Here is a 72,089-nt window from a genome sequence, read left to right on the forward strand (position 1 = left end):
CAGTATTATAGTAGTTATATTCTTGTACATAGGAGGCAGTATTATAGTAGTTATATTCTTGTACATAGGAGGCAGTATTATAGTAGTTATATTCCTGTACATAGGAAGCAGTATTATAGTAGTTATGTTCTTGTACATAGGAGCAGTATTATAGTAGTTATATTTTTGTACATAGGAGCAGTATTATAGTAGTTATATTCTTGTACATAGGGGGCAGTATTATAGTAGTTATATTCTTGTACATAGGAGCAGTATTATAGTAGTTATATTATTGTACATAGGATCAGTATTATAGTAGTTATATTCTTGAACATAGGAGCAGTATTATAGTAGTTATATTCTTGTACATAGGAGCAGTATTATAGTAGTTATATTCTTGTACATAGGAGCAGTATTATAGTAGTTATATTCTTGAACATAGGAGCAGTATTATAGTAGTTATATTCTTGTACATAGGAGCAGTATTATAGTAGTTATATTCTTGTAGATAGGAGGCAGTATTATAGTAGTTATATTCTTGTAGATAGGAGCAGTATTATAGTAGTTATATTCTTGTACATAGGAGGCAGTATTATAATAGTTATATTCTTGTACATAGGAACAGTATTATAGTAGTTATATTCTTGTACATAGGAGCAGTATTATAGTAGTTATATTCTTGTACATAGGAGGCAGTATTATAGTAGTTATATTCCTGTACATAGGAGGCAGTATTATAGTAGTTATATTCTTGTACATAGGAGCAGTATTATAGTAGTTATATTCTTGTACATAGGAGCAGTATTATAGTAGTTATATTCTTGAACATAGGAGCAGTATTATAGTAGTTATATTCTTGTACATAGGAGCAGTATTATAGTAGTTATATTCTTGTAGATAGGAGGCAGTATTATAGTAGTTATATTCTTGTAGATAGGAGCAGTATTATAGTAGTTATATTCTTGTACATAGGAGGCAGTATTATAATAGTTATATTCTTGTACATAGGAACAGTATTATAGTAGTTATATTCTTGTACATAGGAGCAGTATTATAGTAGTTATATTCTTGTACATAGGAGGCAGTATTATAGTAGTTATATTCCTGTACATAGGAGGCAGTATTATAGTAGTTATATTCTTGTACATAGGAGCAGTATTATAGTAGTTATATTCTTGTACATAGGAGGCAGTATTATAGTAGTTATATTCTTGTACATAGGGGGCAGTATTATAGTAGTTATATTCTTGTACATAGGAGCAGTATTATAGTAGTTATATTCTTGTACATAGGAGGCAGTATTATAGTAGTTATATTCTTGTACATAGGAGGCAGTATTATAGTAGTTATATTCTTGTACATAGGAGGCAGTATTATAGTAGTTATATTCTTGTACATAGGAGGCAGTATTATAGTAGTTATATTCTTGTACATAGGAGCAGTATTATAGTAGATATATTCTTGTACATAGGAGCAGTATTATAGTAGTTATATTCTTGTACATAGGAGGCAGTATTATAGTAGTTATATTCCTGTACATAGGAGCAGTATTATAGTAGTTATATTCTTGTAAATAGGAGGCAGTATTATAGTAGTTAAATTCTTGTACATAGGAGCAGTATTATAGTAGTTATATTCTTGTACATAGGAAGCAGTATTATAGTAGTTATATTCTTGTACATAGGAGCAGTATTATAGTAGTAATATTCTTGTACATAGGAGGCAGTATTATAGTAGTTATATTCTTGTACATAGGAGCAGTATTATAGTAGTTATATTCCTGTACATAGGAGGCAGTATTATAGTAGTTATATTCTTGTACATAGGAGGCAGTATTATAGTAGTTATATTCTTGTACATAGGAGGCAGTATTATAGTAGTTATATTCTTGTACATAGGAGGCAGTATTATAGTAGTTATATTCTTGTACATAGGAGCAGTATTATAGTAGATATATTCTTGTACATAGGAGCAGTATTATAGTAGTTATATTCTTGTACATAGGAGGCAGTATTATAGTAGTTATATTCCTGTACATAGGAGCAGTATTATAGTAGTTATATTCTTGTAAATAGGAGGCAGTATTATAGTAGTTAAATTCTTGTACATAGGAGCAGTTTTATAGTAGTTATATTCTTGTACATAGGAGGCAGTATTATAGTAGTTATATTCTTGTACATAGGAAGCAGTATTATAGTAGTTATATTCTTGTACATAGGAGCAGTATTATAGTAGTAATATTCTTGTACATAGGAGGCAGTATTATAGTAGTTATATTCTTGTACATAGGAGCAGTATTATAGTAGTTATATGCTTGTACATAGGAGCAGTATTATAGTAGTTATATTCTTGTACATAGGAGCAGTATTATAGTAGTTATATTCTTGTACATAGGATCAGTATTATAGTAGTTATATCCTTGTACATAGGAGGCAGTATTATAGTAGTTATATTCCTGTACATAGGAGGCAGTATTATAGTAGTTATATTCTTGTACATAGGAGGCAGTATTATAGTAGTTATATTCTTGTACATAGGAGCAGTATTATAGTAGTTATATGCTTGTACATAGAAGCAGTATTATAGTAGTTATATTCTTGTACATAGGAGCAGTATTATAGTAGTTATATTCCTGTACATAGGAGCAGTATTATAGTAGATATATCCTTGTACATAGGAGGCAGTATTATAGTAGTTATATTCCTGTACATAGGAGGCAGTATTATAGTAGTTATATTCTTGTACATAGGAGGCAGTATTATAGTAGTTATATTCTTGTACATAGGAGCAGTATTATAGTAGTAATATTCTTGTACATAGGAGGCAGTATTATAGTAGTTCTATTCTTGTACATAGGAGCAGTATTATAGTAGTTATATTCTTGTACATAGGAGGCAGTATTATAGTAGTTATATTCTTGTACATAGGAGGCAGTATTATAGTAGTTATATTCTTGTACATAGGAGGCAGTATTATAGTAGTTATATTCTTGTACATAGGAGCAGTATTATAGTAGTTATATTCTTGTACATAGGAGCAGTATTATAGTAGTTATATTCTTGTACATAGGAGGCAGTATTATAGTAGTTATATTCGTGTACATAGGAGGCAGTATTATAGTAGTTATATTCTTGTACATAGGAGCAGTATTATAGTAGTTATATTGTTGTACACAGGAGCAGTATTATAGTAGTTATATTCTTTTACATAGGAGCAGTATTATAGTAGTTACAGTATATTCTTTTACATAGGAGGCAGTATTATAGTAGTTATATTCCTGTACATAGGAGCAGTATTATAGTAGTTATATTCTTGTACATAGGGGCAGTATTATAGTAGTTATATTCTTGTACATAGGAGCAGTATTATAGTAGTTATATTCTTGTACATAGGAGCAGTATTATAGTAGTTATATTCTTGCACTTAGGAGGCAGTATTATAGTAGTTATATTCTTGTACATAGGAGCAGTATTATAGTAGTTATATTCTTGCACTTAGGAGGCAGTATTATAGTAGTTATATTCTTGCACTTAGGAGGCAGTATTATAGTAGTTATATATTCTTGTATTATTCCCATTGAACTCTGCAGTCATCCTGAAATACCTGATAGCAGACAGCAATAGATTGTATTTGGTTGGACATCAATTTATTTGTTCCCATTCCATTTTGCTCATCCGTTCCTCTTGTCTTCCTGGGGTTATATCACCTTTTGCATCGCCTACGTTGCTGACAACAAATAGCGCTGCCTTTACAATGATCCTACGCGTTGTCAGAATTGTTCGCAGCGAGACTGGATTTATTAGACATGAGATTCTATATTCATGAATCAGGAGGACCAGGATGAACAGAGCTGGGTTGACAGTGCATTGAGGTTGTGGAGGAGATTTTTTTGCTGAATTTTGCCTATGTCACTTCATAACGTTATATTCAGTGATTTGCCTGCGGGCTTCCCAAATTTGAAAGCGTCATCCCCCTGTCTATGCCGAGTACAAATTCATTTGAAATGTACCCAGTGACCTGACATGTTGGAGCTGCCAAACGCAAAGGGCACGTTAATGCCAGAGCGCTGAACTGTCTGTGCCATCTGAAGGAAAAAGTGTATATGGAAAATAATGTAAATGCAGGTCTGCCACCTAGTGGTCACACTGCAGACTGCACTGCATAATGAGGCCAGGTAGATATTCTGGATCATAGAAACGGGTGGGCTCTGTATTTATTTAGGGGGTCTGGTCTGGGGTCTGTATTACCTAAAGGGGGGCCTGTATGTACTGAGTGGGTTGGTTCTGCATCTGAATTAGTTTGGGGGGGGGGGGGGGGTCTGTATTAATTTAGGGGGTCTTGTCTGGGGTCTGTATTACCTAAAGGGGGGGGCTGTATGTACTGAGTGGGTTGGTTCTGCATCTGAATTAGTTTGGGGGTCTGGGGTCTGAATTAGTTTAAGGGGGCCTGTATGTACTGAGTGGGCTGATCCTGGGTCTGGATTAGTTTAGGGGGTCTGGTCTGGGGTCTGTATTTCATGTAGGGGTTTGTATTAGTTTAGGGGGTCCTGTATGTACTAAGTGGGTTGGTCCTAGGTCTGGATTAGTTTGGGGGGGTCTGTATGTACTAAGTGGGTTGGTCCTGGGTCTGGATTAGTTTAGGTACTCTGAATTTCTTTAGGGGGTCTTGTCTGGGGTCTGGATTACCTGGACGGGTTTAGATTAGTTTAGGTGTCCTGTATGTACTGAATGGGTGGTCCGGTCTGTAATTCTTTGGGGGTCTCGTTCTGAGTCTGCATAGTTTAAGGGCCCTGATGTAAAGGGTCTGGTTGAGTGTTTGTATTTATGTAGGGGGCATACACTGGGTTTTTGTCAGTTTTAGGGGTCTGGTTCGGAGACTGCATGAGTTTATGGGGTCTGGTCTGGGTTTGCATTATATTAGTGGTTAGAGGGGTCTGTTTTAGTTTCAGGAGTCTGGATTACTTTAGTGGGTCTGGGTGCGCAGTTTTTATAGGGGACACGTCCGGGATCTGTGTTAGTTTAAAGGGTCTGTTTTGGAGTCTGCATTAGGTTATGGGGTCCGGTCTGGGGTCTGGATTACTTTTGGGGGTCTGGTGTGGGGGCCTGTGTTAGTTTTAGGACTCTGTAATATGTTAGGATCTGGGTCTGTACTGGTTTAGGGGTCTGTTTTGGTTTTGGAGAACTGTTCTGGGGTCTTCATTACTTTAGGGGGTCTGATTTAGGGTGCCATAATTCTCTTCTTCAGGGTTCTGTATTATATCAGGGGGCCTGGTCTAGGGTCTATTTTACTTTAGGTAGTCTTTGGGGGTCTGTCTTAGTTTTAGGAGTTTGCAGTTATTCAGGGGTCTGTATTACCTTCAGTGGTGTGTATTACAATGGGGGTCTGGTTTGGGGGTCTGTATTACCTTTAGGGGTCTGTATTATTTTAGAGGGTCTGGTTTGAGGGGCTGTATTACCTTTAGGGGTCTGTATAACATTGGGAGGTCTGGTTTGGAGGCCTTTATTACCTTCAGGGGTCTGTATTATTTTAGAGGGTCTGGTTTGGGGGGCTGTATTACCTTTAGGGGTCTGTATAACATTGGGAGGTCTGGTTTGGAGGCCTTTATTAGCTTGGAGGGTTTGAATTCACTTTGGGGTGTGATGAAGGAGGCCACGTGGCCACTTGTTAATTCCAATGCCTTAGGTTGGGGCTGTGTCTTAAATACCTGGGTGGGGTGGCAATTAATAAAATGGATGTGCGGCCCCGATTTTCAGAATCTCCCAGAGTATTAGCAGGGCCCCACCTGCCATGTGCCTTTTACAATACTGGTGTTTTCATGTGCGGTGGAGAGACCTTTGGGCCCTTAGACACCAGGGCCCGGGTGTAACCACTACTTCTACATCCCTAGGGTTACACCCTTGCCATACTTTATATACATGACATACAGACTGCCCGCTCAACCAATCATTAGCCGCTTTGGTGACCCTCTTCTGCCTTTGTGATTGGCCGAACGGCAGCACAAGCCATTTCCTGTGTGGAGAGCAGCAGCGGTAATGATTACGGCTTTCACAGCGCCACCTGCTGGTCAGTATCAGAAGTAACTGGCACCACTAGTTCTTCCTCTTATGGCTCAATATGACGATGGCGTGTGGTGCCTTGGTGTGTGCGAGAGAAGCTCCACCGCCAAACACATGCAGGCGGGCCTATGCTTTACCTTGAGGCTATGTGCCAGCCTATTGGATGCCGTGCCGGAGATAGATAGATAAAATATGTACTATGTAGTTGCTACAAATTCTTCCTTTTAGTCAGACGTTAAACATAGAAAATCAGTGAGAGAACGACAAAATTGTCCAGGAGGAGGGTAGCACATAAATAAAAGACTCAACCTCATTAGTTAAAGGACTTTAGGATTTAACTGAACCCCATGTGTGATACATCAGCAGCCATTTTGAGTTTAAATAGCACTTGTCATCAGAATCAACCCTAAGACCATCTTATAGGGTTGTTCCTGCTGGTTACAATGATACCTTTCTTGTGAAAATCGGTTGTGGCGTTTCAGAGCAAAATACTTTTTCTTCCATCATCAACTCAGGGCTGCAGTGCCCCGAGGGGTGTGGCCAGCACTGGAAAGCTGAGGGTCTAGGCCCGCCCCCTGTGCACTGAAGCCCTGAGTTGCATGAAGTATAAAATTATTTTTTTCTCGGGAACGCCACAACCGATTCTCACAAGACAGGTATCTTTTTAGTCAGCAGGATTAACCCTACCAGACGTAAGTCTGGCTTAATAAGGGTGATCCTGCTGACAGATGCTCTTTAAGGGAATTTTGCACCTCCAATTTTGTTATCTGGCACCATACGAGTGCACATGAGTACATTGAAGCGTTGTTCTCCTAGTTCATTAAGGATTGAAGCCCTTCATCGTGACGATAGGATTAAAAAACAAGGGAGGTCCACACTACGAGCCTGAAAGAAATGTGTAAGAAAACCATATTAGTAAACTAGAAACAATTAGTGTCAACTTAAAGGGTCTGTCCATGGCCATCCTATTTAATAAAGCACACCCTGGAGCACTGAGATGATCCACTGCTTCCTGGTGCATGCATAGAATACCAAAGCTGCAGTGAAGACTGACATTTGCACAGTCAAGCCAGTTAAAGGGTAGCACAAAACAATGCACATATATAAGCTTTCCAGCGTATGTACTGAACACCCTAACCTGCTCAGTAATAATGACCAGTGGTGATCAAACAGCGTCTGATACTTCTCTTCATCTTATCCACATTAACGCAGTACACTTGGGAGGCGTGGGGTATCTGAGATGTAAATGATGGTGTTTGTTTTACATTTTTACCTTAAGGGCACGGTGGAAGGTTTTTGCACTCTGTTTTCTCCACCACTTTGAAACGTTCTTTGTTGATGGGAGAACATTTGGGTCTTGGAGTTCCAGAGAAAAAGACTTCTACACTCCTAGTGGCTCCTGGGACAATATCTCTGAAACATCAAGAAAAATCCATTAAATATTAGTAACAGAAAGAATATAGATATCAGACATCAACAATCTATTGATTGAATTTCTTTGAAAATGTTTACTGCGACATAGAACAAAATACCTACTATAATACTGCTCCTATGTACAAGAATATAACTACTATAATACTGCCTCCTATGTACAAAAATATAACTACTATAATACTGCTCCTATGTACAAGAATATAACTACTATAATACTGCTCCTATGTACAAGAATATAACTACTATAATACTGCTCCTATGTACAAGAATATAACTACTATAATACTGCCTCCTATGTACAAAAATATAACTACTATAATACTGCTCCTATGTACAAGAATATAACTACTATAATACTGCTCCTATGTACAAGAATATAACTACTATAATACTGCTCCTATGTACAAGAATATAACTACTATAATACTGCCTCCTATGTACAAGAATATAACTACTATAATACTGCCTCCTATGTACAAGAATATAACTACTATAATACTGCTCCTATGTGCAAGAATATAACTACTATAATACTGCTCCTATGTACAAGAATATAACTACTATAATACTGCTCCTATGTACAAGAATATAACTACTATAATACTGCCTCCTATGTACAGAAATATAACTACTATAATACTGCTCCTGTGTACAAGAATATAACTACTATAATACTGCTCCTATGTACAAGAATATAACTACTATAATACTGCTCCTATGTACAAGAATATAACTACTATAATACTGCCTCCTATGTACAAGAATATAACTACTATAATACTGCCTCCTATGTACAAAAATATAACTACTATAATACTGCCTCCTATGTACAATAATATAACTACTATAATACTGCCTCCTATGTACAATAATATAACTACTATAATACTGCCTCCTATGTACAGGAATATAACTACTATAATACTGCTCCTATGTACAAGAATATAACTACTATAATACTGCCTCCTATGTACAAGAATATAACTACTATAATACTGCTCCTATGTACAAGAATATAACTACTATAATACTGCCTCCTATGTACAATAATATAACTACTATAATACTGCCTCCTATGTACAATAATATAACTACTGTAATACTGCCTCCTATGTACAAGAATATAACTACTATAATACTGCCCCTATGAACAAGAATATAACTACTATAATACTGCTCCTATGTACAAGAATATAACTACTATAATACTGCTCCTATGTACAAGAATATAACTACTATAATACTGCTCCTATGTACAAAATATAACTGCTATAATACTGCTCCTATGTACAAGAATATAACTACTATAATACTGCCTCCTATGTACAAGAATATAACTACTATAATACTGCCTCCTATGTACAAGAATATAACTACTATAATACTGCCTCCTATGTACAAGAATATAACTACTATAATACTGCCCCTATGTACAAGAATATAACTACTATAATACTGCCTCCTATGTACAAGAATATAACTACTATAATACTGCTCCTATGTACAAGAATATAACTACTATAATACTGCTCCTATGCACAAGAATATAACTACTATAATACTGCCTCCTATGCACAAGAATATAACTACTATAATACTGCCTCCTATGTACAAGAATATAACTACTATAATACTGCCTCCTATGTACAAGAATATAACTACTATAATACTGCTCCTATGTACAAGAATATAACTACTATAATACTGCCCCTATGTACAAGAATATAACTACTATAATACTGCCCTCTATGTACAAGAATATAACCACTATAATACTGCTCCTATGTACAAGAATATAACTACTATAATACTGCTCCTATGTACAAGAATATAAACTACTATAATACTGCCTCCTATGTACAAGAATATAACTACTATAATACTGCCTCCTATGTACATGAATATAACTACTATAATTCTGCTCCTATGTACAAGAATATAACTACTATAATACTGCTCCTATGTACAGGAATATAACTACTATAATACTGCCTCCTATGTACAAGAATATAACTACTATAATACTGCTCCTATGTACAAGAATATAACTACTATAATACTGCTCCTATGTACAAGAATATAACTACTATAATACTGCCTCCTATGTACAAGAATATAACTACTATAATACTGCTCCTATATACAAGAATATAACTACTATAATACTGCCTCCTATGTACAAGAATAAAACTACTATAATACTGCCTCCTATGTACAAGAATATAACTACTATAATACTGCTCCTATGTACAAGAATATAACTACTATAATACTGCTCCTATGTACAAGAATATAACTACTATAATACTGCCTCCTATGTACAGGAATATAACTACTATAATACTGCCTCCTATGTACAGGAATATAACTACTATAATACTGCCTCCTATGTACAAGAATATAACTACTATAATACTGCCTCCTATGTACAAGAATATAACTACTATAATACTGCTCCTATGTACAAGAATATAACTACTATAATACTGCCCCCTATGTATAAGAATATAACTACTATAATACTGCCTCCTATGTACAAGAATATAACTACTATAATACTGCCTCCTATGTACAAGAATATAACTACTATAATACTGCTCCTATGTACAAGAATATAACTACTATAATACTGCTCCTATGTACAAGAATATAACTACTATAATACTGCTCCTATGTACAAGAATATAACTACTATAATACTGCTCCTATGTACAGAATATAAGTACTATAATACTGCCTCCTATGTACAAGAATATAACTACTATAATACTGCCTCCTATGTACAGGAAAATAACTACTATAATACTGCTCCTATGTACAGGAATATAACTACTATAATACTGCTCCTATGTACAAGAATATAACTACTATAATACTGCTCTTATGTACAGGAATATAACTACTATAATACTGCCTCCTATGTACAAGAATATAACTACTATAATACTGCTTCTATGTACAAGAATATAACTACAATAATACTGCTCCTATGTACAAGACTATAACTACTATAATACTGCTCCTATGTACAAGAATATAACTACTATAATACTGCTCCTATGTACAAGAATATAACTACTATAATACTGCTCCTATGTACAAGAATATAACTACTATAATACTGCTCCTATGTACAAGAATATAACTACTATAATACTGCCTCCTATGTACAAGAATATAACTACTATAATACTACCTCCTATGTACAAGAATATAACTACTATAATACTGCTCCTATGTACAAGAATATAACTACTATAATACTGCTCCTATGTACAAGAATATAACTACTATAATACTGCTCCTATGTACAAGACTATAACTACTATAATACTGCTCCTATGTACAAGAATATAACTACTATAATACTGCTCCTATGTACAAGAATATAACTACTATAATACTGCTCCTATGTACAAGAATATAACTACTATAATACTGCTCCTATGTACAAGAATATAACTACTATAATACTGCCTCCTATGTACAAGAATATAACTACTATAATACTACCTCCTATGTACAAGAATATAACTACTATAATACTGCTCCTATGTACAAGAATATAACTACTATAATACTGCCTCCTATGTACAAGAATATAACTACTATAATACTACCTCCTATGTACAAGAATATAACTACTATAATACTGCTCCTATGTACAAGAATATAACTACTATAATACTGCTCCTATGTACAAGAATATAACTACTATAATACTGCTCCTATGTACAAGACTATAACTACTATAATACTGCTCCTATGTACAAGAATATAACTACTATAATACTGCTTCTATGTACAAGAATATAACTACAATAATACTGCTCCTATGTACAAGACTATAACTACTATAATACTGCTCCTATGTACAAGAATATAACTACTATAATACTGCTCCTATGTACAAGAATATAACTACTATAATACTGCTCCTATGTACAAGAATATAACTACTATAATACTGCTCCTATGTACAAGAATATAACTACTATAATACTGCCTCCTATGTACAAGAATATAACTACTATAATACTACCTCCTATGTACAAGAATATAACTACTATAATACTGCTCCTATGTACAAGAATATAACTACTATAATACTGCTCCTATGTACAAGAATATAACTACTATAATACTGCTCCTATGTACAAGAATATAACTACTATAATACTGCTCCTATGTACAAGACTATAACTACTATAATACTGCTCCTATGTACAAGAATATAACTACTATAATACTGCTCCTATGTACAAGAATATAACTACTATAATACTGCTCCTATGTACAAGAATATAACTACTATAATACTGCTCCTATGTACAAGAATATAACTACTATAATACTGCCTCCTATGTACAAGAATATAACTACTATAATACTACCTCCTATGTACAAGAATATAACTACTATAATACTGCTCCTATGTACAAGAATATAACTACTATAATACTGCCTCCTATGTACAAGAATATAACTACTATAATACTACCTCCTATGTACAAGAATATAACTACTATAATACTGCTCCTATGTACAAGAATATAACTACTATAATACTGCTCCTATGTACAAGAATATAACTACTATAATACTGCTCCTATGTACAAGAATATAACTACTATAATACTGCTCCTATGTACAAGAATATAACTACTATAATACTGCTTCTATGTACAAGAATATAACTACAATAATACTGCTCCTATGTACAAGACTATAACTACTATAATACTGCTCCTATGTACAAGAATATAACTACTATAATACTGCTCCTATGTACAAGAATATAACTACTATAATACTGCTCCTATGTACAAGAATATAACTACTATAATACTGCTCCTATGTACAAGAATATAACTACTATAATACTGCCTCCTATGTACAAGAATATAACTACTATAATACTACCTCCTATGTACAAGAATATAACTACTATAATACTGCTCCTATGTACAAGAATATAACTACTATAATACTGCTCCTATGTACAAGAATATAACTACTATAATACTGCTCCTATGTACAAGACTATAACTACTATAATACTGCTCCTATGTACAAGAATATAACTACTATAATACTGCTCCTATGTACAAGAATATAACTACTATAATACTGCTCCTATGTACAAGAATATAACTACTATAATACTGCTCCTATGTACAAGAATATAACTACTATAATACTGCCTCCTATGTACAAGAATATAACTACTATAATACTACCTCCTATGTACAAGAATATAACTACTATAATACTGCTCCTATGTACAAGAATATAACTACTATAATACTGCCTCCTATGTACAAGAATATAACTACTATAATACTACCTCCTATGTACAAGAATATAACTACTATAATACTGCTCCTATGTACAAGAATATAACTACTATAATACTGCCTCCTATGTACAAGAATATAACTACTATAATACTGCTCCTATGTACAAGACTATAACTACTATATTACTGCTCCTATGTACAGGAATATAACTACTATAATACTGCTCCTATGTACAAGAATATAACTACTATAATACTGCTCCTATATACAAGAATATAACTACTATAATACTGCTCCTATGTACAAGAATATAACTGCTATAATACTGCCTCCTATGTACAAGAATATAACTACTATAATACTGCTCCTATGTACAGAATATAACTGCTATAGGGGCCTGACCTAGGAGTTGAATGGCTGCTTGTTCCTGAGCTCCTCTCCCTGGCAGCTATTATAACCCCTTTTACTGGCTACTTACATTGTGCAAATGGGGAAACTAGGTAAAGATCGTCACCCTGAGACTCCAGAGCCGACAGGGGCTCGCTCCAGACAGCCTGAGATGGATAAATATCTCAAGAAACAATCCAGGACCCCCGCTGCTGAAGTGTCCAAGATGGCGCGGCAGCTCTCTGATGCAGAAGAAGGTTCAGAGGCAGGAAGTGCCTCCGATGTATCAGTTTGCAGACCTTGGAGAAAAAGCTCCTCACTCTCCAAAGCAGTCCTCAGGGATATCCTGGAGTCGGCACTTGCACCTCTGAAGAAGGATTTGGAGGAAATAAAAGGAGACCTGCGACACATTGGTAACCGAATGGAGTCCCTGGAGCTCGCACAGGAAGCCATCCTGGTGCATGAGGGTAAGACGAGCGCGGCCCTGCAAACACACAGAGACTTGCTAAATGATGCACTATTGAGCATTGAAGATCAAGAAAATCGGAGCCGGCGGCGAAATATTCGCATCCGCGGTCTACCCGAAAATATCGCGATTGATGCGCTTAATTCAGCAGCATGTGAAATTTTCTCCTCCTTGCTAGGTGCTGAAAGAGCAGCTCCGATTGTGATTGAGCGCATCCACAGGGCTTTGAGGCCCAAGCCTAAACCCGGTGAACCGCCGCGAGATGTAGTATGTGGCATCCTCAGCTACGTGGATACTGCGGCACTGCTTAGGGCGGGAAGAGAGGCTGATCGCATCATGTACGGTGAGACCCCCATCCTATTCTTTCATGACCTGGCCCCCTCCACCTTGGCCAAGAGGCGCATCATAAAGCCACTCCTGGAGGCCCTTAAAGCCACAGCCACGCCATTCCGGTGGCTCTACCCCTTCGGCTTGGCCATCTTGAAAAATGGAAGGCAGTACACGGTGCGGACCCCGGGAGACCTTAAAGCTATATGGGGCCCTCTTGGGATTGCACCCATCGCAGTTCCCTCTTGGATGCCGGCTGATCAAGGGGACCCCCTGCCTCTCCCCCCGGGTGTGGATTCGTGGCAGCAAGTCTCGCCATTCAGACCAGAGAAGAAAGGGAAAGGCCGTTCTCCAGTTACTGTCACGTGACTCTGCTGTGTGAGAAGCTGAAGTCTCTTATGTCTGTTCACTATTGAGTCCATTGTCCTGGGACATTTCTGAGTTTCAGGCTGAAGGATCTTTGTTTGCTCTGTCCGAGCTGTTTATTGCCTGTTTGTTACCTATTTGTGGCCTTGATCAGGGTCTTAGCCCACTGCCCCGTTTCCATCGGCTTTGGGATTTGCCCTTTTTATCGCTACCTTTCCTGCACAAGATACAGGTTGTGATTTGATGCAATGTTAGCCCTGATAACTTTGCTGGGGTTATAGGTTTGCCTTTATGTCGGTAATGTTACTGATTAATTCCTCTACCCCACACCCCTCCTTAAACCCCCTAGTGGCCCCACAGGAGCCCCCCTCTGATAGATCCCGGCTGTCCGCCGCTATGAAAAAGGATCTCCATCATGTCAGATGCTGGGTGGGACCACGAGCTCCCTGTCCATGGGGAGACATGCCTTGTTACATGTATAGTGTCTATGTCTTATCTGTTATGCCTTTTATTTTTCCTTTGACTTTCCCTTTAATCTCCTTCCCCTCCTCCTTACTCCGTCCGTTGCTTTCCAGACTAGGTGTCCTTCTGCTCTGGGCCGACTGGCCTCCTCTGTCTTTACTATGGCCTCTATTGTAGTTGCCTCATTGAATGCCAAGGGTCTGAACGAGCCATGTAAGCGGTCTCAGGTGCTCTCATTGTTACAGAAAGATGACGTTTCGATTGCATTTCGTCAAGAAACTCATTTTAAGACGGGAAAACTCCTGAAACTGTCCCCAAAAGTATTCTCACAATGGTTTCACAGCTCATATGCCTCAGCTTGCAGGGGTGTCAGCGTGGCCATCCACAAGCGTCTGCCCTTTAAACACTCCGCTGTACATGCAGATACAGACGGTCGCTTCTTGTTCGTGAAAGGGCACATCGCTGACACACCTGTCACCCTGGCTAACATATATGCCCCTATTAGGGGTCAGATCCCCTGGCTCGTTCGGACTCTTGCTCAATTATCAGCTTTTAGTGAGGGTATGCTTATACTAGGAGGTGACTTTAATGTGACCCTGGAGCCTGACCTTGACTCGTCCTCCCAGAGATCTGAGTTATCCCACAAACTTCTACGCCGTCTGAAGACTGCGCTGAAGAAACTGCGGGTTATAGATGTTTGGCGCACTATGCATCCCTCTAGTCGGGATTACACGTTCTATTCCAATGCAAAAAAGTCCTTCCATAGGCTGGATTATATATTTCTATCCTCCCCCCATATTCCTCATGTAGTAGACGCGAGGATTGGTAACATCACGCTGTCTGACCACGCTCCGGGTGTCTATGACCGCTCTTCCTAAAAGGGAAAGAATATGGCGTCTTAATGACACCTTAATCTCTGACCCTGCTAATGCAACTAAAATCTCCCAGATTATGTCTGAATTCTTCTCTCTTAATACGGCGGGCGACCTCCCTCCCTCTCCCTCCATTCTGTGGGAAACCCATAAAGCAGTAGTTAGAGGAGAACTAATAGCCCTGGGCTCGCATGTTAAAAGACTGCGCTCCAAGGCTGTGTACGACCTGTTGTCCCGCATAGCAAGTCTAGAATTGACTCATAAGCAAACCCAGGCTCAGGCTGTGGCTGCTGAATTGGTGGAGGCCAGGACGGAACTGAAAAACCTGTTTAATGCTAAATCTGCGAAACTTATATTCCGCTCCAAGTTTAAAGCTTATGCCCATGGGAACAAGGGGAATAAACTGATGTCTGCCATGGCTAAGCAACGCCACGCGGATTCATTTATCCCCGCAATTCTGGACGCAAAAGGCAATAAGCATAAATCGACCCATGACATAGCAAAAGCTTTTAGCGCATTTTATGCTGATCTTTACAACCTTCCCACCCCAGACCGTCCTGGTTCCACTTCGGTTGAGCAGGCCACAGATGAGTTCCTATCAACTCTACAGCTCCCCTCCATTAGCCCCCTCCAGGCCTCTCAGCTAGACGCCCCTGTGTCAAGAGAAGAGATTGACAAGGTCCTATCCTCCATACCATCAGGTAAGAGTCCAGGTCCAGATGGACTTCCCATATCGTATTATAGGACCTTCAGGGACATTTTGACCCCTCATTTTCAGACACTCTGTAATTTTCTCCTGTCTGGAGGCTCTCTGCCCCCCCAAACATTAGAAGCTCACATAACTATAATCCACAAAGAAAACAAAGACCCCCTCCAATGTGGCAGCTACCGCCCTATCTCACTGCTAAATGCGGATGTCAAGTGGTGGGACAAAATATTAGCACAACGTATTCAGCTGATCCTGCCGGATCTTATTGATAGCGAGCAAGTGGGATTTGTGCGGGGCAGACAGGGCTGTGAGAACACGATACGCCTGCTCCATCTTATGGACTGGGCTAGAAGCTCATCCACACCTTTGGCCTTGTTGAGCACGGACGCAGAGAAGTCCTTCGACAGGGTCGGTTGGCATTATATGTCGCGGGCCCTGTCGAGGTTTGGTTTTCCAGACTCGTTCATATCCGCGATCTTCACTTTGTACTCAGCCCCGTCTACCAAACTCAAAGTAAACGGTACGCTTTCTCCCTCCTTTTCCATCTTTAACGGGACGAGGCAGGGTTGCCCCCTCTCTCCATCTTTATTTGTCTTAGTTATGGAGACTTTGCTCTGTAAGATCCTGCAGGACCCGGCTGTTAGGGGCCTTACCATCAATTCTCAGACCCACTTGACAGCCGCATTTGCTGATGACCTATTAATAATGACGTCTAATCCCGAAACTTCTTTCCCTAGGCTCTTGTTCCTTTTTGAGGAATTTGGTTTTGTTTCAAACTTCAAAATCAACTATAGTAAGTCCATGGCCCTCAATGTCACCTGCCCTGACTCGGTGAAAGAGGCCCTTCAGAAAATTACCCCCTTTCAATGGGCTACAAAAGATATAGTATTTTTAGGAGTACATGTCCCGGCTGAAGCAAAGGATTTGTTTGCTCTTAATTATGCCCCCTTACTCTCATCGGTTAGGAAACACTTACAATCTATCAAACTCCCGTTTATTTCCTGGTGTGGAAGGAGGAGCTACCTCAAGACATTTATAGCCCCTAAATTTTTGTACCTACTACAAGTTTTGCCTATTTGGCTGCCGCACTCATTTTTTGTCGACACTCGGCGAGTTTTCTCACTCTTTTTGTGGGGCAACAAACCTGCCAAAATTGCTTATTCTGTGCTGACCAGAGAGAAAAGGTTTGGAGGCTTTGGTCTGCCTGACATGCGCTCCTACTATGCGGCTTATCAACTATTCCGAGGTCTGTCTCTTCTTAATAATTCCTATGATGCGCCATATGTGAGTCTAGAGCGCTCTCTGCTTACCACTAAAATGAGACGGATACTCTGGGGTCTATCCCCTTGTTCACCTGGTAGCTCCTCCTTCTTGCCTCTATGGAAGAGCCTATTGGTAGAATGGGCCAGGCAATACAAAGCCAAAGTGCTTACATTTCCTATCCCAGGCACACCACTCTCCTCCTTACAGTTCCACGTTCACCCGGAAGCTAAGACGCCTTCAGGCATCTGGTCTCTCCTGGCTGAGACTCCCATTAGTGAGATCCAGACTCCAGATGGGAACCTAGATTGGACTCCAGTCTTGAATGACCTCAAAATTAAAAATGCCCACTTTCTTCAGGTGTTCGCCCTGCAGAAAGATATTCAATTAATTAAACTTCCACCTTCAACTACCCTAGCTCTCCTTCTTGGTTAGAAAAACGGATTTCAGACACATGTAAGATTCCTATAACCGCTGTCTACCATATATAAAGAATTGCTCTCATCCTCCCCTCCTGAGCTACACTTCCTCAATTCTTGGGAAAGGGAGCTCTCTATTCGGCTCTCAGATCCGGAAAGGGCTTTTATCCTCTCACACTCCCATGGCTTTAGTCGCTGTATTACAATACAAGAGAATTCATATAAGCTACTTACCAGATGGTACAAATCCCCGGAATTTCTACACAAGCTCAACGCAGACATCTCAAGTGAGTGTTGGAGGTGTGGGAAGGATATAGGTTCCCTATCACACATTTGGTGGTATTGTGAGAGGATCAAAGCGTTCTGGTTAAGCATAGAAGCATTGATCAATGAGGTTTGTGCTACGCAGGTCAAACTAGATCCCAAACTGATCTTACTTTGGTGCCCCAATGACTCGCTGTCCCCCTGTAGATCTGATCTTCCCACTATGCTCATCACGGCGGCGAGATTGCTGATACCGCTGCTTTGGAAGAATGCTGAACCTCCTACTGTAATGATGTGGAGAGACAAGGTGGTTCAGATTTATAGATTTGAAGAGCTGGCCCATTGGGAATCCTCCACCCGCCTTCGATTTCTTAAAATCTGGTCACCATGGAAAAACTTTAGAAAGTTTACTTGACGGAGTTAGATATCTCTTGATTCCCCCCCAACCCCCCCCCCCCCCCTTACCATTCCTTTCCTTTCCTGTTGTCCCCTACTGTTATTATTTGCCATTAATGGTTTTATTTTAGACACCATGTACAGCTTTGATTTGCATTATTTGTCACTTCACTTCCATGATGTTATGACCGGCGTCACGCACAGGGAGTAAAAAGGGAAAGCCCTGCCTAAGGGAGAGGGAAAGGTGGTGACCCCTAACTCACCTTGCGGCTGGCACCTGACTGCCCTGACGTCCCTAGACGGGTTCCTCACCCGTGCGGCGATCACGTGCCTAAACCCTGGCTTTCCCTAAAATGAGCCCTAGATAGTGAACGGGCCGGTGGGATCGCTAGTCCGCACCACTGTCACTAAGAGGGAAACACCAGGGAGAGGACAGACAAAACAGACAAACACATACACCCAGGTGGGCGACCACAATAGACCACAAAGGTCCAACAGGGATCCGGAGGGTAGCGTTCTGGACCAACTACCAGAGAACGCAGCAACACAGCTCCAGAGGGTCAGAATAGATGTCCAGCTCTATATCTGGCAACCAGAGAAGTGCGAGAGGGGAATATAAGGAGGTTTGGGAGTGCTGGACAAGGAACAGCTGAGGAGAAGGAGCTACAGATCCCTGAGTGAGCCAAAAGGGTTTGCAAAGCAAACCCAGAAAGCTACCATAAGGAAACAGCCCTATCTTACATAGAGCGTGCAGCCAACCGCTGCGACTTCCTGACCCCGGGTATAACGGAGTCAGGCGTGGCTCTTGACACCCTCGTGACAGTACCCCCTCTCTACGAGGGGCCTCCGGACACTCAGGACCAGGTCTCTCAGGATGAGAGGCATGAAAAACCCGAACTAGCCTGTCTGCGTTTACCTCAGACGCAGGAACCCACATTCTTTCCTCGGGACCGTAACCTCTCCAATGCACCAGATATTGAAGAGAGCGGCGGACCCGACGAGAATTAACAATTTTGGATATCTGAAATTCTAGATTACCATCCACGACAACAGGAGGGGGTGGCATCGGTGACGGTTCTAGAGGTGGAACATATTTTTTGAGTAACGACATATGAAAAACATTATGGATTTTAAAAGTCTGAGGTAACTCCAGGCGAAAAGCCACGGGGTTGATGATGGCTACAATTTTGTAAGGGCCAATAAACCTAGGACCCAGTTTCCAAGAGGGAACCTTCAATTTAATATTCCTAGTAGACAACCACACATAGTCATTCACTCCTAGGTCCGGACCTGGCGACCGTCTCTTATCAGCCATGCATTTGTATTTACCTCCCATATTTTTCAAGTTAACTTGCACCTTCTGCCATACCGATGAAAGAGATGACGAAAACCGTTCCTCTTCGGGAACCCCAGAAGACCCCCCCTCTTTGAAAGTACAGAATTGGGGATGAAAACCATATGCACCAAGAAATGGTGACTTGCCAGTGGATTCCTGATGACGATTATTTATGGCAAACTCGGCTAACGGTAAATATGATGACCACAACTCTTGGTTTTCAGACACAAAACATCTTAGATATGTCTCCAGGTTTTGGTTGGTACGCTCAGTCTGTCCATTCGACTGAGGATGGAAAGCTGAGGAAAAGGACAAGTGTACCCCCAAACGGGAACAAAAAGCTTTCCAAAATTTAGAAATAAACTGGGTACCCCGATCCGAAACAACATCGGACGGGACCCCGTGAAGCTTCACGATTTCACTGACGAATACCTGAGCAAGAGTCTTAGCATTAGGTAGTGCGGGTAACGCAATGAAGTGTACCATTTTGCTAAACCTGTCCACTACTACCAAAATAACTGTTTTACCCGCAGACAAAGGTAAGTCAGTGATAAAATCCATTGACAGATGTGTCCACGGTCTATTGGGAATGACGAGTGGTAATAGAGACCCTGCAGGACGTGTATGTGAAACTTTTGCGCGCGCACAGGTAGAACAAGAAGACACAAAATCCAATACATCCTGACGCAACCTTGGCCACCAAAAACGACGAGACAATAGCTCCAAGGTTGCTTTACTGCCCGGGTGCCCAGCAAGTGCCGAATTATGATGTTCCTTTAATAATTCGAAACGTAGGTTCAACGGTACAAACAATTTCTCTGAGGGGCAAGAGACCGGGGCGTCCCCCTGGGCCTCTAACACCTTCCCCTCCAGAACAGAGTGTACCGCAGAGACAACTACTCCTCTAATGTTATGACCGGCGTCACGCACAGGGAGGAAAAAGGGAAAGCCCTGCCTAAGGGAGAGGGAAAAGTGGTGACCCCTAACTCACCTTGCGGCTGGCATCTGACTGCCCTGACGTCCCTAGACGGGTTCCTCACCCGTGCGGCGATCACGTGCCTAAACCCTGGCTTTCCCTAAAATGAGCCCTAGATAGTGAACGGGCCGGTGGGATCGCTAGTCCGCACCACTGTTACTAAGAGGGAAACACCAGGGAGAAGACAGACAAAACAGACAAACACATACACTCAGGTGGGCGACCACAATAGACCACAAAGGTCCAACAGGGATCCGGAGGGTAGCGTTCTGGACCAACTACCAGAGAACGCAGCAACACAGCTCCAGAGGGTCATAATAGATGTCCAGGCAGGAAGCTCTATATCTGGCAACCAGAGAAGTGCGAGAGGGGAATATAAGGAGGTTTGGGAGTGCTGGACAAGGAACAGCTGAGGAGAAGGAGCTACGGACCCCTGAGTGAGCCAAAAGGGTTTGCAAAGCAAACCCAGAAAGCTACCATAAGGAAACAGCCCTATCTTACATAGAGCGTGCAGCCAACCGCTGTGACTTCCTGACCCCCGGGTATAACAGAGTCAGGCGTGGCTCTTGACACCCTCGTGACACATGAAATGCTTGTCATACTGCCTTTCATCAAAGTATGATGGTATGTGATTGTATGGTGTACTTTATTCTTTTAATAAAAAGAAATTTGGTTAAGAATATAACTACTATAATACTGCTCCTATGTACAAGAATATAACTACTATAATACTGCTGCTATGTACAAGAATATAACTACTATAATACTGCCTCCTATGTACAAGAATATATCTACTATAATACTGCTCCTATGTACAAGAATATAACTACTATAATCCTGCCTCCTATGTACAAGAATATAACTACTATAATACTGCCTCCTATGTACAAGGATATAACTACTATAATACTGCCTCCTATGTACAAGGATATAACTACTATAATACTGCCTCCTATGTACAAGAATATAACTACTATAATACTGCTCCTATGTACAAGAATATAACTACTATAATACTGCTCCTATGTACAAGAATATAACTACTATAATACTGCCTCCTATGTACAAGAATATAACTACTATAATACCGCTCCTATGTACAAGAATATAACTACTATAATACTGCTCCAATGTACAATAATATAACTACTATAATACTGCCTCCTATGCACAAGAATATAACTACTATAATACTGCTCCTATGTACAGAATATCACTACTATAATACTGCCTCCTATGTACAAGAATATAACTACTATAATACTGCTTCTATATACAAGAATATAACTACTATAATACTGCCTCCTATGTACAAGAATATAACTACTATAATACTGCTCCTATGTACAAGAATATAACTACTATAATACTGCCTCCTATGTACAAGAATATAACTACTATAATACTGCTCCTATGTACTAGAATATAACTACTATAATACTGCCTCCTATGCACAAGAATATAACTGCTATAATACTGCTTCTATGTACAAGAATATAACTACTATAATACTGCCTCGTATGTACAAGAATATAACTACTATAATACTGCTCCTATGTACAGGAATATAACTACTATAATACTGCTCCTATGTACAAGAATATAACTACTATAATACTGCCTCCTATGCACAAGAATATAACTGCTATAATACTGCTCCTATGTACAAGAATATAACTACTATAATACTGCCTCCTATGTACAAGAATATAACTACTATAATACTGCCTCCTATGTACAAGAATATAACTACTATAATACTGCTCCTATGTACAAGAATATAACTACTATAATACTGCCTCCTATGCACAAGAATATAACTGCTATAATACTACCTCCTATGTACAAGAATATAACTACTATAATACTGCCTCCTATGTACAAGAATATAACTACTATAATACTGCTCCTATGTACAAGAATATAACTACCATAATACTGCCTCCTATGTACAAGAATATAACTACTATAATACTGCCTCCTATGTACAAGAATATAACTACTATAATACTGCTCCTATGTACAGGAATATAACTACTAAAATACTACCTCCTATGTACAAGAATATAACTACTATAATACTGCCCCCTATGTACAGAATATAACTACTATAATACTGCTCCTATGTACACAAATATAACTACTATAATACTGCTCCTATGTACAGAATATAACTACTATAATACTGCTCCTATGTATAAGAATATAACTACTATAATACTGCTCCTATGTACAAGAATATAACTACTATAATACTGCTCCTATGTACAAGAATATAACTACTATAATACTGCCTCCTATGTACAGGTATATAACTACTATAATACTGCTACTATGTACAAGAATATAACTACTATAATACTGCTCCTATGTACAGGAATATAACTACTATAATACTGCTCCAATGTACAATAATATAACTACTATAATACTGCCTCCTATGTACAAGAATATAACTACTATAATACTGCTCCAATGTACAAGAATATAACTACTATAATACTGCTCCTATGTACAAGAATATAACTACTATAATACTGCCTCCTATGTACAAGAATATAACTACTATAATACTGCTCTTATGTACAAGAATAGAACTACTATAATACTGCTCCTATGTACAAGAATATAACTACTATAATACTGCCTCCTATGTACAAGTATATAACTACTATAATACTGCTCCTATGTACAAGAATATAACTACTATAATACTGCTCCTATGTACAAGAATATAACTACTATAGGGGGGCGGAGCCGAGCCACGCTGCTGAATGGCCGCACGAGCTTGAGCTCCTCCAGCATTCCGGCTCATTTGCCCTATAAAAGCTCATAATTTGCCTGATTATGGGGAAACCTGGCAGAGAAAAGAACAGAGGAAGCTCAGAGTCCACCCCACTGCGCTCCAAACAGCCAGAGATGGAGAAGTTTCTCCGGAAAACGTCGAGGTTCACGGCGCAGAAAGGCCCCAATATGGCGACGTCTGCTGCACAAGACTCTGACGCAGGGGAATTATCAGATGCAGGCAGCGGCTCCGATGTCTCGGACAAGAGACCCAGAGACCCACCTCTCTCAGAGCGAACCCTGCGCCGGGTCCTTGAATCTGCCCTCTCGCCCCTGAAACAAGACCTGTCTGATATCAAGGACGACATGAAGCATCTGGGGCAGAGAGTGGTGGCGTTAGAAGCCACTCAGGAGGCCATCATGACCTACGAAAGTAAAGCGTCGGAGGTGCTGGCGTCTCACAAGGCCTTGCTAAACGATGCCTTCCTGAAATTGGAAGACCAAGAAAACCGCAGCCGCCGGCGCAATATCCGCATCCGCGGCCTACCTGAGGCGTTTGCAGCGGAGGCCTTACCGACTGTAGCACGTGAATTGTTCTCTAAGCTGCTGGACCCTGACAGAGCGGCGGGAATCGTGGTGGAGCGCATACACAGGGCGCTGCGCCCTAGGCCCAAACCGCAAGAACCGCCACGTGACGTAATCTGCGGCTTATTGAGCTACGTTGATACCGCAGCCATCCTTAAAAGCCAAAGAGAAATGGAGGTACTGGAATACGAAAATACCCCGATTCAGATGTTCCAGGACATCGCGCCATCCACCCTGGCCAAGCGGCGCCTTCTCAGGCCTCTCCTGGACATCCTGAGAAAAACCTCGACCCCCATTCCGCTGGTTATACCCCTTTGGGTTGGCGATTTCCAGGAATGGTAAGCTACTCACCGTACGCTCTCCTGCTGACCTGGATTCTGTCTGGCGGTCCCTGGATGTCCCTCCGATGGAGATCCCCTCATGGTTACCGGCTGACCAAGATGGCGCCCTTCCCGCACCACCTCGTGTGACCGCATGGCAGACGGCGTCCGCAGGCAAACCGGATCGTTCGGGACGCGGCAGGATGGACAGAGATCCCACCTGATTAGAGTTGCTTGTAAGCATACCTTGCTGATATTTTACCTCCCCAGAATAGGAGATGACTGTTACTCACCTCTGTTACACAGGTTACTAAAGACTTGGCCTCTCTACACTTTAAAGGTTTTCTGCATTTTTATTTTTATGGCCTATCTCTTAGTTGGGCTTAATGTTATGTTTTAACGGTTCTGTACCGTATTATTGCTGCCGCGGGACGCTACCTCTAGGATAACGCATCCTGCTCCTCATTGCAGGGCGATGTCCGGACGGATTAAGATGCTGGACACATTTTTTGTTTTGGTCTCTTTTGTTCAGACCACAGGTGCTTTACTTGCCCCCTCGCCAGTCCAACCCTGTCTTGGCTGGTGATAGGTAGAGTACCAACCTTCTTCAGACGGGTGTCATGTCTGAATTACTCACTGGTCAACTTGACATGTTTAATGTTCCCTTGTTCATTTTTTGTTCTTTTGTGCTTTCCTTACCTTCCTTCCCTTCTCCTGCTCATATCATATGCGTGCTCTTCCATACTTCCATGGGTGTATTATGCATTTATTCACCTAAATGTATTCAGAAATGTCTTCTATAGTGGTCGCCTCACTAAACGCGCACGGGCTGAACGAGCCATGTAAAAGGTCTCAAACTCTATCTCTCCTTCTGAAAGATAAGGTCTCTGTGGCCTTTTTGCAAGAGACCCATTTCAGAACGGGCAAGATTCCTAAGCTTCCCCCTAAGAAATTTGTCCAGTGGTTTCACAGTACTCATGATTCCACCAGTAGAGGGGTTAGTATAGCTGTGCATAAATGCCTCCCCTTTAAACACTCGGCTATCTCAGCGGATCCTGAGGGCAGGTACATCTTTGTAAAGGGTTTACTGGGTGAATCTCCAGTGACCTTTGCCAACGTGTATGCTCCCAATAAAGGCCAAGTACCATGGCTCGTTCAGACCCTTGCTGCGTTATCCTCCTTCTCAGAGGGCTTATTAGTACTGGGGGGCGACTTCAATGTGGCTCTGGAGCCAGCGGTGGACACCTCGGCGGGCAGACCTTCTGTATCTTATAGGCTTTTGAAAAGATTAAAAATTTCCCTGAAAAAACTTAAAGTATTAGATGTCTGGCGGGCCCTAAACCCCAATGGCCGAGATTATACTTTTTACTCACATGCCAAACTATCTTTTCACAGATTGGATTACATTTTCCTGTCTAGTTCGTATGTACGTAATGTCTCTGGAGCCCGGATAGGTAATATAACATTGTCCGACCATGCCCCTGTCATTGTTAATTTTTCCCTGTCTGGCCCGCAGAGAAAGGAGAGATTGTGGCGTCTTAATGATACCCTGATTCTAGACCCTAGACACGCAGACAAACTTAAGGCCTCAATATCTGAATTTTTCACACTTAATGACACCCCAGATTCACCTCCTTCTCCTTCTATACTATGGGAATCCCATAAGGTGGTCCTAAGGGGGGGAACTCATAGCTTTGGGAGCCTTTGTGAAAAAACAAAGAACACTAGCCCTGGACGCCTTATTGGCGACCATATCCCGTCTAGAATCTTCCCACAAGGAATCTCAGGCTATAAGCACCCTAGCAGAACTAACTGAAGCCAGAACAAAACTAAAAAATTTATTGAATGTCACCTCAGCAAAGTTGGTCCTCCGTTCCCGATTTAAGGCCTATGCTCATGGGGATAGAGGAAACAGACTGATGTCGGCGATTGCCAAGAAGCAGTTTTCTGACTCCTTTGTTTCCTCTATTAAAGACTCCAAGGGCAAAATACATAAGTCCACCCCAGATGTCGCTAAGGCGTTTTGTGCCTTCTATGAGGCCTTATATAATTTGCCACCCCCTAATGGAACTACACCAGGAGATTTATCCGAGGCTACTGATAAATTCTCGCAGTCTCTAGATCTTCCCTCTGTATCCCCATCAAAAACTTCCCTCCTGACTAAACCTATTTCCGATTCAGAGGTTCGCAAGGTCCTTATGTCGATCCCATCGGGTAAAAGCCCCGGCCCTGATGGATTTTCCATTGCATACTATAAATCCTTTCAAGATGTGTTGATCCCACGTTTTAGGAACTTGTGCAACTACCTTCTGACAGGGGGGTCTCTCGCTCCTCATTCCTTATTGGCGCACATTACTGTCCTCCATAAGGAAAACAAGGATCCAACATGCTGCAGTAACTATAGGCCAATATCTTTACTTAATAATGATGTGAAGTGGTGGGCGAAAATTCTGGCTACCAGGCTTCAGGATGTTCTCCCTGATATTGTACATGAAGAACAAGTAGGTTTTGTCCATGGCAGACAGGGGTCGGAAAACACGGTGCGGCTTTTACACCTAGTGAATTGGGCCAAGAGATCCTCTAAGCCTTTAGTCCTAGTGAGCACAGATGCGGAAAAAGCCTTCGACAGGGTCAGCTGGCTCTTTATGTCGCGGACCCTGTCGAAGTTTGGCCTCCCGGACCAGTTTATCAGTGCTGTCAACACCCTTTATTCGGCCCCCTCTGCCATGGTCAAAGTCAATGGAGCATTATCCCCACCATTTCGCATCACCAACGGGACAAGACAGGGGTGCCCCCTCTCCCCGGCACTGTTTGTACTGGTCATGGAGACCCTTCTGTGTAAAATTAGATCAGACCCTGTTATTAGAGGCCTTCAGATTGGCCCACAAACTCATGTTACTGCAGCATTCGCGGATGACCTCTTAGTCATGACCTCCAACCCTGCGGAAGCCTTGCCCAAGTTGCTGAATACTTTTGAGGACTTCGGATTTGTATCCAACTTCAAAATAAATTACGGGAAATCCATGGCACTTAATATTTCTTGCCCTCAATCTGTAGTCAACAGTCTAAAACGCTCCACTCCATTTACCTGGGCCTCCAGAGACATTACGTTTTTAGGAACACATGTTTCGGCCAATACTCTAGACCTAGCCTCCCTTAACTATGCTCCACTCCTACAAGAGGTTCGCACCCACTTACAAAATTTGAAACTCCCTTTTGTTTCATGGATAGGGAGGAAAAACTATCTGAAAACTTTCATTCTCCCCAAATTTCTTTATTTGCTACAAGCCATCCCTATATGGTTGCCAAACTCATACTTTTCAGAGGTCCGCCGGGTGTTCACACGCTTCCTCTGGAATGGTAAGTCTCCACGCATTGCCTACTCTGTCCTTACAAGAGATAAGAAGTTTGGAGGCTTTGGGATGCCTGATGTAAAGTCATATTACACTGCTGTTCAGTTATGTAGATGTATATCTACCCTAACATGTAAATCTAACTCCCTTTGCTCACGGCTCGAATCTGTACTACTCACCAACCAAGATCAGCTCACTCTATGGGGTGTTAGGCCCTTTTCAGCTAACCATTACGCCTCATCCCCGGTTTGGAAGGGAATGCTAGTAGAATGGTCTAAAATGGTCAAATCCCAGCAGTTTAGCTTCCCTAACCCCTGTATGCCTCTTAAACTGTTACAGAGCTATATTCATCCTTCTGTGTCAAACCCCTCTGGGATTTGGTCTAGGCTCGCTGGCTTGTCCCTGCGGGATATCCTTCTCCCAGATGGTAGTTTGCAGTGGGATTTAATATTGGATCGCCCCGAAATCAAGTCAGCTCCCTTTTTCCACTTAGCAGATTTTAAGAGAGATACCAAATTATGCGTTGGAACCTTTGCTAGTAATAGCTCCCCTTCCTGGCTTGAGAAGAAAGTCCTGGCTCCTAGGCCTCCTCTTAGGCCATTATCCCAGATGTATAAAGAAATGCTTTCCTTCTTACCACCAGAACTTGGGTATTTGACTTCATGGGAGCGAGAGCTTTCTATGACCCTAACAGAACCAGAGAGAGCCTTTGTTTTAGCTCATTCTCATGGCTTCAGTCGCTGTGTAAGAATTCAGGAGAATTCTTTTAAGCTACTAAGTAGATGGTACAAAACTCCTGAATTCTTGCACAAACTTAATCCTGAGGTACCCGAGGTGTGCTGGAGGTGCGGCATAGAAACCGGTTCATTATCACACATCTGGTGGTTCTGCCATAAGATTCAACCGTTTTGGAAATTGGTAGAATCAATGATTAATAGTGTTTGCAAAACCAAAGTCGTATTAGATGCTAAACTTATCTTACTGTGGTGCCCTAATAGCACGATAACCCCGGCCAAAAATAATCTCCCTACAATGCTGATCACAGCTGCGAGATTACTAGTTCCCTTTTTGTGGAAAACCGATTCCCCTCCAAATCTAGATATGTGGACGGACAAGGTAGATCAAATCTACCGCTTTGAGGAACTGGCGCATTGGGAAACGAACTCTCGCCATTGTTTCCTAAAGCTATGGTCCCCGTGGAAATCACACAGGAATTTTACATGATAGAGCAGGATCCCCTCACTTCTCTGATCCCTTTTTCCTTCCTTCTTTTCGTTTCCTCTGATGTATGTTTTTGATGAAGATGATAATAGCTGGTATTGCTTACACATGACTTGTATGCTGGATAACTATTGTGACTCTTAATGTTATGATACTGATGTCTTGTGTAGGCTTGTGGCCTTGTTTTCTTACCGCAATAAAAAGAAATATGGTTAAGAATATAACTACTATAATACTGCCTCCTATGTACACGAATATAACTATTATAATACTGCTCCTATGTACAAGAATATAACTACTATAATACTGCTCCTATGTACAAGAATATAACTACTATAATACTGCTCCTATGTACAAGAATATAACTACTATAATACTGCTCCTATGTACAAGAATATAACTACTATAATACTGCTTCTATGTACAAGAATATAACTACTATAATACTGCCCCTATGTACAAGAATATAACTACTATAATACTGCTCCTATGTACAAGAATATAACTACTATAATACTGCCTCCTATGTACAATAATATAACTACTATAATACTGCTCCTATGTACAAGAAAATAACTACTATAATACTGCCTCCTATGTACAAGAATATAACTGCTATAATACTGCCTCCTATGTACAAGAATATAACTACTATAATACTGCTCCTATGTACAAGAATATAACTACTATAATACTGCTCCTATGTACAAGAATATAACTACTATAATACTGCTCCTATGTACAAGAATATAACTACTATAATACTGCCTCCTATGTACAAGAATATAACTACTATAATACTGCCTCCTATGTACAAGAATATAACTACTATAATACTGCCTCCTATGTACAAGAGTATAACTACTATAATACTGCCTCCTATGTACAAGAATATAACTACTATAATACTGCCTCTTATGTACAAGAATATAACTACTATAATACTGCTCCTATGTACAGGAATATAACTACTATAATACTGCCTCCTATGTACAAGAATATAACTGCTATAATACTGCTCCTATGTACAAGAATATAACTACTATAATACTGATCCTATACACAAGAATATAACTACTATAATACTGCTTCATATGTACATGAATATAACTACTATAATACTGCTCCTATGTACAAGAATATGACTACTATAATACTGCCTCCTATGTACAAGAATATAACTACTATAATACTGCCTCCTATGTACAAGAATATAACTACTATAATACTGCCTCCTATGTACAAGAATATAACTACTATAATACTGCTCCTATGTACAAGAATATAACTACTATAATACTGCTCCTATATACAAGAATATAACTACTATAATACTGCTCCTATATACAAGAATATAACTACTATAATACTACCCCCTATCGATATGAATGGTCTTGTGGTGCAGTACTTACGGATAGTCGGGGTATTGCGGTTCACACACTTTGCTCCTCTCTTTTTCCGCCGCCCCACATGCAGCTGAGCACAGCCCCCATGGACTCCATTCTGACCAGGAACCGTCATCTGCATAAAAAAAAATACAAAATGTGATAGAAATTAGAAGTGGTGTCATGTCATGTAGTAGAAGCCTAGAAGAGGTCCTCTTCATGGACTGTGCTGCTGGGAGGTTTGGGCAGGACCTCGGGCACGGCACTCACAGTTGCACCCCTCTGTGTTGTAGCAGGCCCGGCTCTCCCGGTACGGCCCGTCACACCACCGCCCTCCATGACTTTGGGCTTGACATTCGCGAAGTCTTTCCTGATTCCCAACTTTTTTCTTGCACTTAATATCATCCTGCTGCAATCGGGCACATTCGATCCACTCTCCCCACGCCGACCATGTCCCATCGACTGCAGGAGACAAAAAGATCGTAGAGTTGTTGTTTTTTTTAGATTTTGTGGCTCTGCTGGCTGTCAGTGAATGGAAACCTGGCACTTACTGGGACATGGCTTCTTTGTATTGCAGAAAGATTGTTTGACTGGAGGCCCCGCACAATCTCTTCCTCCATGTTTGGGGGCAGGGTTATTGCAGAACCTCTTCTGTCTTATCCGCCCAACCCCGCAGGTAACAGAACATTCGGAGTCGTCCTGCCATGCCCCCCACACTCCATTCACTGCAGGGAAAGGACATAAATCAACACAGATCCTGCATTTGTCACCCTTTAAGGTGAATGATGACTATATAGTCATCATTATTATTCTTTTTTTAAGCTGTTTTGACATGGAAATAGTCAACAAGCAGGGAGATCAGTACTTTTTTTTCTTCTTTCCCCTCCTATTGCTCGCTGTGCTGCTTTTCTCACATGCTGGGACGTCATCCCTCCAGGTTATATGGCCCCACCTGATGATTTTGGTCGGTCTGGAGCATCCTTTCCCACTAGCTGCTTTTTTGTCACATTCAGTATTTAGTTCAACTCTGCTACATCATCAACTATTCTGATACAACTCTGCGAGGTCACTCTGCTATACTAACCTCCAGGGGGCTGTCACAACTTTGCTACAGTGATCTTCAGTATGTTGCTACAATCTTGCTATATGACTCTGCAATATCGGTCTTCTACAACTCTGCTACATCACTCTGCTATACCAGTCTCTAGGACTCTGCTATATCACTTTGCTTTACCAGTCTCTAGTGTGCTACTAAAGCTCTGCTACGTGACTCTGCTATACTAGTCTCTAGTACTCTGCTACTACCCCGCTACATGACTCTGCTATACTGGTCTCCAATATGTTACTATAACTCTGCTACATCACCCTGCTGTACTGGTTTCCGATATACTGCTACAACTCTGCTACATCATGCTGCTATATTTGTCTCCAGTGCAGTACTACAACTCTGCTACCCTGGTCTCCCATTAACTCTGCTACACCAATCACTAAGATAACTATACTACATTGGTCTTTAAGATAACTCTGCTTTGGTGGGTTTCAGTGGACTTTGCTTCATCATCTCTGCTACATCAGGTGAGAACATGATTAACATGAATGTGCCTATAACTTCAGACCCAGGGCCTATATCTAGTGGGCACTTTTAAGCCCTCAAAGATTGTTAGATCCATCAACAGCAGCTTGCTGACAGTTTCCAGGAGCTTACCTTCACAGAAGGGCAGGTCTCGGCAGTCTCTGGTGTCTTGGTTACTCCCCTCACATGGTCTGCCGGGTGGGATCGTAGAGGGTGCAGGGTTATCACAATCTCGATAACGAGACTGAATTGGGAAATTTTGAGAACCTTCTACTGTGCAGCTGGCGGAACATTGCCTCCAGGGGCCCCAGTTACTCCAGGAGCCGTGAGCTGGGAACAGGGGAAGCCACAATTAAATCTCTGGGGGCCTTAAAGGGGTTCTCCTGTTTCGTGTCCCTGAGTGTCCTCCTCGATCAGGGCATCAGTAGGTTCCCAGCACCTAGAACCCCACGAGATACTAAGGCCGGAGAACCCCTTTAATTCATTGTCTCCTATGACATAACATTAGTGTGACAACTGTCGCTTCTCTTACTCGGACAGACTTGTTGGGTGTCACAGACTACTGTCTCGATGCTCTTGCCGACGCAGCCGCCCCCACATAGCGGTGGAGGGTTGTTGCATTGTCTGGTCCGTTGCCTTTGTCCGACTTGGCATGTGACGGAGCAGTCAGACCATGGGGACCAATCAGACCATCCTCCGGCCTCTGCAGAGAAGCAACAAAGGGTGAGAGATATCAGAGCGGTCACATCACTATGCTAGACTCAGGTGAGGATGTGACATAAAGCTGGGGCAGACAGAAGGAAATGGGGACATTTTTAGATTTGACTCATGTCAGCCGATGGTCAGCCACTAAAAACTGACCGCCAAATGGTAATCTGATGAAAAACGGTTCTGTTGTTATGTTGCCATATAATACTTCAATATAGTGTTCACATACTACTGCTATACAGTGCTCACATAATATCGCCATATAGTACCCACACTCTACTGGCAGACAGTGCCAACATAGTACTACCATAGAGTGCCAACATAATACTTCCATATGCTACGGCCATACAGTCCCCATATAATACTTCCATATAATATCCATATACTTCTGCCATACAGTGCCAGCATAATATTTGAATATAGTCCTCACAAACTGCCCTACAGTGCCAACATATTACTTCCATATAGTACCCACATAATACTGCCATACAGTACTCACATAATACAGCCGTATAGTGCCAACATACAACTTCTATATAGTACCCACATACTACTGCTTTACAGTGCCCTCATATGTAAAGCCCTGCTGAGGAGGCCCCTGATGGTCGCCCTGCAGGTCCAGAGCAGCAGTACCCGGCAGGGGGTGGTGATCTGCTCTGTGTACTCCGGCTGCGGCCTCGACTCTTGGCTCTGTGTAGATTGTATTGATCTACTGTTTGCACAAATCACAACTCAAATATTGAGCACAAGCTCGAAGCCCCCGACCTACTGCCAGTGAAGGTCAGCTGCCGAATCTTAGGACGGGTGGTGGACCCCCAAACATTTTTGGTTTTGCTTCCTGGAAATTTTGCTTGGTCGGTTATAAATAAAACATGAAAAGTCTGGACCCAGCAACCTGTGCGTTTGTACTTACGAGGACAGCAGTCTTGAAGGCTACAGGACTGAACTTCTACCTCATCTCCTTTACAGTCGCCTTGTCCTATGCAGATCCTCCGTCTCTCCTGAACGCCTTCCAAACACGAGACCGTACATCCGGACCAAGCGCTCCATTGAGACCACTCAGGCAGTCTGGAGAGAAAAGACAAAAACACCTTAGAATCCATACTGTGGTCCAAAGTGGTCCCCCTGAGGAACATTGTTATTGGACAGGGTTGACTCTTCTGGTTGCCCACCAGATGAATGAATTGTCAGGTCCTCAAAATCTGACAGAGGAGTATTTAGGAACCTTCAGGCTCCAGGGCCCAGGCGCTACTGCTTTCCACCTACCGAACATAGCAACACCATAGCTGAGTCCCACTATTGTGTGAGACTCTGGGGTCACCAAGGATCCTTTGGTTTTTGGTGTCCAATATCACCCCAAGGTCCAAAACACATCCTCAACATCCCCTACTGCCCTCCCATGCTAAATCCAGAATTTTAGGTTTCCTGTCACCAGAGAACAGTGCATTGTGGGAGCCGAGCTCTTACGTCTCATGTCTGACTATGGGGCGGAGCTAAAATGTCTGTTTCCAAGGGAAACCAGAAGAATGTAGGAAAGTGATGTTTCTTACCGGCAGGCCTGACATGGAGAACGTTGATCAAGCTTGAAGGCATATTTAATGTTCAGGCAGCAGTCCACATGTGACATGCCCTCCCCAAGATAGTCCTCACATTCCCCGGTCTGCTCATTCACTTCCGCAAAGCAATAGACATTGTCCACATCTGAGGAACACAAAGTGGAGATGGAGGCCGAGCATAAGAAGGAACAAGTGGTGGTGCCTACCCTGCAACATTTATAGGAGAAAACTGGCCAGAGAAGCCCCAGTACAAAGTGCCAAACAAGGACTACCCCATCTGTGACAGCCACTGATGCCCCATAACGATGTGCCAACCATACATGATCTATAATGTGCCAGCCATAGATGCCCCATAATAATTTGTCTACAAATAGATGCTCCATAACAATGTGCCAACTATAGATTACCCATAACAATGTGCCAATCTTAGATGTCCCATAACAATGTCCCAACCATTGATACCCCATAAAGATGTGCCAACCATTGATACCCCATAAAGATGTGCCAACCATTGATACCCCAAAGATGTGCCAATCATAGATGCCTCATAACTGTTCCAACCATAGATGCCCCCATAACAATGTAGCAACCACAGATTCTCCTGTAGCAATGTTCCAACCATAGATGCCCCCAAAGCAATGTGCCAGCTACAGAATACCCATAGGTATCTACCACCAAAGCCCCATGTTCCAGTACATGCCTACAGGAAGAACAGCAACAGTGGCTTTATAACAATGTGCCAACCACAGATGCCTCTATAAGTGGCAGATGCAAATGCCTCATAACACTGTGCTATCTATGCCCTTCTAACTGTTCCAACCAAAGATGCCCCCATAACAATATGTCAGGCATTGATGCCCAGGTAACAATGCATCAGTCATAGATACCACATGCAAATGCCCCATAACAATGTGGTGGCCCCAAGATGCCCCTCTGGGCAAGGGACATGGGCCATCACTGGTGGCACTGACCTGCGGCAGTCGGTATGACAGAGATGTAGAGCAGCAGCAGCAGGAAGGACATGATGGCTTCAGATGGTCTCCTAGGTACAGTGACTCCTTAGCACTTCTCCTCTGTGTGTGGTCACAATGAGTGGCCCCAGCTTATAAAGAGGTTTTGGCACAGCCCACCCCCCGCCCTCCCTTCTTCTCTGCAAGACCTTCTGTGGTGAAAGAAATAGGAAGGATTATCTGTGTTGTAATACAGTAAACAGGGAAGTGTGTTGTGAAAGACAGGCACGGCCATTACTGGACAAAACCTGGTCAACTGGAGGGAAGGGAGCTGAGAGCCAACATGCCCAGCAATGCCCAGTAAGTACTAGCGATGCCCAGTAAGTGCTAGTGATGCCCAGTAGTGTATCAACAGCTCTTGTGCACCAGTATAAGTACCAGGACTCAGATACTTTACCCAGATATGAACTGCAATATGATATGGCAGCAACAGTGCCCAGATATAATGGGCAATGCTCAGATATCACACCAAGAGTGCCCAGGTATGAACAGAGGTGCCCAGATAGGATTTCCCTGTCTAGATATCACACCAGTAGTGCCCAGATATGACCAGCAGTGCCCAACCATCAATGCCCAGAGATGACCAGCAGTGCCCAGATATGACTAGCAGCAGGACCGGTTTTAGACAAAATGTGGCCCTGATCGAAATTAAAAGCGGGGCCCCAAATTCTGACGTACTGTATCAACAGTCACATTTATTCACGACGCAAGCGGAGAAGTCACCGCCACGGCCCACGATTGGTTGCTGGCAGCATCAAAATGGATGATGACATCCAGGGACCTGAGCAGAGGTCGGAGAGCACCGGAGCCGAGAGCCAGTGTCAGGAAGCGGGTCAGGCCCAGTTCACACTTCAGTTGTTTGGTCAGTTATTTCCATCAGTTATTGTGTGCCCAAACCAGTAGTGACGCCTCCACAGAGATCAGGTGTAATGGAAGGATTTCCTCCTGTTCCGCACCTGGTTTTGGCTCACAATAACTGATGGAAATAACTGAAGTGTGAACTCAGCCTAAGGGCTCGTGCAGACGGCCGTTGCTCGTCTGCAATATGTGGGCACCGACCGTGTGCTCACCAAATCACCGATGTGTACCAATTCACATGAATGGGTCCGCAATCCAGAAGGTGCGGAACGGAGGCACGGAACCCCACGGAAGAACTATGGAGCGCTGCCGTGGGGTTTCTCTCCGTGCCTCCGCACCACAAAAAAATAGAACATGGTGCGGACGGATGAACGACCTTTTCAAGTTGAATGGGTCTGTTTCCGTCTGCGGTAACCGCATGGATGGTGGCCGTGCATTGGGACGGCAAATTGCGGTCTCCAATGCATGGAACGGCCGGTTTGTGTGCAAAAGCCAGATTTATACCAAGATTCAATAAAAAAAAAATGCAGTGGCTCAGTAATAAGGAATGTAAATGATACTCAGGAGCTGAAATCTATAGACTGAGGGGGCTGGGAGGGCGGGGGAATAAAGCATCCACTTGTGTCACTGAAGCCAAAATACTGCCTTTCTTCCATAGATAGATAGATAGATAGATAGATAATAGATAGATAGATAGATAGATAGATAGATAGATAGATAGATAGATAGATAGATAGATAATAGATAGATCGATAGATAGATTACATCATATTTAGACAATTGTGTTCCAGACAGCAAATAGTAAAAAACAAACCATCTACAGTGTGTGTGGGGGTCCTGTACATTGTCTGCAGGCTGCCCCCCCTCCTGCACCTATCAGGTTATGTCTGCAGCGCAGAGAGGAGAGAGGGGCCGGCAGCACATATGTCCGGTCATTAGAGGGCGACATTCTGAACCAGTAACCACAGGAGCAGAGGAGGCCATTACCTTCCCAGTGCAGGGCCTCCAGTGAGAGAGGGGAAGGGGCCCGGGGCCAAGGTCTGTCTGACTGCTGTGGAGCCCGTGCTATGGGTGCAGCACCCAGCTCCTCACTACAGCATAAGGACCCTGACCCTGCCGGCTAGACCAGGGACCAGCGCTCCCTGCTGTGCTGTCTGTGCTCTTCTCAGGTGCCACCACCAGCTCTCTTCTACTTCTGTCTGGACAGCTCAGCAGGGGGCCCCATTTAGGGATAGGGGCCCTGGGCAAGTGCCCTGTTTGCAATCAGTGCCCAGATATGACCATCAGTCCCCAGATATGACCATAAATCAGTGCCCAGATATGACCATAAATCAGTGCCCAGATATGACCATCTGAGCCCAGATATGACCATAAATCAGTGCCCAGATATGAACAGCAGTAGCCAGATCTTATACTGACACTGTGCATATTGTGTATACTGACATCTTTCCAGCAGCACCCAAATATTATAATAGTAGTGCCCAGATATCTTATCGCCTCAGCACCTGCCCCCCCCCCCCCAAGATGTCACATCCATAGTGCCCACACATCATACCAGTGGTGCTCAAACACTGTGTGATCAGTTCATTCACCCTACAGAGGAACTCACAGATTCATGTCAAAAGCCTCCAGTGATAACTGTGTAAACAGGCGGCCGCTGGGTGCCAAGGACTGATGGGAGCAGGGAATTAAATGGAAACCATGAAGTGAACAGAAAGCAAATAAATACACAACAACTCTGACAGGAAAAGTCACCAGATTCACAATTAACTATTTAATGACTGGTTTCCTTTCTGTCAGTAGGACTCAGCATATCAACTGTTTGCATTGACTTTATTAAGAACTGTGTAATTCTTCTTTTCTCCTGTGGTGGCGCTACAGGGGATGACATATTTTTCCCCCTCATGTATTACAGTTATATGGCGGTCCCAGGGGTGAGACACTGGAATCGGCTCATCATTGGGGGATTATATAGAGCTAACAACCCCTGTATAGTAAATTCTTCTTGTAAGCAGACTTTTTGTTTTCCCTATTAGTGCATTTTGAGTTAAAAGGCTTCTCTCAGCAGGAATAACTGTATTAAATCAGGCATACTAACTGATAGGGTTCATCCTGCTGATTAAAATGCTCCCTATTTTGTGAAAATCGGTTGTGGCGTTCCCGAAGAAGAAGTGCTTTCATTCTTTCTGCAAATGAGGGCTTTACTGTACCAAAGGCGGGGCCTGACCACTCCAGGCCCTGAAGCTCTCATTTGCATAAACAATAAACAATAAAAGTCCTTTTCCTCGGGAACGCCACAACCGATTTTCACAAGACAGGTATCATTTTAATCAGCAAGATCAACGCTACCAGGCAGTATGACCTGTTTAATAGTTTTAATGGCCCCTTGGCTTCCATGGCTGGTCTTCTATTAGCCTATGAGGACCATTCCTAGTCTGCATATTCAAGAAAAGACAGAAGCTCCATTGGCACAATCGTCGTTACTGCTAGAATCCATATTTATTCAGGACTATCAAAAGATTTCACATGGAGATTTACATATGATCGTTCCGGCATCTCAGACATGTTGCTTGTAGTAATGGCCGTCCTCTAGTCACAGCCAAACTGAGAAAGGGAAAACCTGGAATGAAAATACAGATATAGCGGTTCTATTTATAGGACTGGATCGGCAATCTGGCAATCTAATAGGTGGCACCCTTCCTGAAATTATTATATTATATATATACATATTATCCAAGTAATATAGTCGTCCATAGTGCTGCCACCAACACTATACAGTCAGGTCCATAAATATTGGGACATCAACACAATTCTAACATTTTTGGCTCTATACACCACCACAATGGATTTGAAATGAAACGAACAAGATGTGCTTTACCTGCAGACTGTCAGCTTTAATTTGAGGGTATTTATATCCAAATCAGGTGAACGGTGTAGGAATCACAACAGTTTGCACATGTGCCTCCCACTTGTTAAGGGACCAAAAGTAATGGGACATCATAATAATCATAAATAAAACTTTAACTTTTTAATACTTGGTTGCAAATCCTTTGCAGTCAATTACAGCCTGAAGTCTGAAACGCATAGACATCACCAGACGCTGGGTTTCATCCCTGGTGATGCTCTGCCAGGCCTCTACTGCAACTGTCTTCAGTTCCTGCTTGTTCTTGGGGCATATTCAGGTCCGGTGATTGACTTGGCCATTGCATAACATTCCACTTCTTTCCCTTAAAAAACTCTTTGGTTGCTTTTGCAGTATGCTTTAGGTCATTGTCCATATGCACTGTGATGCGCGGTCCAATGCGTTCTGAAGCATTTGGATGAATATGAGCAGATAATATTGCCCGAACCACTTCAGAATTCATCCTGCTGCTTTTGTCAGCAGTCACATCATCAATAAATACAGGTTCTTTTCAAAAAATTAGCATATTGTGATAAAGTTCATTATTTTCTGTAATGTACTGATAAACATTAGACTTTCATATATTTTAGATTCATTACACACAACTGAAGTAGTTCAAGCCTTTTCTTGTTTAATATTGATGATTTTGGCATACAGCTCATGAAAACCCCAAATTCCTATCTCAAAAAATTAGCATATCATGAAAAGGTTCTCTAAACGAGCTATTAACCTAATCATCTGAATCAACTAATTAACTCTAAATACCTGCAAAAGATTCCTGAGGCTTTTAAAAACTCCCAGCCTGGTTCATTACTCAAAACCGCAATCATGGGTAAGACTGCCGACCTGACTGCTGTCCAGAAGGCCATCATTGACACCCTCAAGCAAGAGGGTAAGACACAGAAAGAAATTTCTGAACGAATAGGCTGTTCCCAGAGTGCTGTATAAAGGCACCTCAGTGGGAAGTCTGTGGGAAGGAAAAAGTGTGGCAGAAAACGCTGCACAACGAGAAGAGGTGACCGGACCCTGAGGAAGATTGTGGAGAAGGACCGATTCCAGACCTTGGGGGACCTGCGAAAGCAGTGGACTGAGTCTGGAGTAGAAATATCCAGAGCCACCGTGTACAGGCGTGTGCAGGAAATGGGCTACAGGTGCCGCATTCCCCAGGTCAAGCCACTTTTGAACCAGAAACAGCGGCAGAAGCGCCTGACCTGGGCTACAGAGAAGCAGCACTGGACTGTTGCTCAGTGGTCCAAAGTACTTTTTTCGGATGAAAGCAAATTTTGCATGTCATCCGGAAATCAAGGTGCCAGAGTCTGGAGGAAGACTGGGGAGAGGGAAATGCCAAAATGCCTGAAGTTCAGTTTCAAGTATCCACAGTCAGTGATGGTCTGGGGTGCCATGTCAGCTGCTGGTGTTGGTCCACTGTGTTTTATCAAGGGCAGGGTCAATGCAGCTAGCTATCAGGAGATTTTGGAGCACTTCATGCTTCCATCTGCTGAAAAGCTTTATGGAGATGAAGATGTCATTTTTCAGCACGACCTGGCACCTGCTCACAGTGCCAAAACCACTGGTAAATGGTTTACTGACCATGGTATTACTGTGCTCAATTGGCCTGCCAATTCTCCTGACCTGAACCCCATAGAGAATCTGTGGGATATTGGGAAGAGAAAGTTAAGAGACGCAAGACCCAACACTCTGGATGAGCTTAAGGCCGCTATGGAAGCATCCTGGGCCTCCATAACACCTCAGCAGTGCCACAGGCTGATTGCCTCCATGCCACGCCGCATTGAAGCAGTCATTTCTGCTAAAGGATTCCCCACCAAGTATTGAGTGCATAACTGAACTTAATTATTTGAAGGTTGACTTTTTTTGTATTAAAAACACTTTTCTTTTATTGGTCGGATGAAATATGCTAATTTTTTGAGATAGGAATTTTGGGTTTTCATGAGCTGTATGCCAAAATCATCAATATTAAAACAAGAAAAGGCTTGAACTACTTCAGTTGTGTGTAATGAATCTAAAATATATGAAAGTCTAATGTTTATCAGTACATTACAGAAAATAATGAACTTTATCACAATATGCTAATTTTTTTAAAAGAACCTGTACAAGAGAACCAGTTCCATTGGCAGCCATACATGCCCACGCCAGGACACTACCACCACCATGCTTCACTGATGAGGTGGTATGCTTAGGATTATGAGCAGTTCCTTTCCTTCTCCATACTCTTCTCTTCCCATCACTCTGGTACAAGTTGATCTTGGTCTCATCTGTCCATAGGATGTTGTTCCAGAACTGTGAAGGCTTTTTTAGATGTCGTTTGGCAAACTCTCATTTGGCCTTCCTGTTTTTGAGGCTCATCAATGGTTTACATCTTGTGGTGAACCCTCTGTATTCACTCTGGTGAAGTCTTCTCCTGATTGTTGACTTTGACACACATACACCTACCTCCTGGAGAGTGTTCCTGATCTGGCCAACTGTTGTGAAGGGTGTTTTCTTCACCAGGGAAAGAATTCTTCAGTCTTCCACCACAGTTGTTTTCCGTGGTCTTCCGGGTCTTTTGGTGTTGCTGAGCTCACCGGGTCGTTCCTTCTTTTTAAGAATGCTCCAAACAGTTGTTTTGGCCGCGCCTAATGTTTTTGCTATCTCTCTGATGGGTTTGTGGTGTTTTTTCAGCCTAATGATGGCTTCACTGATCGTGACAGCTCTTTGGATCTCATCTTGAGAGTTGACAGCAACAGATTCCAAATGCAAATAGCAGACGTGAAATGACCTCTGGAGCTTTTATCTGCTCATTGTAATTGGGATAATGAGGGAATAACACACACCTGGCCATGGAACAGCTGAGAAGACAATTGTCCCATTACTTTTGGTTCCTTAACAAGTGGGAGGCACATATGCAAACTGTTGTAATTCCTGCACCGTTCACCTGATTTGGATGTAAATACCCTCAAATTAAAGCTGACAGTCTGCAGGTAAAGCACATCATGTTTGTTTCATTTGAAATCCATTGTGGTGGTGTATAGAGACAAAAATGTTAGAATTGTATTGATGTCCCAATATTTATGGACCTGACTGTATATTATAATAATATTGTGTACAGTAAGTAGTGCTCAAATAGCGGTAATATTCTCATTGGCGCCCCCTTCGGCAGGAATGGCGGATGTGCCCCGCGCAACTTTCATATAGCTGGCCCTAGGCCCTGCTTGACTTAAGGAGGTGGACCCATGATGGTGGCCAATCAGACAGGTCAGAACAGTCAGGTGACTCCAGAGTTGGCAGACCTCAACGTCTCCGGAGATAATTTTGGTACAGCACAGCACCAGGACCCGACTCTATCTCGAGCCTGGGACAATTTAGTAGTGGTTGAAGGTGAGCCGCAACAACCGGGGGCCAAGTCTATGTTCACTCGTTTTGTGGTTCAACAGGAGATGCTGTACCGAGTAAATCAACTACGGGGTGAACATATTGAACAGCTGGTGGGGCCCAAGGCGTATCGCAAACTCGTGTTCGATTTAGCCCACCAACATGTTTTTGGGGGACACCTGGGCCAGCATAAAACACAGGACCGGATTCTACAGCGGTTTTACTGGCCCAGTGTGTTCAGAGAGGTAGAAGAGTATCATAAGTCTTGCCCAACCTACCAGATAACCAGCCCCCAGCCACATTTTCGTAGTCCTCTGGTCCCTCTCCCGATTATTGAGGTTCCATTCGAGCGGATGATTATGGATCTCATAGGCCCAGTACCAAAATCAGCTAGAGGGCACCAGCACATCCTGGTCATCCTCGACTACGCCACGCGATACCCAGAGGGGGTGCCACTGCGTCATACGTCAGCTAAACTCATAGCTAAGGAGTTAATGGAAATGTTTTCTCGAGTGGGTCTGCCTAAGGAGGTTCTAACTGACCAAGGGACCCCGTTTATATCCAAGGTCATGAGGGAACTCTGTAAGTTGCTCCACATAAAACAGTTACGGACATCCGTGTATCATCCGCAAACGGATGGCCTGGTAGAGAGGTTTAACCAGACGTTAAAAAATATGTTGAAAAGAGTGGTGTCTAAGGATGGGAGGGACTGGGACCTTCTTCTGCCCTATCTTATGTTTGCAGTGCGAGAGGTGCCCCAGGCCTCTACCGGGTTCTCGCCCTTCGAACTGCTATACGGCAGACACCCTCGCAATTTGTTGGATGTCGCCAAAGAGGCGGAACAACAAACCACACCGCACGAAAGTGTTGCTGAGTTCGTCACCCAGATGCAGGGACGGATGGAAACAGTGTTACCTCTGGTTAGGGAGCATATGGAGGCAGCGCAGCGAGCCCAGAGTAGGGTCTATAATCAGCAGGCTCGGGTCCAAAACTTTAACCCTGGTGATCGGGTGTTGGTTCTGGTACCGACTGTAGACAGTAAGTTCCTAGCTAGGTGGCAGGGGCCCTACGAGGTACTTGAAAAAATTGGAGATGTAAACTACAATGTACACCAGCCAGGGCGGCGAAAGCCGCAGCAGGTGTACCATGTGAATCTGCTCAAACTGTAAGATGGAGAAACAGCCACTGATTCTTGAATGCTGTTTCTGAGACTGTCATTCTGTTTTCTGCCACAAGAGGCTGCTGTTTCCCCACACAGCTAAGTTACTGCCGGATCTAGATATGTAAAACAGATGATGACTCATGCTGTGTGCCAGAGAGAGAGGAGATGGTGACATGAGGAGTCATGTTTGTGCAGAGGCTGATGACAGGATCCAGTGCCATCCTCAGGTCTGTGGGACTTGGAGCGGTCAAAGTCACTGTCAGAAGCGACTGATGCCTGTCAGCAATGCAGATGTTGTCAAGGAAGAAAGGATCAGTTCCCGGAAGGTCAGTTGGACCGTGGAATGTGGTTACAGACCCTGTGAGGCCTCATGGTGGATGGAAGGACCTGCAAGTTGGTGTAAGTACCCATCGGATAAGGACCAGGCCAGGCTCAGCGATCCAGAAGGCTTCCCAGAGAGAGAGAGAGGACTGGGTCCCGGAAGGCTGGAAGAGCCGTGGAACAGTTGGAGTTACCAGGAGAGGTGGAGTTGCTCAGCTTGGAGAAGAAGAAGTCCGCCATTTTGTGAGCTGCATGAGAGAACCGTGTGGATCCGGATTCTGTTCGCAGGAATGAGTATCGGCGTCAGGAAGCTGATCGGAACAGAGGGTCAGAGTGCAGGTTCTGCAGGGTCACATGTTGTGGCAGTGACTTGCTGTCTGTCTGGAGCAACCAGTAAACACAGGACATACCCAGGTCATTGACTTAGCGGCACGGTTATTGACTTATAGGTAGGGATGAGCGAACCCGAACTGTATAGTTCGGGTTCGTACCGAATTTTGGGGTGTCCGTGACACGAACCCGAACATTTTCATAAAAGTCCGGGTTCGGGTTCGGTGTTCGGCGCTTTCTTGGCGCTTTTTGAAAGGCTGCAAAGCAGCCAATTAACAAGCGTCATACTACTTGCCCCAAGAGGCCATCACAGCCATGCCTACTATTGGCATGGCTGTGATTGGCCAGTGCAGCATGTGACCCAGCCTCTATTTAAGCTGGAGTCACGTAGCGCCGCACGTCACTCTGCTATGATCAGTGTAGGGAGAGGCTGCAGCTGCTGTTAGGGCGAGATTAGACAGTGATTAACTCTGCAAAAACACTTAATTCAGTGATCGATCTACAGCTGTGGATCATTGAACTGTTGCTATTTAATTGCTCACTGTTTTTAGGCTGCCCAGAGCGTTTTTATGTCACTTTTTTCTTGGGTGATCGGCGGCCATTTTGTGTCTTGTGGTGCGCCAGCACAAGCTACCACCAAGTCCATTTAACCATCAATAGTGTGGTTATTTTTTTGCTATATCCTACATCAGGGGCTTGGCTGTGCTTGCTATTTTATTGAGGGGTAAAATACAATTGGCCAAAATAGCAGTACCCTAAATCTGGTGTTTCAGCTGTGGCTAGCCAATTGTAATACTGTCTGCTGTCTGCCGAAGCACAGTTTTTGTTCTGGGTTGAATACAATTCCCAACTTAGCAATCCCCTAAATAATTTTTTTCTGTTGTATCAGGCCAAGTTTAAATTGATCCATAAAAGGGTATATTAGATTGAAGGTGCGTATAGTGTCATCCTCAATAACTTCACGCGCTACCGTGCATTTCCAAGTTTAAATAATTCTGTCCGTAAACGTATACCTGTCACCCAGCGCCTAAATAATAGGCCTAAAATTTATATTCAGCTAAATCTGTGTTTATTGCTGAGGCTGGTCAATTCATTTAGTGTCTGCCGAAGCACAGTTTTTGTTCTGGGTTGAATACAATTCCCAACTTAGCAATTCCCTAAATCAGTGGTTTCTGCTGTATCAGGCCAAGTTTAAATCTATCCATAAAAGGGTATATTAGATTGAAGGTGCGGATAGGGTCATCCTCAATAACTTCACACGCTACCATGCATCTCCAAGTCTAATTCTGTCCGTAAACGTATACCGGTCATCCGGCGCCTAAATACTAGGCCTACAATTTATATTCAGCTAAATCTGTTGATACTGCTGTGGCTGGTCAATCTATTTAGTGTCTGCCAAAGCACAGTTTTTGTTCTGGGTTGAAATACAATTCCCAACTTAGAGCAGAAACCACAAATTTAGGGAATTACTATCAGGCCAAGATTAAATCTATCCATAAAAGGGTATATTAGATTGAAGGTGCGGATAGGGTCATCCTCAATAACTTCACGCGCTACCGTGCATTTCCAAGTTTAAATAATTCTGTCCGTAAACGTATACCTGTCACCCAGCGCCTAAATAATAGGCCTAAAATTAATATTCAGCTAAATCTGTCGTTACTGCTGTGCCTGTATTAGTGTAATACGGTACCTAAATAGATAGCCAGATAGTGTTAGGTGTCTGTAAAAAAAGGCCTGAATTTGAATTCAATACATTGGGCCAAATAATTTTTTTCTTATTGTGGTGAACGGTAACAATGAGGAAAACATCTAGTAAGGGACACGGACATGGTCGTGGTGGTGTTAGTGGACCCTCTGGTGCTGGGAGAGGACGTGGCCGTTCTGCCACAGCCACACGTCCTAGTGAACCAACTACCTCAGGTCCCAGTAGCCGCCAGAATTTACAGCAATATTTGGTGGGGCCCAATGCCTTTCTAAGGATGGTAAGGCCTGAGCAGGTACAGGCATTAGTCAATTGGGTGGCCGACAGTGGATCCAGCACGTTCACATTATCTCCCACCCAGTCTTCTGCAGAAAGCGCACAGATGGCGCATGAAAACCAAGCCCATCAGGGAAACTGTCTGAGCCTCAAGTTATGCAGCAGTCTCTTATGCTGTTTGAAGACTCTGCTGGCAGGGTTTCCCAAGGGCATCCACCTAGCCCTTCCCCAGGGGATAGAATGCACTAACGCACAACCAATTATGTTTCCTAATGATGAGGACATGGGAATACCACCTCTGCACGTCTCTGATGATGACGAAACACAGGTTCCAATTGCTGCGTCTTTCTGCAGTGTGCAGACTGAACAGGAGGTCAGGGAGGAAGACTGGGTGGAAGACGATGCAGGGGACGATGAGGTCCTAGACCCCACATGGAATGAAGGTCGTGCCACTGACTTTCAGAATTCGGAGGAAGAGGCAGTGGTGAGACCGAGCCAACAGCGTAGCAAAAGAGGGAGCAGTGGGCAAAAGCAGAACACCCGCCGCCAAGAAAGTCCGTCTGCTACTGGCCACCGCCATCTGGGACCCAGCACCCCAAAGGCAGCTTCAAGGAGTTCTCTGGCGTGGCAGTTCTTCAAACAATGTGCTGACGACAAGACCCGAGTGGTTTGCACGCTGTGCCATCAGAGCCTGAAGCGAGGCATTAACGTTCTGAACCTTAGCACAACCTGCATGACCAGGCACCTGCATGCAAAGCATGAACTGCAGTGGAGTAAACACCTTAAAAACAAGGAACTCACTCAGGCTCTCCCTGCTACCTCTTCTGCTGCTGCCGCCTCGGCCTCTTCCTCCGCCTCTGGAGGAACGTTGGCACCTGCCGCCCAGCAAACAGAGGATGTACTACCAACACCACCACCTCCGTCTCCAAGCATCTCAACCATGTCACACGGCAGCGTTCAGCTCTCCATCTCACAAACATTTGAGAGAAAGCGTAAATTCTCACCTAGCCACCCTCGATCCCTGGCCCTGAATGCCAGCATTTCTAAACTACTGGCCTATGAAATGCTGTCATTTAGGCTGGTGGACACACACAGCTTCAAACAGCTCATGTCACTTGCTGTCCCACAGTATGTTGTTCCCAGCCGCCACTACTTCTCCAAGAGAGCCGTGCCTTCCCTGCACAACCAAGTATCCGATAAAATCAAGTGTGCACTGCGCAACGCCATCTGTGGTAAGGTCCACCTAACCACAGATACGTGGACCAGTAAGCACGGCCAGGGACGCTATATCTCCCTAACTGCACACTGGGTAAATGTAGTGGCGGCTGGGCCCCAGGCGGAGAGCTGTTTGGCGCACGTCCTTCCGCCGCCAAGGATCGCAGGGCAACATTCTTTGCCTCCTGTCTCCTCCTCCTCCTACTCAGCTTCCTCCTCCTCTTCTTCCACCTGCTCATCCAGTCAGCCACACACCTTCACCACCAACTTCAGCACAGCCCGGGGTAAACGTCAGCAGGCCGTTCTGAAACTCATATGTTTGGGGGACAGGCCCCACACCGCACAGGAGTTGTGGCGGGGTATAGAACAACAGACCGACGAGTGGTTGTGTAGTGTACGGGGACTGTAATACCCGTCACTACCAAAGTGTCACTTGGTGTGCTGTCGTCCCTCCTTAGTTATGGAGAAGTTGGTATATGTCAGTTTTATAAAATGTCATGTAATGCAATGCTATGTGTTTCCCTGTTGCTGTGACACTTGCATGTACAGGCCTGCTAGGGGTGTCATTCCAGCTTCTAGTCGCTAGAGGGAGCTAGGGAGCCCTAGTTTATATAAGGCCCAGTCAGGGAAGTGAAGAGGAGACGGAGTCTAGTGTCTGTAATCTACAGTTGGAGATTAGACAATGTCAGAGACAAGTCCAGGCCTGAAGCCTGCTGTCCAGGAGAAGATTCCCTCCTGAATTCCCATATGCAGAAACAGGAATATCTTAGATAAAGAGCCTGAGGAAGCAGCTGAGAGAGACCTCTCTTTTGGCGTCACGAACAGGATACGCACGCTTTCTAGTGCAAGAAGCGTGAACTTTGTGCCTTATACAGTTGCCCTGTGACCAAAGTGACAAATTTCCTGTTTATTTAAAGTGGACTTTGTGGACTGAAAATCCTACCCAAAGTGTACCTAAAACCTCTAAAAAGCGCTGTGTAGTGTTGCGCTACCAAGAGGAAGAAAATCGCCGCATTGGAGTGTGGTTTTGTGGACTTTTTACAATCCTGCTTGCTGTCAGTGAATAGACAGTGTTTATACCCAAAGATGGCTGCTGGGCTTGCTGAAATAACTGCTGCGTCATCTTCATCCTGAAAAGGCGGGAAAAATTGGCGCCTTTCCGAGAAAAGAGCGGGAAGGAGTTCAAGGTCAGGCGCCACTGCTTATCTGGACATTTGCATGTCTGCCAGCATGGACACCGCCTTCCATATACTGGAATACCTGGGGGGCGGCCTCCCAGTGCAGTGGGAGGAGCTGGCTGCTGTAATTGACGCGACCCTATCGCTCTCCTCAGAAGGATCGAGCATGTTGGAAAGTGAGCATCATTGTGCTGCAATGTCTACGCCTAAAATACCGCAAGTGCCTGATGTTGGTGTAGAGCCAGAGGAGGCTCCACCGGCCTACTCTCCGGGACCAGAGACACCCGCCTGCCGCCCAAGGGAGAAAGAACCAGAGCCCTACTATGGCTCGTGGAGAGACTTTTTTCAGCCCTCGTTCAAGTGGTCATCACTTATGGCGGAGATCCGGGAGGCCGCTATAAAGCGGAATACGAAGACCAAAATCGTTTATGAAGAATTGACTAAAACAATCCATGAAAAGCATGCTAACACCCAACCCCGCCTGGAAAGGAGAAAGGGAGTGGTGCTGTCGTTCGACAAAACCCGTGGCTACGGGTTCATCCAGGACTATCTAACTGGCAGAGACCTCTATGTGAATCGAAGGTCTGTCAAAAGAGACTACCTCCCTTCTTATCAGCACAGCCTCCGTGAGGGAGAGGAAGTGGAGTACACCCCTGCCGAGAGCCTGCGAGGCCCTTATGCCACTGCCGTGACCCGTCCCAAACGAGCACCTGAGGACTGGGAGGCAGAAGAAGGAGAAGACTACTCTGGCTGCGAGCGGGAACCTGAACGCTCTCCAGAGCCGGCCCATCACGCCTTTCAGGAGCGGAGCTCCTTCATTGGGCCTAACGTCTTCTGGCAGCCAACCGTGTTGGAGAAATGGGTGAGCCCCTATCCTTCCCCCGAGCTGCCTCGTCGGGAGAAGACCATACAAGATATGGAAAACTTGAAAGGACTTCATGCTACCTTGGAGAACATCCGGAGGGGTCGGAGACCAGACGCATCGCCAGAACCTGCAGAGGCCGAGTCCGCGCCATCGGTGACTGTACCTGCGCCGGCGGCGCCAGCAGATGACAGCGACTCCGACACAGAGAGCATCAGTGAGCAGATTGTCCGGCTGGAGGAGAAGTTGCGGGAGCTGCGCAAGATCGCGACCGCTAGGATCCAGACTCCGCCAAAGAAGGACGAGGTAAGGGTGCCTGTCACCACCCGTAGACCACCTTCTGCTGCCACCGATCCGTCAGTGCCCCAAAGGAGACCCCCGGTTGCTGTGAATAGCCGCGCCGAGCCCACCGGACGGCTTGAGGCGGCGGTAACCACGCCATTCCATCCCACAATCCTTATGCCGGGACCGGTACGGTCCACCCAAGGGTTTACCCCTAGGCCCATGGGGCCAATACCTATTAGGGGCCCCTTCACCCTACAGCTGCCCCCCAATACAGTTATGTGGGCCCATCCTCCTGTAAAGGACTACTACAGACGATACTTGCCAGCGGAGCCGGGTGGTTATGAGATGCCACTGTGAATCAGCCTGCTAGGCCTTTGATTTATTTCACTGCAGAAGTTTGATGTTAACCCTTCCAGGACAGGAGTCCTATGTTTCTGGTCCTTTGTTGCGGCTGCCAGTTTGTCCACGGCTCAGTGGTAGGTGTTGACCACTGAAATCACAAAGTCAGCAAGGCCACGTTTGTTTCCAGGACCTCCTGCCTGCTTTTGCTACCCCACGCCAAGTTGTGCCTGTTCCTTTAGTTGCACCTTTTACCCTTCACCCCCTTTTCAGGTTGATCAGGGGTCTTACAGCACTTGTTTTTGCTGTCCTTTTATTGTGCAACTTCATACCAAGGAACCGTGCCCGGAGACAGACTCAAAAGAACCTGAGCCTCTGAGATTTTTGCTCTTTTAAAGGAAATGTGCCCAGAGATGGACTCCACCGCATGAGAGCCTCTGTGATTTAATAGAAAAATAACCTGGGTACGGACTCATGTTTGTTCTTTGAGCATCCAAGAACTTTTATACTGTTTTATCTATTTTGCTGTTCTATCATGGACTTATTCATTGTCATGGACTATCCTGGTTATAATGTTACGCTGTGCCAGGTCAGCGCCCCCGTTCCATTCATTATCCTGAGAGAAGAGAACGACGCCCCTTGTCACCACCCTTCATCTTTGCCAATTGGACCTGATGTAAATGTAAATGCAGATGAATTACATGTATGTATGCCTGCATGTCTCTATTTTCTATTTCAGGTAGAGATTCCAGTTGGGCGACCCCTGATGGAGTACGAGGGCGTACTCAGCTTAAAGCAGTGGGGTATGTAGTGTACGGGGACTGTAATACCCGTCACTACCAAAGTGTCACTTGGTGTGCTGTCGTCCCTCCTTAGTTATGGAGAAGTTGGTATATGTCAGTTTTATAAAATGTCATGTAATGCAATGCTATGTGTTTCCCTGTTACAATGACACTTGCATGTACAGGCCTGCTAGGGGTGTCATTCCAGCTTCTAGTCACTAGAGGGAGCTAGGGAGCCCTAGTTTATATAAGGCCCAGTCAGGGAAGTGAAGAGGAGACGGAGTCTAGTGTCTGTAATCTACAGTTGGAGATTAGACAATGTCAGAGACAAGTCCAGGCCAGAAGCCTGCTGTCCAGGAGAAGATTCCCTCCTGAATTCCCATATGCAGAAACAGGAATATCTTAGCTAAAGAGCCTGAGGAAGAAGCTGAGAGAGACCGAGGCAAACTGCAGAGAAGCAAGAGGTACTAAAAATAACAGAGGAGGTACTTTCTAAAGCTATAGCCAAGGATATAAAGCCAGAACTAGGTTATTGGGCCTTGGTGAAGAATTGCTATATTCCAGGATCAGACAGAAATAGAGTGCAAGCTCCTGTACTGCAAGTCCTGTGTTCAACACTCTGTAATCACCTTGCTAAATCTGTAATTGCCTGCATCAACCGTATTGCAAAATCGACTGTATGCCAAGGAACTGCGATTCCAATATTGTCTCTGCATGAAAACTACTAAAGTTGGAGTTCTGTTTTAATACCACGTGTTCCTCAATTTATTCCTGCTATCCGCAAACGGCGTGCCACCGTTTAATTGGCACTGGCGTCACGAACAATTTCTTACCATCACCTGCCTATGCAGAGAGTCAGCCGTCTCAGGTTAGTGTCATTGCACTACTACACCCAGAAACTCTATTACACACAACTTGAGTACGCTGCAGTTGCTGCCGGTGAGCCTCAAGCCCGGCCTGGTGGTGTGCGATAATGGGCGAAATCTCGTTGCAGCTCTGGGACTAGCCGGTTTGACGCACATCCCTTGCCTGGCGCATGTGCTGAATTTGGTGGTGCAGAAGTTCATTCGCAACTACCCCGACATGTCAGAGCTGCTGCATAAAGTGCGGGCCGTCTGTTCGCGCTTCCGGCGTTCACACCCTGCCGCTGCTCGCCTGTCTGCGCTACAGCTTAACTTCGGCCTTCCCGCTCACCGCCTCATATGCGACGTGCCCACCAGGTGGAACTCCACCTTGCATATGCTGGACAGACTGTGCGAGCAGCAGCAGGCCATAGTGGAGTTTCAGCTGCAGCACGCACGGGTCAGTCGCTCTGCGGAACAGACCCACTTCACCACCAATGACTGGGCCTCCATGCGAGACCTGTGTGCCCTGTTGCTCTGTTTCGAGTACTCCACCAACATGGCCAGTGGCGATGACGCCGTTATCAGCGTTACAATACCACTTCTATGTCTCCTTGAGAAAACACTTAGGGCGATGATGGAAGAGGAGGTGGCCGAGGAGGAAGAGGAGGAAGAGGGGTCATTTTTAGCACTTTCAGGCCAGTCTCTTCAAAGTGACTCAGAGGGAGGTTTTTTGCAACACCAGAGGCCAGGTACAAATGTGGCCAGACAGGGCCCACTACTGGAGGACGAGGAGGACGAGGATGAGGAGGAGGTGAAGGAGGATGAGGATGAAGCATGTTCACAGCGGGGTGGCACCCAACGCAGCTCGGGCCCATCACTGGTGCGTGGCTGGGGGGAAACGCAGGACGATGACGATACGCCTCCCACAGAGGACAGCTTGTCCTTACCTCTGGGCAGCCTGGCACACATGAGCGACTACATGCTGCAGTGCCTGCGCAACGGCACCCTGCTGGACTGGAGCGTGATAGGAAGATGCGCGAGTCCAAACGCACGTTGGTAGACGCGCTACTGAGAGCATTCCCAAATGTCACAGGGGAACAAGTGGAAGCCCAAGGCGAAGGCAGAGGAGGAGCAAGAGGTCGCCAACGCAGCTGTGTCACGGCCAGCTCCTCTGAGGGCAGGGTTAGCATGGCAGAGATGTGGAAAAGTTTTGTCACCACGCCACAGCTAAGTGCACCACCACCTGATACGGAACGTGTTAGCAGGAGGCAGCATTTCACTAACATGGTGGAACAGTACCTGTGCACACCCCTCCACGTACTGACTGATGGTTCGGCCCCATTCAACTTCTGGGTCTCCAAATTGTCCACGTGGCCAGAGCTAGCCTTTTATGCCTTGGAGGTGCTGGCCTGCCCGGCGGCCAGCGTTTTGTCTGAACGTGTATTCAGCACGGCAGGGGGCGTCATTACAGACAAACGCAGCCGCCTGTCTACAGCCAATGTGGACAAGCTGACGTTCATAGAAATGAACCAGGCCATAGGCGTGCGCAGCCTATTGCATTAGGGTGTGCACCCTAAAGCACTAACACACGCCACGTGCGTGTGTATATATATATATATACAGTGGCGGAAATAATTATTTGACCCCTCACTGATTTTGTAAGTTTGTCCAATGACAAAGAAATGAAAAGTCTCAGAACAGTATCATTTCAATGGTAGGTTTATTGTAACAGTGGCAGATAGCACATCAAAAGGAAAATCGAAAAAATAACTTTAAATAAAAGATAGCAACTGATTTGCATTTCATTGAGTGAAATAAGTATTTGAACCCCTACCAACCATTAAGAGTTCTGGCTCCCACAGAGTGGTTAGACACTTCTACTCAATTAGTCACCCTCATTAAGGACACCTGTCTTAACTAGTCACCTGTATAAAAGACACCTGTCCACAGATTCAATCAATCAAGCAGACTCCAAACTCTCCAACATGGGAAAGACCAAAGAGCTGTCCAAGGATGTCAGAGACAAAATTGTAGACCTGCACAAGGCTGGAATGGGCTACAAAACCATTAGCAAGAAGCTGGGAGAGAAGGTGACAACTGTTGGTGCGATTGTTCGAAAATGGAAGGAGCACAAAATGACCATCAATCGACCTCGCTCTGGGGCTCCACGCAAGATCTCACCTCGTGGGGTGTCAATGGTTCTGAGAAAGGTGAAAAAGCATCCTAGAACTACACGGGAGGAGTTAGTTAATGACCTCAAATTAGCAGGGACCACAGTCACCAAGAAAACCATTGGAAACACATTACACCGCAATGGATTAAAATCCTGCAGGGCTCGCAAGGTCCCCCTGCTCAGGAAGGCACATGTGCAGGCCCGTCTGAAGTTTGCCAATGAACACCTGAATGATTCAGAGAGTGACTGGGAGAAGGTGCTGTGGTCTGATGAGACCAAAATAGAGCTCTTTGGCATTAACTCAACTCGCTGTGTTTGGAGGAAGAAAAATGCTGCCTATGACCCCCAAAACACCGTCCCCACCGTCAAGCATGGGGGTGGAAACATTTTGCTTTGGGGGTGTTTTTCTGCTAAGGGCACAGGACAACTTATTCGCATAAACGGGAAAATGGACGGAGCCATGTATCGTGAAATCCTGAGCGACAACCTCCTTCCCTCTGCCAGGAAACTGAAAATGGGTCGTGGATGGGTGTTCCAGCACGACAATGACCCAAAACATACAGCAAAGGCAACAAAGGAGTGGCTCAAGAAGAAGCACATTAAGGTCATGGAGTGGCCTAGTCAGTCTCCGGACCTTAATCCAATCGAAAACCTATGGAGGGAGCTCAAGCTCAGAGTTGCACAGAGACAGACTCGAAACCTTAGGGATTTAGAGATGATCTGCAAAGAGGAGTGGACCAACATTCCTCCTAAAATGTGCGCAAACTTGGTCATCAATTACAAGAAACGTTTGACCTCTGTGCTTGCAAACAAGGGTTTTTCCACCAAGTATTAAGTCTTTTTTTGTTAGAGGGTTCAAATACTTATTTCACTCAATGAAATGCAAATCAGTTGCTATCTTTTATTTAAAGTTATTTTTTCGATTTTCCTTTTGATGTGCTATCTGCCACTGTTACAATAAACCTACCATTGAAATGATACTGTTCTGAGACTTTTCATTTCTTTGTCATTGGACAAACTTACAAAATCAGTGAGGGGTCAAATAATTATTTCCGCCACTGTATATATATATATATATATATATATATATATATATATACACACATATACTGTACATGCCCACATACCTAAGCTGAAACACACTGGACCAAACCCTCAGCAGTAGGGAAAAGGGAAAAAGACTACCAGCTCCTTCAACCACCAAAGGAGCTAGCATCACTCTAGGGGCCTAGTAAAAACAGACACAAAAGGAAAAAGGACTTATCTTTAGATGAGCTGGCGCAGACAATCCACCAAAACTTCCAGCACTATAACCCGCAAAGGCTATAGGGAGCTGGAGGAATAAATAGCCTCACCAATTACCAAACGAACCACACCTGATGGGAGGTGGGATTCTGTTCAAACCCAAAACAGTCAGATCGAGTCACATGCAGCAACTCTGACAGATCGTCTCAGAACACCCACAGGGCAGGGCGTGACATATGGGCATCTGTGGATGACGCACTGTTATGGGCATCAGTGGATGACACTATTATGGGGGCATCTGTGGATGATGCACTGTTATGGGCATCTGTGGATGATGCACTGTTATGGGGGCATCTGTCGATGATGCACTGTTATGGGCATCTGTGGATGACACTATTATGGGGGCATCTGTGGATGACACTATTATGGGGGCATCTGTGGATGATGCACTGTTATGGGCATCTGTGGATGACACTATTATGGGGGCATCTGTGGATGACACTATTATGGGGGCATCTGTGGATGATGCACTGTTATGGGCATCTGTGGATGATGCACTGTTATGGGGGCATCTGTCGATTATGCACTGTTATGGGCATCTGTGGATGACACTATTATGGGGGCATCTGTGGATGATGCACTGTTATGGGCATCTGTGGATGACACTATTATGGGGGCATCTGTGGATGACACTATTATGGGGGCATCTGTGGATGACGCACTGTTATGGGCATCTGTGGATGACACACTGTTATAGGCATCTGTGGATGACACTATTATGGGGGCATCTATGGATGACGCACTGTTATGGGGGCATCTGTGGATGACACTATTATGGGGGCATCTGTGGATGAGGAACTGTTATGGGCATCTGTGGATGACACACTGTTATGGGCATCTGTGGATGACACTATTATGAGGGCATCTATGGATGACGCACTGTTATGGGGGCATCTGTGGATGACACACTGTTATTGGCATCTGTGGATGACACTATTATGGGGGCATCTATGGATGACGCACTGTTCTGGGGGCATCTGTGGATGACGCACTGTTATGGGCATCTGTGGATGACGCACTGTTATGGGGGCATCTGTGGATGACGCACTGTTATGGGCATCAGTGGATGACACACTGTTATGGGCATCAGTGGATGACACACTGTTATGGGCATCAGTGGATGACACACGGTTATGGGCATCAGTGGATGACACACGGTTATGGGCATCAGTGGATGACACACGGTTATGGGCATCAGTGGATGACACACGGTTATGGGGGCATCAGTGAATGACACACGGTTATGGGGGCATCTGTGGATGATGCATTGTTATTAACAGTGCGTCATCCACAGATCCCCCCATAACAGTGATCCACAGATATCCCCTTAATAGACTGTTAAGGGGATATCTGTGGATGGCACTGTTATGAGGGCATGATCATTTGTGTGGAATCTGACACAGATGCGGGGGGGATCTGTGGATGACACACATATATAGCAGCGCCAGCATCTTGTGCTATATGTGTCATGATCATCCACAGATATCTACCCCCCCTCCCATAACAGTGTCCCTGACAGTGACTGACCCCCAACAGGGGGACGGACCCCGTGTTCCTTATGTAAGTGAGCTTAAGTTGTAAATAATAAACTTGTGCAAAGTATGTACTAGTATTACTACTATCTAATAATCCTTATCTATCACTTCACTAACTTACTGGGACAGTCAGGACTGTAGACAAGATCAGAATCTTAGGCACACTGGGGGCGCGGCCAGGCAGGCTCCCGCTCTTTAAACATTCAAAATAGGCACTGGCAGCCGGCGGCAGCGTAACGTGACGTCACTCACTCCGTCACGCCGCACGCGCATGCTCCTCCCACTTTATTAATGAAGCAGGCGGAGCCGGCGCGTGACGTCGGAGTGAGTGACGTTACGCCGCCGGGAGACTGAGACAAGGAGCACAGGAGCAGTGGGGGTGGAGTCTGGATTACACTACAGACCAGCACGCAGTATGTATGTATGTCATTCTCATACATGACATGAAGCTGTGCGGTCAGACACTAGTGCGGGGCGGCTGGCAGGCGGCAGTGCAGGAGGCGGAGCACAGGGGTGTGATTAGGGTGTGCCCAGGCACACCCGGCACACCCCGTGCGCACGCCTATGAACCAGGCATGGATCCCACAGGACCTGTCCATCCCTTGTGCAGATTAGATATTAACTACCTCCCCTTAACCATATATTATTCTACTCCAGGGCACTTCCTCATTCAATCCTATTTTTATTTTCATTTTACCATTATATTGCGGGGCAACCCAAAGTTGAATGAACCTCTCTCCTCTGTCTGGGTGCCGGGGCCTAAAAATATCTGACAGTGGCCTGTTCCAGTGGAGGGTGATGTGAAGCCTGATTCTCTGCTATGACGTGAAGACTGATTCTGTGCTGACATGAAGCCTGAATCTCTGTTATGGGACCTCTCTCCTCTGTCTGGGTGCCTGGGCCTAAATGTGTGACAGTGGCCTGTTCCAGTGGTGGGTGACGTGAAGCCTGATTCTCTGCTATGACATGAAGACAGATTCTGCGCTGACATAAGGCCAGATTCTCTGTTACGGGACCTCTCTCCTCTGCCTGGGTGCCTGGGCCTAAATGTGTGACAGTGGCCTGTTCCAGTGGAGGGTGATGTGAAGCCTGATTCTCTGCTATGACGTGAAGACTGATTCTGTGCTGACATGAAGCCAGATTCTCTGTTACGGGACCTCTCTCCTCTGCCTGGGTGCCTGGGCCTAAATGTGTGACAGTGGCCTGTTCCAGTGGTGGGTGACGTGAAGCCTGATTCTCTGCTATGACATGAAAACAGATTCTGCGCTGACATAAGGCCAGATTCTCTGTTACGGGACCTCTCTCCTCTGTCTGGGTGCCGGGGCCTAAAAATATCTGACAGTGGCCTGTTCCAGTGGTGGGTGACGTGAAGCCTGATTTTATATCAAGACACGGAGGCTCATATTTGCTTAACTCTTTCTTTACTGAGAATATAGCAGCAAAGACAACTGAAGAAAAAATCATCAGAGTAACCATGGTAACAACTCCACCCCCCATAGCCCCTATATAAGGCGCATCACTGGACGGACACTTCCTCTTTCTTTGCTGCTCAGCTCAGATAAGTACCTTGATTATTTCTCTATACTAAATATATTTTATTTTTATTTTTATTCATTTCCCTATCCACATTTGTTTGCAGGGGATTTACCTACATGTTGCTGCCTTTTGCAACCCTCTAGCTCTTTCCTGGGCTGTTTTAGAGCCTTTTTAGTGCCGAAAAGTTCGGGTCCCCATTGACTTCAATGGGGTTCGGGTTCGGGTCGGGTTCGGATCCCGAACCCGAACATTTCCAGGAAGTTCGGCCGAACTTCTCGAACCCGAACATCCAGGTGTTCGCTCAACTCTACCATTGAACTCTGCAGTCATCCTGAAATACCTGATAACAGACAGCAATAGATTGTATTTGGTTGGACATCAATTTATTTGTTCCCATTCCATTTTGCTCATCCGTTCCTCTTGTCTTCCTGGGGTTATATCACCTTTTGCATCGCCTACGTTGCTGACAACAAATAGCGCTGCCTTTACAATGATCCTACGGGTTGTCAGAATTGTTCGCAGCGAGGCCGGATCTATTAGACATGAGATTCTATATTCATAAATCAGGAGGACCAGGATGAACAGAGCTGGGTTGACAGTGCATTGAGGTTGTGGAGGAGATTTTTTTTACTGAATTTTGCCTATGTCACTTCATAACGTTATATTCAGTGATTTGCCTGCGGGCTTCCCAAATTTGAAAGCGTCATCCCCCTGTCTATGCCGAGTACAAATGTACCCAGTGACCTGACATGTTGGAGCTGCCAAACGCAAAGGGCACGTTAATGCCAGAGCGCTGAACTGTCTGTGCCATCTGAAGGAAAAATTGTATATGGAAAATAATGTAAATGCAGGTCTGCCACCTAGTGGTCACACTGCAGACTGCACTGCATAATGAGGCCAGGTAGATATTCTGGATCATAGAAACGGGTGGGGTCTGTATTTATTTAGGGGGTCTGGTCTGGGGTCTGTATTACCTAAAGGGGGTCCTGTATGTACTGAGTGGGTTGGTTCTGCATCTGAATTAGTTTGGGGGGGGGGGGGGGGGGGGGGTCTGTATTAATTTAGTGTAGGTCTGAATTAGTTTAAGGGGGCCTGTGTGTACTGAGTGGGCTGATCCTGGGTCTGGATTAGTTTAGGAGGTCTGGTCTGGGGTCTGGATTTCCTGAGGGGGTTTGTATTAGTTTAGGGGGGCCTGTATGTACTAAGTAGGTTGGTCCTGGGTCTGGATTAGTTTAGGGGGTCTGGTCTGGGGTCTGGATTTCCTGAAGGGGTTTGTATTAGTTTAGGGGGGCCTGTATGTACTAAGTGGGTTGGTCCTGGGTCTGGATTAGTTTAGGTATTCTGAATTTCTTTAGGGGGTCTCGTCTGGGGTTTGGATTAGTTTAGGGGTCCTGTATGTACTGAATGGGTTGGTTCTGGGTCCTTAAACTAAACAATAGGGGGTCTGGTCTGGGGTCTGTATTCATTTATTGGGGATCTGAATTAGTTTAGAAGGTCTCCTTTGGGGTGGTCCGGTCTGTAATACTTTGGGGGGTCTCGTTCTGAGTCTGCATAGTTTAAGGGCCCTGATGTAAAGGGTCTGATTGGGTGTTTGTATTTATGAAGGGTCATACACTGGGTTTTTGTCAGTTTTAGGGGTCTGGTTCGGAGACGGCATGAGTTTATGGGGTCTGGTCTGGGTTTGCATTATATTAGTGGTTAGAGGGGTATGTTTTAGTTTCAGGAGTCTGGATTACTTTATCGGGTCTGGGTGCGCAGTTTTTATAGGGAACATGTCCTGGATCTGTGTTAGTTTAAAGAGTCTGTTTTGGAGTCTGCATTAGGTTATGGGGTCCGGTCTGGGGTCTGTATTACTTTTGGGGGTCTGGTGTGGGGGCCTGTGTTAGTTTTAGGACTCTGTAATATGTTCGTTTATGGGGTCGGTATTACCTAAAGTAATTTAGGGGATCTGGTTTAGGGGTCTGGCTTAGTTTTAGAGGTCTGCATTAGTTTATGCAGTCTGGTCTGGGGGGTTTGTATTACTTTAGGGGGTCTTGTTTGGGGCTTGTATTACCTTCAGGTCTGTATTATGTTAGGGGGTCTCTATTACTTTAGGTAATATGGGGTGGGGGTCTGTCTTAGTTTTAGGAGTTTGCAGTTATTCAGGGATCTGTATTACCTTCACAGGGTCTGTATTATTTGGGAGGTCCAGTTTGGGGGGTCTGTATTACCTTCAGTGGTGTGTATTACAATGGGGGGTCTGGTTTTGGGGTCTGTATTACCTTTAGGGGCCTGTATTATTTTGGAAGGTCCAGTTTGGAGGCTTTTAATACCTTTAGGGGTCTGTATAACATTAGGAGGTCTGGTTTGGGGGGCTGTATTACCTTTAGGGGTCTGTATAACATTGGGAGGTCTGGTTTGGAGGCCTTTATTACCTTCAGGGGTCTGTATTATTTTAGAGGGTCTGGTTTGGGGGTCTGTATTACCTTTAGGGGTCTGTATAACATTGGGAGGTCTGGTTTGGAGGCCTTTATTAGCTTGGAGGGTTTGAATTCACTTTGGGGTGTGATGAAGGAGGCCACGTGGACACTTTCCAATGCCTTAGGTTGGGGCTGTGTCTTAAATACCTGGGTGGGGTGGCAATTAATAAAATGTATGTGCGGCGCGGATTTTCAGAATCTCCCAGAGTATTAGCAGGGCCCCACCTGCCATGTGCCTTTTACAATACTGGTGTTTTCATGTGTGGTGGAGAGACCTTTGGGCCCTTAGACACCAGGGCCCGGTGTGACCACTACTTCTACATCCCTAGGGTTACACCCTTGCCATACTTTATATACATGACATACAGACTGCCCGCTCAACCAATCATTAGCTGCTTTGGTGACCCTCTTCTGCCTTTGTGATTGGCCGAGCGGCAGCACAAGCCATTTCCTGTGTGGAGAGCAGCAGCGGTGGGGGATCGGTAAGTAATGATTACGGCTTTCACAGCGCCACCTGCTGGTCAGTATCAGAAGTAACTGGCGCCACTAGTTCTTCCTCTTACGGCTCAATATGACGATGGCGTGTGGTGCCTTGGTGTGTGCGCGAGAAGCTCCAACGCCAAATACATGCAGGGGGGCCTATGCTTTACCTTGCGGCTATGTGCCAGCCTATTGGATGCCGTGCCGGAGATAGATAGATAAAATATGTACCATGTAGTTGTTAAAAATTCTTCCTTTTAGTCAGACGTTAAACATAGAAAATCAGTGAGAGAACAACAAAATTGTCCAGGAGGAGGGGAGCACATAAATAAAAGCCTCAACCCCATTAGTTAAAGGACTTTAGGATTTAACTGAACCCCATGTGGGATACATCAGCAGCCATTTTGAGTTTAAAGAGCACTTGTCATCTAAATCAACCCTAAGACCATCTTATAGGGTTGTTCCTGCTGGTTACAATGATACCTTTCTTGTGAAAATCGGTTATGGCGTTTCAGGGCAAAATACTTTTTCTTCTTTCATCAACTCAGGGCTGCAGTGCCCCGAGGGGTGTGGCCAGCACTGGAAAGCTGAGGGTCTAGGCCCGCCCCCTGTGCACTGAAGCCCTGAGTTGCATGAAGTATAAAATTATTTTTTTCTCGGGAACGCCACAACCGATTCTCACAAGACAGGTATCTTTTTAGTCAGCAGGATTAACCCTACCAGACGCAAGTCTGGCTTAATAAGGGTGATCCTGCTGACAGATGCTCTTTAAGGGAATTTTGCACCTCCAATTTTGTTATCTGGCACCATACGAGTGCACATGAGTACATTGAAGCGTTGTTCTCCTAGTTCATTAAGGATCGAAGCCCTTCATCGTGACGATAGGATTAAAAAACAAGGGAGGTCCACACTACGAGCCTGAAAGAAATGTGCAAGAAACCCATATTAGTAAATTAGAAAAAATTAGTGTCAACTTAAAGGGTCTGTCCATGGCCATCCTATTTAATAAAGCACACCCTGGAGCACTGAGATGATCCACTGCTTCCTGGTGCATGCATAGAATACCAAAGCTGCAGTGAAGACTGACATTTGCACAGTCAAGCCAGTTAAAGGGTAGCACAAAACAATGCACATATATAAGCTTTCCAGCGTATGTACTGAACACCCTAACCTGCTCAGTAATAATGACCAGTGGTGATCAAACAGCGTCTGATACTTCTCTTCATCTTATCCACATTAACGCAGTAGACTTGGGAGGCGTGGGGTATCTGAGATGTAAATGATGGTGTTTGCTTTACATTTTTACCTTAAGGACACAGTGGAAGGTTTTTGCACTCTGTTTTCTCCACCACTTTAAAACGTTCTTTGTTGATGGGAGAACATTTGGGTCTTGGAGTTCCAGAAAAAAAGACTTCTACACTCCTAGTGGCTCCTGGGACAATATCTCTGAAACATCAAGAAAAATCCATTAAATATTAGTAACAGAAAGAATATAGATATCAGACATCAACAATCTATTGATTGAATTTCTTTGCAAATGTTTACTGCGACATAGAACAAAATACCTACTATAATACTGCCTCCTATGTACAAGAATATATCTACTATAATACTGCCTCCTATGTACAAGAATATAACTACTATAATACTGCTCCTATGTACAATAATATAACTACTATAATACTGCCTCCTATGTACAAGAATATAACTACTATAATACTGCCTCCTATGTACAAGAATATAACTACTATAATACTGCTCCTATGTACAATAATATAACTACTATAATACTGCCTCCTATGTACAAGAATATAACTACTATAATACTGCCTCCTATGTACAATAATATAATTACTATAATAATGCCTCCTATGTACAAGAATATAACTACTATAATACTGCCTCCTATGTACAAGAATATAACTACTATAATACTGCCTCCTATGTACAAGAATATAACTACTATAATACTGCCTCCTATGTACAAGAATATAACTACTATAATACTGCCTCATATGTACAAGAATATAACTACTATAATACTGCCTCCTATGTACAAGAATATAACTACTATAATACTGCCTCCTATGTACAAGAATATAACTACTATAATACTGCTCCTATGTACAAGAATATAACTACTATAATACTGCTCCTATGTACAAGAATATAACTACTATAATACTGCTCCTATGTACAAGAATATAACTACTATAATACTGCTCCTATGTACAAGGATATAATTACTATAATACTGCCTCCTATGTATAAGAATATAACTACTATAATACTGCTCCTATGTACAAGAATATAACTGCTATAATACTGCTCCTATGTACAAGAATATAACTACTATAATACTGCTCCAATATACAGGAATATAACTACTATAATACTGCTCCTATGTACAAGAATATAACTACTATAATACTGCCTCCTATGTACAAGAATATAACTACTATAATACTGCCTCCTATGTACAAGAATATAACTACTATAATACTGCTCCTATGTACAAGAATATAACTACTATAATACTGCCTCCTATGTACAAGAATATAACTACTATAATACTGCTCCTATGAACAAGAATATAACTACTATAATACTGCCTCCTATGTACAGGAATATAACTACTATAATACTGCCTCTATGTACAAGAATATAACTACTATAATACTGCCTCCTATGTACAAGAATATAACTACTATAATACTGCCTCCTATGTACAAGAATATAACTACTATAATACTGCTCCTATGTACAAGAATATAACTACTATAATACTGCTCCTATGTAAAAGAATATAACTGCTATAATACTGCCTCCTATGTACAAGAATATAACTACCATAATACCGCTCCTATGTACAGGAATATAACTACTATAATACTGCCTCCTATGTACAAGAATATAACTACTATGGGGCGGAGCCTGGCTGTGTAGCTGGATGGCTGCTAGTTTCTGAGCTCCTCAACCTTGCCGGTGTTTTAACCCCTATAATCAGCTTACAGCACCGCTCTAATGGGCAAAGTGGGTAAAGATAGATCCAAGGATCCAGCAGATCCCACTCCAGTTCGGTCCAGACAACCAGATATGGACCAATTTCTAAGAAAACAACCGAAGCTCCGGTCGGCTGAGACACCTAAGATGGCTCCGGCTCAGCTATCTGACATGGAGGAGGATTCAGATGCCGGGAGTGTCTCTGATGCTTCTACCTGCAAATCGCGCAGACAGGGGAGATCCTTCACTAAAGCTGCACTTCTTGAAGTGCTTAATTCAGCATTAGCCCCTATAAAAAAGGATCTGTCTGAAATCAAGGAAGACCTGAGGAATATGGGGTGTCGGGTGTCTGACCTGGAGAGCGCACAGGAAGCTGCTCTGCAGAGAGAGGAGAAGTCATACAATGTAATCCGATCCCACACCGACCTGCTGAATGAAGCTCTCCTAAGAATTGAGGATCAGGAGAATCGCAGCCGCAGGAGGAACCTGAGGATTCGCGGCCTCCCGGAATCGATTGCCAGTGAGGCGCTTGATAAAGTTGCTCGCGAAATATTTGCGAATATTCTGGGTGCCGAAAAATCGGATCGGATAATAATCGAGCGCATACATCGAGCGCTTAGGCCCAAACCGAAAGCTACAGATCCTCCTCGCGATGTAATTTGCGGCCTCCTCAGCTATGTCGATACAGCCGCACTGATGAGAGCCAGCAGAGAAGCGGAGCAGCTACAGCATGAAGGTACGCCAATCCTGTTTTTCCAAGATTTGGCCCCATCCACACTGGCTAAAAGGCGTATTCTTCGCCCACTCCTGGACGCCCTTAAAGCTGCTGCCACCCCATTCAGATGGCTGTACCCTTTTGGCATTGCAGTCCTTAAAAACGGACGCCAAATCACTATCCGCTCGCCGACGGATCTACAGGCTAGCTGGTCCCAGCTGGGGTTAACCCCTATCAAGATACCCTCGTGGATGCCGGCGGATCTAGAAGACCCACCCTTACCGCCACCCCATGCGGGTGAATGGCGCTCCGTCCGCACAAGAAAAGGGCCCAAAACCAGGGCTGAAAATTCTGCTCAAGCTCCGACCTGAATATAGGACCGTGAAGAGGTTCTCTGCGTTTTCTGTTCCAGTTCCACTCTAAGTATACGGGACTCTGTGCCTTATTGTCTGTTTATTGTTTAGTAATGGATCCCTCTTCTTCCAGGCTTTTATGGTTCTTACCATGGTCTGGTCATTTCCCACTCCCTGCTCTCACCTCAGTTTGCAGGGGTTAACCCGGCTTTACCTACGGGTCACCCTTCCCCTTTTGATGGTCAGTCATTGGCCCTCTTTAGCTCTGCGGGACCCCCCACCTGACAGACCCCGGCTGGTAGCCGTGATGAGAAAGGGTCGCCTCACAGTCAGGTGCTCAGTGGAGCTTCTGTTACAAGAATTGTTTGCACTATTGTTGTGTTCATTAACCGTTTGTCTCCCCTCCTTCCCTCTTGTGTCTCACCCTCCCCATTGTAGTCAGATGTCATATAGAGTCTATGTAGATGCTGATTATTGTCTCTCACTTACAGAATGTCGTCCGTTGTGATATCCTCCCTGAACGCCCGGGGAATGAACGAGCCTTGCAAGCGGTCCCAAATCCTGGCCCTTTTACAAAGGGATAAAGTGTCTATAGCATTCTTCCAGGAAACCCACTTCCGAGAGGGTAAGACCCCCAAATTGCCCCCCAAAAGGTTTTCCCAATGGTTCCACAGCACGTATAGTTCGGCTAGCAGGGGTGTCAGCATAGCGATCCACAAGCAGCTCCCCTTCAAGCATTCTGCCGTCTCCTCGGACCCTGAGGGTCGTTACCTGTTTGTTAAGGGCACTATCGCTGACACACCTGTTACCCTGGCAACTGTATATGCTCCCAACAGAGGGCAGGTTGCTTGGCTCGTTCAGACCCTTGGCTTGTTATCCACCTTTAAGGAAGGTATGGTGATTCTAGGCGGCGACTTCAATGTCACCCTGGAGCCTTCCATAGATTCCTCCAATGGGAAGTCCGCCATTACACATGTGAAGCTACGACGTCTTAAACTCGCCTTACATAGGCTTGGTGTAATAGATATTTGGCGCACCACAAACCCCTCTAGTAAGGATTACACCTTCTACTCAGCTGCTAAATCCTCCTACCATAGACTTGACTATCTATTCCTGTCTAAAACCCATGCTAATAGGGCTATCCGATCCCACATAGGGAACATCACCCTGTCTGACCATGCCCCGGTATTTCTGAGTGTTTCTCTGCAGGACCTCCCAAAGAGGGAATGGAATTGGCGTATTAATGACACCATTATCTCTGACCCCTCCCATGTCGCTAAATTGTCCTCTATCATAACTGAATTTTTCACACTTAACCCCCTAGGCCCGGACGCGCCCTCCCCCTCCATCACTTGGGAGACCCACAAGGCGGTTCTGAGAGGTGAGCTGATAGCTCTAGGGGCTCATATTAAAAAGCAGCGGAACCAAGCAGTGGCGGCCCTCCTCTCCCAGATACAGGCGCTAGAAATAACGCACAAAAACTCGCAGGCCCTTAGATGTGCCTCGGACCTGTCGGAGGCTCGCACAAAGCTTAAGAATTTGCTGAATGTCACGTCAGCCAAACTACTTTTACGGGCCAAATTTCGGTCATATGCCCATGGAGATAAAGGGAATAGGCTAATGTCCGCCTTAGTTAAAAAACAGAAAGCCGATTCCTTTATCGCAGCTGTCAAGGATGCCAAAGGGACGTTACATAAAAGTACCCCAGACATAGCAGATTCCTTCTGTGCCTTCTATAGGGACCTATATAACTTAGAGCCACCAAACCAACTCTCGCCAGCCCAATTAGGGGAAGCGACTGAGAAGTTTCTCTCCTCCCTCCAGCTGCCTACTATCACCCCATCACAGTCGGCCCAGCTCCTATCCCCCATCACGGATTCTGAAATCAGCAAGGTCCTCTCCTCCATACCTTCCGGGAAAAGCCCAGGCCCTGACGGCTTTACCATCTCCTACTACAAAACCTTTAAGCACATCCTGATCCCACATTTTAACATCCTTTGTAATTACTTACTCCAAGGAGGTTCCCTCCCCCCACAATCGCTATCGGCCCATATCACAGTAATTCACAAAGAAAATAAGGACCCCCTAAACTGCGGGAGCTACCGCCCTATTTCGCTTTTGAACACTGATGTGAAATGGTGGGCTAAGATTTTGGCCCATCGGATCCAGTCGGTTCTCCCTGACATTATTAATAGGGAACAGGTGGGATTCGTCACTGGCAGACAGGGGAGTGAAAACACGGTCCGCGTCATACACTTAATCACGCATGCTCGGCGGAATTCTATACCGCTAGCCCTTCTCAGTACAGATGCAGAGAAGGCCTTTGACAGGATCAACTGGCATTTTATGTCTCGGGCACTGTCAAAATTTGGCCTTCCGGACCAGTTCATCCAGTCCATCTTCTCACTCTATTCGCTCCCCTCTGCCAGGATTCGGATCAATGGCACACTCTCTCCAACTTTCCCCATTACCAATGGGACGAGACAAGGTTGCCCACTATCACCGGCCCTCTTTGTTATTGTCATGGAGACACTGCTGGCTAAAATTAGGCAAGATCCGGACATCCAAGGGATCACCTTGGGATCTCATACCCATATGACAGCTGCCTTCGCAGACGATCTCTTAGTCATCACGTCCAATCCCACGACCTCATTTCCCAGGCTCCAAGCTCTTTTTGAGGAATATGGTTTGGTCTCTAATTTCAAGATCAATTACGGTAAGTCACAGGCCCTAAATATTTCCTGCTCAGCCACTTCCATAGAAATGATCAAACGCTCCACGGCATTCTCGTGGGCTCCCAAGTCAATCCCATTTTTGGGCACCCATATATCAGCGAATCCTGAGGACCTTTACGAGCTTAATCAAGCCCCTTTACTTAGATCCATTAGAGCACACCTGCAATCCCTAAAACTCCCGTTCATTTCGTGGATTGGAAGGAAGAATTATATTAAAGCCTTCATTGTCCCTAGACTACTTTACTTCATTCAAACACTACCTATTTGGCTACCCCATTCCTTCTTTGTGGAGGTCCGCAGAATCTTCTCAGCATTTGTATGGTCGGGTAAGTCCCCCAGAATAGCATACACCACCCTCACTCGGGAGAAAAGATTGGGAGGTTTTGGCCTGCCAGATGTATACCTTTACTATAAAGCGGCAATGCTAAGCAGAGCTCTAAGCCTCCTCTCCTGGCGCCCTCTCAATCTTGCCTCCCAATTGGAGTGTGATATGCTCACCTATAAAGATAAACTGGTCTTATGGGGTTTGCGGAAAAGTACTGCTAATAACATTTATGCCTCGCCTTTGTGGAAGGGCTTACTGTTAGAGTGGTCCAAACTATATCAGGCGTCAGTTCTTAAGTTCCCTAGTATGAATATCCCCCTGCACCTGCTTCAGGCCCATATTCATCCCGCCACCACTGCACCATCAGGAATTTGGGCCCTACTATCTAGCTTAAGGTTACAAGATATTATATCTGAGTCTGGTGCTTTAAATTGGAGTGATGTTTTCGCTCTTCCAAAGGTCCAAAAGGCTTCCTTTTTGGCAGTTATGGCCTTTAAAAAGGACCTAAAGCTTATTGAAAAGGTCCCACGACCCACAAATGATCCCTCATGGATGGAGGGGAAGATTTCAGTAGGCCAACGCCCGCGGAAGCCTCTCTCCACATTATACAAGGAGCTGCTCTCCTCCGCCCCTCCAGATCTGTGGTTTCTCTCAGCTTGGGAGAAGGAGTTATCCATAACTTTGTCAGAACCTGAGAAAGCTTTTATCCTCACACACTCGCACGGATTCAACCGTTGCATTAAGATACAAGCTAACTCCTACAAATTGCTCACAAGATGGTATAAAACACCAGAATATCTACATAAGATCAATTCTGATATCCCCGACCGTTGCTGGAGGTGCGGGGGAGATGTTGGCTCTCTCTCTCATATATGGTGGAGCTGTGAAAAGATCCGGCCTTTCTGGATAGAGATCGAAACTATTATAAATAAGATCTGTAAAAACCAGGTTAGAATAGACGCAAAACTCCTAATGTTATGGTGTCCTAATGACACGCTGACCCCCTCAAGGTCAAATCTCCCGACTATGTTTATAACAGCAGCTCGCCTATTGATTCCATTGTTATGGAGAAATGATTCTCCTCCATCCCTCTTGATGTGGACCGAGAAGGTGGATCAGCTTTACCGGTTTGAGGAGCTTGCACACTGGGAGACTCACTCTAGAGCAAAGTTTATCAAAACATGGTCCCCTTGGAAGCTTTATCGCAACTTCTAGATTCACACGAAGCATATGATAGACATCTATTACCCCCCCCTTACCTCCTTTTCCCCCTCCCCTCTTCCCATGTCTTGTCTTTACTTTTCCGTATTAATTACTTTTATGCACATGTTAATGTGTTATTGAGTCATGTCGCCACTGCACTTGAATTGATGCGCTTAGTGAATAAGCATTTGTCCAGCTGCGCCTGGTATTTAAGTGATTGATTTGTCACATGACTATTTGCGTTTTCTTCAATAAAAAGAAATTTGATTAAGAATATAACTACTATAATACTGCTCCTATGTACAAGAATATACCTACTATAATACTGCTCCTATGTACAAGAATATAACTACTATAATACTGCTCCTATGTACAAGAATATAACTACTATAATACTGCTTCTATGTACAAGAATATAACTATTATAATACGCTCCTATGTACAAGAATATAACTACTATAATACTGCTCCTATGTACAAGAATATAACTACTATAATACTGCTCCTATGTACAAGAATATAACTACTATAATACTGCTCCTATGTACAAGAATATACCTACTATAATACTGTTCCTATGTACAAGAATATAACTACTATAATACTGCTCCTATGTACAAGAATATAACTACTATAATACTGCCTCCTATGTACAAGAATATAACTACTATAATACTGCTCCTATGTACAAGAATATAGCTACTATAATACTGCTCTTATGTATAAGAATATAACTACTATAATACTGCCTCCTATGTACAAGAATATAGCTACTATAATACTGCTCTTATGTATAAGAATATAACTACTATAATGCTGCCTCCTATGTAAAAGAATATAACTACTATAATACTGCTCCTATGTACAAGAATATTACTACTATAATACTGCTCCTAAGAACAAAAATATAACTACTACCATACTGCCTCCTATGTACAAGAATATAACTACTATAATACTGCTCCTAGGAACACAAATACTACTATAATACTGCTCCTATGTACAAGAATATAACTACTATAATACTGCCTCCTATGTACAGGAATATAACTACTATAATACTGCTCCTATGTACAAGAATATAACTACTATAATACTGCCTCTATGTACAAGAATATAACTACTATAATACTGCTCCTATGTACAAGAATATAACTACTATAATACTGCCTCCTATGTAAAAGAATATAACTGCTATAATACTGCCTCTATGTACAAGAATATAACTACCATAATACCACTCCTATGTAGAAGAATATAACTACTATAATACTGCTCTTATGTATAAGAATATAACTACTATAATACTGCTCCTATGTACAAGAATATAACTACTATAATACTGCCTCCTATGTACAGGAATATAACTACTATAATACTGCCTCCTATGTACAGGAATATAACTACTATAATACTGCTCCTATGAACAAGAATATAACTACTATAATACTGCTCCTATGTACAAGAATATAACTACTATAATACTGCCTCCTATGTACAAGAATATAACTACTATAATACTGCCTCCTATGTACAAGAGTATAACTACTATAATACTGCCTCCTATGTACAAGAATATAACTACTATAATACTGCTCCTATGTACAAGAATATAACTACTATAATACTGCTCCTATGTACAAGAATATAACTACTATAATACTGCTCCTATGTACAAGAATATAACTACTATAATACTGCCTCCTATGTACAAGAATATAACTACTATAATACTGCCTGCTATGTACAAGAATATAACTACTATAATACTGCTCCTATGTACAAGAATATAACTACTATAATACTGCTCCTATGTACAAGAATATAACTACTATAATACTGCCTCCTATGTACAAGAATATAACTACTATAATACTGCTCCTATGTACAAGAATATAACTACTATAATACTGCCTCCTATGTACAAGAATATAACTACTATAATACTGCTCCTATGTACAAGGATATAACTACTATAATACTGCCTCCTATGTATAAGAATATAACTACTATAATACTGCTCCTATGTACAAGAATATAACTACTATAATTCTGCTCCTATGTACAAGAATATAACTACTATAATACTGCCTCCTATGTACAAGAATATAACTACTATAATACTGCTCCTATGTACAAGAATATAACTACTATAATACTGCCTCCTATGTACAAGAATATAACTACTATAATACTGCTCCTATGTACAGGAATATAACTACTATAACACTGCCTCCTATGTACAAGAATATAACTACTATAATACTGCTCCTATGTACAAGAATATAACTACTATAATACTGCTCCTATGTACAAGAATATAACTACTATAATACT

The 72,089-nt window shown here is 43.8% G+C and overlaps 3 protein-coding genes across 4 annotated transcripts in view; all 3 read right to left on the bottom strand.

Annotated features, from left to right (window-relative positions):
* Window positions 1-6,248: 6,248 nt before the first annotated feature.
* On the bottom strand, window positions 6,249-35,608 carry LOC121009248 (properdin-like). Its single transcript, XM_040442235.1, has 10 exons — window positions 35,466-35,608; window positions 34,489-34,639; window positions 33,852-34,006; window positions 32,763-32,933; window positions 32,363-32,560; window positions 31,209-31,382; window positions 30,928-31,119; window positions 30,685-30,793; window positions 7,309-7,448; window positions 6,249-6,920 (listed from the first exon to the last, which is right to left on the bottom strand). The coding sequence occupies exons 1-9, from the start codon at window positions 35,515-35,517 to the stop codon at window positions 7,310-7,312; spliced, it is 1,341 nt and encodes a 446-aa protein (XP_040298169.1). The 5' UTR covers window positions 35,518-35,608; the 3' UTR covers window positions 6,249-6,920; window position 7,309.
* A 3,242-nt stretch (window positions 35,609-38,850) lies between these two features.
* LOC121009249 (properdin-like) overlaps window positions 38,851-72,089 on the bottom strand; it is a 61,155-nt gene continuing 27,916 nt past the window's right edge. Inside the window, exon 10 of one of the 2 annotated variants that reach the window (XM_040442240.1) lies at window positions 38,851-38,966. The gene's annotated coding sequence lies outside the window, so the exon portion shown is untranslated. Of the gene's footprint in view, window positions 38,983-72,089 lie in introns of both variants that reach the window. The other variant, XM_040442238.1, reaches the window with a different exon arrangement.
* Window positions 61,654-72,089, bottom strand: part of LOC121009247 (properdin-like) — a 21,163-nt gene continuing 10,727 nt past the window's right edge. The window contains exons 9-10 of the mRNA XM_040442234.1: window positions 62,725-62,864; window positions 61,654-62,336 (exon numbers count right to left, since the gene is read on the bottom strand). Of these exons, the coding sequence (XP_040298168.1) occupies window positions 62,726-62,864 (139 nt within the window). The 3' untranslated portion in view covers window positions 61,654-62,336; window position 62,725. The remainder of the gene's footprint in view (window positions 62,337-62,724; window positions 62,865-72,089) is intronic.

Source organism: Bufo bufo, chromosome 8 (genome assembly GCF_905171765.1).
Source record: "Bufo bufo chromosome 8, aBufBuf1.1, whole genome shotgun sequence".
NCBI classification, from domain to species: Eukaryota; Metazoa; Chordata; class Amphibia; order Anura; family Bufonidae; genus Bufo; species Bufo bufo.

Excerpts from the sequence above, each read along its gene's own strand:
- LOC121009248 (XM_040442235.1), bottom strand. The coding sequence starts at position 35,517 with ATGTCCTTCCTGCTGCTGCTGCTCTACATCTCTGTCATACCGACTGCC. Across the intron at positions 32,561-32,762 it reads CACCCAACAAGTCTGTCCGA|CTCACGGCTCCTGGAGTAAC; the intron begins GTAAGAGAAGCG and ends CCCTGTTCCCAG. Across the intron at positions 31,120-31,208 it reads TACAAAGAAGCCATGTCCCA|TCGATGGGACATGGTCGGCG; the intron begins GTAAGTGCCAGG and ends TGTCTCCTGCAG.